Source organism: Capra hircus, chromosome 5 (assembly GCF_001704415.2).
Source record: "Capra hircus breed San Clemente chromosome 5, ASM170441v1, whole genome shotgun sequence".
In the NCBI taxonomy this organism is placed as follows: domain Eukaryota; kingdom Metazoa; phylum Chordata; class Mammalia; order Artiodactyla; family Bovidae; genus Capra; species Capra hircus.
Window position 1 is genome coordinate 102,657,950 of NC_030812.1, and position 67,778 is coordinate 102,725,727.

The 67,778-nt window shown below is 52.1% G+C and overlaps 5 protein-coding genes across 15 annotated transcripts; all 5 read left to right on the plus strand.

Annotated features, from left to right (window-relative positions):
* Positions 3,975 to 10,512, plus strand: PIANP (PILR alpha associated neural protein). The gene is made up of 6 exons (XM_018048562.1): positions 3,975 to 4,199; positions 6,393 to 6,449; positions 6,652 to 7,163; positions 7,920 to 8,001; positions 8,766 to 8,987; positions 9,269 to 10,512. Exons 2-6 carry the CDS (start codon positions 6,433 to 6,435, stop codon positions 9,288 to 9,290), a joined length of 855 nt encoding a protein of 284 aa, XP_017904051.1. The 5' UTR covers positions 3,975 to 4,199; positions 6,393 to 6,432; the 3' UTR covers positions 9,291 to 10,512.
* On the plus strand, positions 15,507 to 35,734 carry ZNF384 (zinc finger protein 384). 10 transcript variants are annotated; one of them, XM_018048563.1, is made up of 13 exons: positions 15,517 to 15,716; positions 15,917 to 15,973; positions 16,866 to 16,925; positions 23,376 to 23,446; positions 23,690 to 23,927; positions 24,164 to 24,211; positions 24,413 to 24,761; positions 25,617 to 25,709; positions 29,667 to 29,891; positions 30,582 to 30,764; positions 32,185 to 32,263; positions 33,228 to 33,386; positions 34,141 to 35,464. In XM_018048563.1, the coding sequence occupies exons 4-13, from the start codon at positions 23,381 to 23,383 to the stop codon at positions 34,528 to 34,530; spliced, it is 1,830 nt and encodes a 609-aa protein (XP_017904052.1). In that variant the 5' UTR covers positions 15,517 to 15,716; positions 15,917 to 15,973; positions 16,866 to 16,925; positions 23,376 to 23,380; the 3' UTR covers positions 34,531 to 35,464. The 10 variants fall into 10 exon arrangements, with proteins under 10 accessions (XP_017904058.1, XP_017904052.1, XP_017904053.1 ...); XM_018048564.1 differs by lacking the exon at positions 15,917 to 15,973; XM_018048566.1 differs by lacking the exons at positions 15,517 to 15,716; positions 15,917 to 15,973 and adding an exon at positions 16,061 to 16,079.
* Positions 37,719 to 45,183, plus strand: ING4 (inhibitor of growth family member 4). 2 transcript variants are annotated; one of them, XM_005680954.2, is made up of 8 exons: positions 37,719 to 37,790; positions 40,969 to 41,040; positions 42,741 to 42,907; positions 43,089 to 43,203; positions 43,370 to 43,475; positions 43,688 to 43,835; positions 44,098 to 44,159; positions 44,256 to 45,183. In XM_005680954.2, the coding sequence occupies exons 1-8, from the start codon at positions 37,754 to 37,756 to the stop codon at positions 44,293 to 44,295; spliced, it is 747 nt and encodes a 248-aa protein (XP_005681011.1). In that variant the 5' UTR covers positions 37,719 to 37,753; the 3' UTR covers positions 44,296 to 45,183. The 2 variants fall into 2 exon arrangements, with proteins under 2 accessions (XP_005681011.1, XP_005681013.1); XM_005680956.2 differs by having other exon boundaries at positions 43,089 to 43,194.
* Positions 46,199 to 54,283, plus strand: ACRBP (acrosin binding protein). The gene is made up of 9 exons (XM_018049062.1): positions 46,199 to 46,691; positions 46,852 to 46,946; positions 47,379 to 47,499; positions 48,502 to 49,003; positions 49,468 to 49,600; positions 51,732 to 51,911; positions 52,048 to 52,215; positions 53,305 to 53,388; positions 53,975 to 54,283. Exons 1-9 carry the CDS (start codon positions 46,199 to 46,201, stop codon positions 54,095 to 54,097), a joined length of 1,899 nt encoding a protein of 632 aa, XP_017904551.1. The 3' UTR covers positions 54,098 to 54,283.
* Positions 55,866 to 66,502, plus strand: LPAR5 (lysophosphatidic acid receptor 5). The gene is made up of 2 exons (XM_018048574.1): positions 55,866 to 56,243; positions 64,708 to 66,502. The coding sequence occupies exon 2, from the start codon at positions 64,931 to 64,933 to the stop codon at positions 66,020 to 66,022; it is 1,092 nt and encodes a 363-aa protein (XP_017904063.1). The 5' UTR covers positions 55,866 to 56,243; positions 64,708 to 64,930; the 3' UTR covers positions 66,023 to 66,502.

Consider the following 67,778-nt stretch of genomic DNA (forward strand, 5'->3'; position numbering starts at 1 on the left):
ACATGCTGCAGGGCAACTAAGCCAGTCTACCACAACTAGAGCCTCAGCAAGAGAGCTGCCGTGGTGACAAGCCCTAGCACTGCCACTAGAGAGGAGCCGCTGCTCACCACCAATAGAGAAAGTCTGCGTGCAGCAACGAAGACCCAGGACAGCTGCAAATAAGTAAGCTATTTATTTACTTATTTTTAAAAAGAGTAAAGGTGTAGACAGTATGGCAAGACTATGGCAAATATATGGGGGAATAAGAACTTGCGTTATTATTTGCTTGTGTGGGAACGAAAGACTCTGGAAGATTATATAGAAATGAGTCACATTGAAGGCAGAAGACGGGAACGGGACAAGCTAGTGGACGGGCTGAGAATGAGAACTTTCACTATACAGCTTTTTGTATACTGGAAAGTTTTTTTGCACATGGGGAAATGTATTGCCAATTCAAAAGAATACATCACAAAAATTGAAGTTTAAGTTGATAAAAGAGAAAGAGAAGGAATGGGAGGAGAGGTGAAAGAGTGGGTGAACAAAGAGCATCTTCTGCGATCTTTGCTGTAACGGGAAGCAGAGAAGGACTGGTGCTGGAGGAGAAAGGTGGAGCTAAGGCAGGTTTGTTTCAAGCTAAAGCTGCACGAAGTTACAGTGTGTTTACATGCTGCTGGGCATAATCAAGCAGAGAGAAGGAGGTGATAGTGCAGGAGAGGGAGAGCCAGTCGCTGCAGTGATAGCTTTGGGTGGTTGAAAAGGGCCTGGGATCCCCCACAGAAGGAGAGGTGCAGCTGGGATGAGGTGGTGGAAGTGGGGAAGTTCTCTTTTCCCTCTTTCTATTTTCTCAAAAAAGCAACAAGCAAGATCATCAGCTGAGAGTGAGAAGAATTCAGAAGAACTGGACATCTGAGGACAGGAAAGCGACAGCAATTTACTCTGACAAATACTGGGAAGCCCCAGTGAGCCCAAAGAAGTTGATAAAGATACCAGCAGAGCCAGACACGAGGAGAGAATTTATAGACTGTGGCGTGTGGGAAGGTCCTCAAATTCATCTAAAGACACATGTATCACTTTGTGTTTCATTGTCTCCCTGGCTCCATTCTAAGTTTCATGAAGACAGTGATGGCTTTGTTCCTGCTCTCCACCATGCCCCAGGGCTGTAACTCAGTACCCAGCCTATAGCAGATGTTCCAGAAATAGTCCCTGCAAGAATGAATCAATCAGGAATACCTGAAATAAGTCATAATGACCCAAGTACTCAGCATAAAAGGCACTTAGACTGATAGTGAATATTCACTTGATAAATTTGACCCACACTCATCATATAATGAGGCCTCTCATTCTCAGGATGCAGCTGGGGCTCACTGGGGCCCAGGACACAGCATGGGTTGCACACCCAGCCTCACATGACTGTGTTTACATAAAATGTGCACCATTTTTCCTGGCCACAGGGAGACACTAGGAGGAGGGCTCACTCACTGCCTTCTGACCTCAGAATGAAGGGCTGTCAGGGACAGATGAGCAGGAGCGCAGTCCCTGCAGATGCTGATCGGAACAGTAGGTTTCCTTTCAGGAAGCGAGTGTGTCAGGTTAATAACAGTAATAAGGCAGGGGATGAGGGGTGAGAATCTAGAGGGGTGGGAGTGTGAGCAGAGACTTGACTTAGAGCATTCACCACAGGGCAGAGATCAGAGAGGGCAGGCAGATAGAAAAGGCAGGTGAAGAGCAGGGGAGAGGATGAGTGAGCAGGAGTCCCAGGTGAAGTTCACTAAGCAACAGATACTGAGCATCTACTATGCGCCAGGCACTGAAGAAGGATACTGATGAACAAGGCAAGTGAGGTCTTTGTTCTGCAGTGTATATGGGGGTGGGGTGGGGGCGGACAATAAACAGGAAACAAACACAAGATCATTTCAGAGAGTGATGAGTCGGAAAGACAGTGGAATCTTCTGATGAGACAGAGTGGGTGGCTGAATGACAAGAGGGACCCAACAAGAGGAGGAGGTGGTGGTGGGGGGGAGGTGGGCAAAGGATTCCACGAAGTTGGAATGAAAAGTACAGGGGTGTCAAGAGGATAATTTCAGATGTTTAGAACTTTTTAGAAGTCCAATCTGGGCACATCGTTTGAATATTGAGGAATACTAATGGGCGGGCCTCTCCTAACAAGGAATTTAGATTTTACTGTAAGTACAATGAAAAGCCCCTCAGATGTTTTAAGCAGGCAGGCGTTAGTCCCTCTGCTGTGTCTGACTCTTTGTGACCCCATGGACTGTAGCCCATCAGGCTCATATGTCCATGGAATTCTCCAGGCAAGAATACTGGAGTGGGCTGCCATTCCCTTCTCCAGGGGATCTTACCCACCTAGGGATCAAACCTGGGTCTCCTGCATTGCAAGCAGATTCTTTACCATCTGAGCCATCAGGGAAGCCCAAGCAAGCAAGAGAATGATATAATTCATACTTTTCAAAACATGACTAGATATTGTGGAGACTAGTTTGTAAAGGGCAAAGGCAGAAGCAAGGAGCCAGCTAGGTAATCACTTCATTATTTCAGAGAGAGCAGATGGCTTGGACCAGGGTGATAGCAACAATGATAGAGTGGATTTCCCTGGTGGTCCAGTGGTTAAGACTCTGTGCTTCCACTGCAGACGGTCCAGGTTCTAAGATTCCACATGACACTCAGCAACTCAAAAACAATGATAGAGAAAAGGAGATGGATTCGTGGTATATTTTGGAAGTAAAGCTCACAGAACTTGCTGGTAAATTAGATACAGGGTGGGAATCAGAGTGAAAAGGAAAAGGTGGGGAGGATGTTTCCTAGGTTTTTAGCCTAAAAAGTGGAAGCCATCGTATTCCAGGATGGGGAACACTACTAAGAGAAAAATGGACTGACCGGGGCGGAGGGTAATTCAAGACATCTATTTTAGCCACATGAGCTTTGCATGGCTATTAGACATCCAAGTGGAGATGTCAAGTAGGCTGCTGGATAAATGAGTCTGGAGCGTTGGATATAAATTTAGGACTCGCTGACATTTACATAGTATTTAAGCCCTGGGACTGGATGACATCACTGGACAGAGAATGTGGAACGAGAAGGGGGCCAAGGACTAAGCCCTAGGAAGCGCTAACATTTAGAGGTCGAGCGGAAGACAGAGAAGGAAAAGCCAGTGAGAATGAAAGGAAACTAGAAGCACATGGTGTCCGCTCACAACCCAAATAAAATAGGGTAACCTGAAAGACACAGGAAGGTAGGACAGGGTGAGACTACCGGCTGGGGAAGCCCATTTAGCTGGAGGGGTTAGGGAAGGCCTCCTAGAGGGGGTGACATAGGAACTAAGGGAAATTTTAATGAAATGAGTGAATCACTGAGAGAAGCCAGGGGAAAACGGTCAAGGCAGTGCGAACAGCAAGTGCCAAGGCCCTGAGGCAAGTTCACCTCCTCTGATTCTAGGAACATAGATCAAGTCCAGTGTGGCTAGGACATGAAGATCGAATGGGGAGCTCCCTGGGGGGCCAGGTTATGCGGGGCCTCCTAAGGCACAGGAAGGAGCTGGGATACTCTGAGTCCTAGAAAAGCTGAGTAATGCAACTCGGTCCACTTATCTGAAAGATCGTTTGGATTGCTCTGGGCAAGATACACTGCAGCTGGGCCAGAATGGAATCAGGGGATCCAGCTGTTGTGATAATCCGAGGATGGTGCGAGAACATCACTCCCACCTTCATCCCACCTCATCCCCCAGCAGAGGCGAAATAGAGTCAGGAACCCAGAGCTTCGGGTGACTCAGAATCTCAGGAACTCACTGGGGCAACCACGGGTGTCCACGGAGTTGGGGTGAGGGTGGAGAAGCCCGCCCCCGGAACCCGGGGAATCGGACGGTCGCTCACCCTCGGCTGCCCTCTCCCATCCTCCATCTGGGACGCGGCCGGGCGCGACTTCCGAGGCGCGGCAGCGGGAGGGTTAACCGAGCGGGGGGAGGAGGAGAGGCGGGGACCGCGCGCTCCGAGCTGCCGCGCCGAGCCCAGCCGAGCCGAGCCGAGCATCTCCCGCCGCCGCCGCCGCCGCCGCCCCGCGCCCCGGGCGCTAGCCCCCCACCCTCTCCTGCACCCCGTTGCCCACAGAACCCCCCGACCATGCCCCGTGCCCCACGCATTCCCGCGACCCCCCAGGCCGGCGCAGCCCCGAGCGCCCGCAGCCGTCGCGCCGCCGCGCCAGGCATGCAGGTGAGCGAGAGGGCCCCCCACACCTCCACCCGAGGGAGCCCGGCCCTGCCCTCCCCTACTGCGCGCCCTTCGCCCCCTACCCTCCCGACGCGGCCCCCCGCCCGGCTCGAGCCTCCAGCCCAGAAGCTCGCCTCGCCCGCCGCGCTCCGCATCCCACCGCGGGTCCCTACTCCGTCCTGCCCTCCTGCGCAGCGGTCCCGGCGGCTGCATCCCGCCTTTGGCTCGGCCCCTCGCATCCTCCTGCCTTGGCTTCCTTTTCTGCTCTCGGCGCTCCCTCCCACGGACCCCCTCGCCTACCTCCTCGCCCTCGTTTCCACACACACACCCCCACCCCCCACCCCACTCATCGATTTCCATTGGGGTCCAGGGAGCGCGGGCCTTCGGGAAGGGTGGGCTCGCGGCCGCCCTGGGGATGGGCCCTGCTCCCCCAGCCCCAGACTCCCGCCCCACCCCCAGCTCGTCTCCTGCGCACAACAGGTCGGTGAGGAGCGAGGGGAGGGTGGGGGTGGCGCGCCAGCCGGGTGACTGCGGGCTTCCTGGAGGGGGTGACTAAGGGGTGAGGGGTCCGGGGACTGGAGCTGACGTTGGTTGGGGCGGGGGGATGCACAGGCAGGAGAGGCGAGTGGGTCCAGGCGTCAGCTGGCCACAGCTGTCCCTGGGAACCCGTCTCCGCTCCACCGGCTTCCACTCCTTCCTCGGTCCCCGCAGCCTCGCTCTCTTCTGGCTTCCTCTCGAGTCTTCCCCCCAGGCCCCCTTCCCTGCCTCTCTCCGTTGCTCTGTCAGTAATGCCTAACGCGGCTCCCGACGCGTTAGGCATTACTGACATAGCTCCGTGTCTCATTACGTTGGAAGAAACAATTTCCAACTCCTCCATCTTTGCTGTTCCCCAGTCCCTTCCTTGTCTCATTCTATCCTCGGTACCTTGTCGTCTCCTCCCCCCTTTCTTCCTCCCCATCCCTGGTCTCCTCCGCCCCTCTTCTCCCCTCTCCTTCCTCGGTCTCCACTTCCCGTCCTGCCTGGACCTTTCTTTGCTCCTTCTCCCAGGCTCCTACGACCCCGGAACCCTCTCAGTTTCCCTCCCTGACCTTTCCTCTTATGCTCAGCATCCTACAGCTGTCCATCTTTTGTGCGCGCCCCCCACCCCAGTCCATTAGTTCAAGAACCAGCCCCGCTCACCGTCTTCCTCTTCACCTTTCTCCTCCTTTCTCATGCCTCACCAGCCTTCCGTCTCTCAGCCCATCACCTCTTCACAGCTCTATCCACAGCCCACTTTCCCAGTCCCTTCCCCAGACTCTCCCACCTTACTCCCTGTTATTCTCTGAGAGCGCTTCATGTCCAGATCTGGACCCAGAAACCAGAGGACACTGAATGTCACATCCTCATTCACTGGGGAGCCTGCTGCCTCCCCCCTGGGTCTGCCACCCTCAACTCTGAGAATGTGTCCTCCTCTTTCAGAACCCTCCATCCCGATGATTCTCCCAGACTCTTTACCCCGGAAAGCGGCATTTGAGGGTCCGGCTTCTCCCCAACTCCACTTCTTCTCAGAGGGCACCAATGCGTTTGGATGACTGAACACTGAGCAAAAATTACATTCTGTAGTTTTCCCCCACCCACCTCTCCCTTTCTTGTCTCTTTCCTTCCATCCCTCCATCTCCGTCTCCTCTGTTCCTGAAAATGCAGATTCCTGGGGCCATTCACTCCTCAGAGAAAAGCCTCGGAAGACAAGTGGGGTGGGCAGTCTGGGATGCTCCCCTCTGTGCAGCCCCACACGTTCACACACTCAATCTGATTGACTTCCTCCTCTTCCCTCCCCCTCTCAGACGCCCTCCCTTGCGGTAGGTGCTCAAGGAATCACAAGGTTCTTGGCTCTAAATTAAGATCCAAGAAAAGCTAGGAGCTGTGGGCAGAGGAAGTGAGAAGGAAGGAAGCCAGAGAAGTGAGAGTAGACCCTGGGGTAGGGAAGTAACAGGGACCTGGGAAGTTGCAGATAGGGACTGGGGGCTAGACAGGGGACTGGTCTGGGAGTCTCCTCTCCCCTCCCCAGGACAGTGCTAGGCAACTAAGAGTCCTTAGTGGTGGCAGCATAGATGGGAGCTGCAGCTGGGAGGGGAGGTGGAGGTGAACAGGGAGGATGGATGAGCTGGGGAGGTCCTCGGGGCAAGCCTGGAATGTGACAACCCCTCTCTCCCCCAGTAAAGGCTGAAAATCTGAGCCACCGCTGAGGATCTTGGACATGGAGTCCAGGGTGCGGTAAGTTTGGAGGGAGTTTAGAGGTCGTGTTCCCTGGGGTTTTGGCCCTTTCCCTCCTAGACCCACCCAGGGCTTTCCATCCTGAGGGCTCAACCCTTGAAAGACGGGAAGTGAGACATGTCTTCCCACAGCCACTTTCTGCACAGAGGAAGGAGGCAGCCCAAGATGGCCTCGGACTCATCCTCGCTCTTCCTTCCCGCAGGCCTGCATTGCTGCTGTCCCATCTCCTCTCTCTCTGGCCACTGCTGTTGCTGCCCCTCCCACCACCTGCTCAAGGTTCCTCCACCTCCCCTCGAGCCCCACCAGCCCCAGCCCGGCCCCCCTGTGCCCGGGGAGGACCCTCGGCCCCACGCCACGTGTGTGTGTGGGAGCGGGCACCTCCACCAAGCCGATCCCCTCGGGTCCTGAGATCACGTCGGCAAGTCCTGCCGGGCACCGCGCCCCCGGCCACCCCATCAGGCTTTGAGGAGGGTCCACCCTCATCCCAGTACCCCTGGGCTATTGTGTGGGGCCCTACGGTGTCTCGAGAGGATGGGGGGGACCCCAACTCTGCCAATCCTGGATTTCTGCCCCTGGACTATGGTTTTGCAGCCCCCCACGGGCTGGCTACTCCACACCCCAACTCAGACTCCATGCGGGCTGATGGAGATGGACTCATCCTTGGAGAAGCACCTGCCACCCTGAGGCCCTTCCTGTTCGGGGGCCGCGGTGAAGGTGAGTGGGAGAGGCTGGGAAGGGATATGGACAGGGCGCTGGTTGAAGACTCTCAGGGCAGCAACAGGGGTCCTGTGTGTCAGCTCCTTCCACAAGTGTGCCGGGCCCTGGGCTGGCACAGCAGGCTGAGAGGAAGATGTGTCTGAGCCCTGGAGGAGCTCAGGTCCACTGGTGAAGACAGATGCATAAACCCTCGGGGATGAGTCGACAGTAATACACGCTCTAATAGAGGTGTGCACAGCATGTTTTTAGGCAAAGAGAAGGGAGAGACTACTACTGCCCGGGGATCAGGAGACCTTCCAAGAATTGACATTTGAGCCAGACCCTGGAAACAGTGGGAATAGTCCAGGCCAGAGGAAGGCCCCTTAGGATGACACCTTAACTCAGGGTGCAGACACAGGGCCAGTGGTTTGGGGGCGGGGCCAGGGCAGAGATGGACATTTTCACCCGCTAGTTTCCGTGCAGAGAGAGAGAGAGGTTCTCTCTGACCTTGGAACTCCTTCTCATCCCATATATACAGATTTGGGGAAGTGGAGAAAAAAGATTTGGGAGGGAAAGAGCTGAAAACTCTGGAGAAAGCTGATAATAAAAATAAAGCAGGGAGGCTCTAAAGAAGCAGAAAAAGAGTTGGATGATGTGGCTTCCAATGGCAACACTGCTCAAGCTTCCTGAACCTACAGCCTAACCCCGCCCCCAACCCTGCTTGGCTTCCCCGGCCCCAGGCCTTCCTAAGACTTTTTCCCTGTCCCCAAACAGGTGTGGACCCTCAGCTCTACGTCACAATTACCATCTCCATCATCATTGTCCTCGTGGCCACCGGCATCATCTTCAAGTTCTGGTAAGCCAGCAGGAAGGGGATGCTGACATCCCCATGAATGTTTGGCTGGAAGGAGCCTGGGTGGCAGTTTTCCTGGGGGTGGAATAGGAAGTGGTGGATTAAGGCAAGACCTTGGGGAAAGATAGGAAGGATCTGGGCAGGGGAAGCTGTGAGAAATGAGCTCAGGTTCCTGCTGGGGAAATACAAGGAGAGTGGGAGAGGTAGAGAGATCATTGTGAGCACAAGCTGGGGGGCTAGGGCGGCCATCCCTTGTCATTCTGCAGGGCCCTTCTTAAGGCCGCCTTAAAGGGAAGAGGGAGAAAATCCCAGCTTTTCGCATGCACTTAATAGCAGGTCACTCAGTTCTTCACACTTTACTGCAAGACTCATTAGACTCAGGTGTCCAGGTCATTAGCTGACTTTGAACTAGAACTAAACCTGCCAGGCACCTGCTGCGGAGAGAAATGGCTCTCTGGGTGTGTGGGGGGGAGGGGCAGTTGTGGGGGGACTCTGTGTGTCCATGAGAGGGGTCGCTCATTCTGTGGCTCTGGACCAGATGGGAGGGTGATTTAGATTCCCAAGCCCCCCTGGGGGCGCGGGGACAGGAAGTGGTTTTGTGGACAGGGTCTCAGGATCGGGGGCATAGGGAACAGTTAGAGGCTGGTCTCTCTGCTGTCAGATGTTTTGGGTGCCTGGGGGAGGTTGGGGGGTGACCAGAGCCCAAGGGGGCCCAAGCTGGGGACTTCTCGAATGGATGAGAACCTCTCTCCTTCCGGGGTTGCCAGCTGGGACCGCAGTCAGAAACGGCGCAGGCCCTCGGGGCAGCAAGGGGCCCTGAGGCAAGAGGAGAGCCAGCAGCCCCTGACTGACCTGTCCCCAGCCGGGGTCACTGTGCTGGGGGCCTTCGGAGACTCGCCCACCCCCACCCCTGACCACGAGGAACCCCGAGGGGGGCCCCGGCCCGGGATGCCCCAGCCCAAGGGGGCACCAGCCTTCCAGCTGAACCGGTGAGGGCAGGGAAGAGGGCAGGGAGGAGGGCAGTGGCAGTGGGTGGGGTGCTCCTCACCGGGTGGGTGGGGAGGAGGCAGACTTGCCCACCCTCAGGAGACTGGATCTCTGCTCTCTGGGCGGCCCCACCTGTCTCCCTGTAGATCTATGTCCTGTTTTCATGCTGCCATTTCACTCCACCTTGCCCCCTTAATCTCCATCCCTTTTATTTCTTGAACTGCCCTCTTGATTCTGGCTTGCCCCTTGGTTCCTGACTGTGCCCTTTCCCTTTTCCCCTTAGGATTCCCCTGGTGAATCTGTGATGTCCCCCAAGGTTGGGGCACCTCCAGGCAGGGGGCCAAGGGCCCGGCATAGCCCCCATCCTGCTGAGGGCACGGCGGCTGTGGGCGCTGCAGCTCTGCCTGGGCTCACACCTTGGGAACACTCGCTGGCCCACAGGCAAGCCCAGCTGCTCACCCTCCTTGAGGTGGGGGCCTCACCTATCTGTGGCTTCTGGCCCCCACCCCCGTCCCCACCCTGGCACACTCACATGAGCCTTGCACACTCACCTCTCCCCTCTCAGGCCATCGCACACTCACGCTCTTGTACAGCCAGTCTCCCCACCCACATCCCCTCTCCGAGGATCCCTCATGTCCTCCCTTTTGTCTCACACTTTTCACTTCCTCGATTTTCATTTCCTCTCCTCCCTCGTCCTGCGCTCGGCCCATCACTCGGCGGTCAGTGGGTGTACCTCTCATGTGCATTTCCCGGCCCCTCGGTGTGATGTTGTAAATGTCGTGCTCACACTCCACTTCGTGAACACCCACAGGTGGAGTTTCTGTGTCCCCTGCATGCTGCCCCGGAGGGGGGTGGGAGATGAGCTGGGGACTCTTTGGGCCCCATCTGTCCCGGTCCCACCCCACTCCACGTCGTGGGTTTTACCATGTCCCCCACCCCACTCTAAGGACTCCCCTGTGGAAATGGGGAGTCATGAGGCCCCCAAAACTCCTCCCCAGCCCCACTGCTAAATTCTGTTGTCTGGGAGGTGGCTTTTGGGGAGCCTCCTGCTGCACTGCAGGAGAAAGGGGCCCCCATTTGCCCTCCCCTGCCTCCCAAGTCCTGTCTCTTCTGTCCTGGCTGTCTGTGCGTGTCACTCTGGAACTCAGAGCCCCCTTTCCTCCCCACCGTCCCCCACCCAATCAAGTCCTCCACTCTCCAGTCCCCCTGAGGGCCTCCCTAATTCCACCTAGGCTGCCAGGGACCGGGGCCAGCTGGTTTAAGGCCATCGGGAGCTCTGCCTCCCAACCTGCCCCTCCCTCCCTCCTTGGTTCCTCCAACTCTCCTGCCTTTTGTCCCCTCCACCCCTCAGGTTTGTCCCAGCTTCTCATGGCTTTCCCACCTTCCTTCCTTCTTTCCTCTCTTACCTGGCTCCTATGCTGTGATATATATTTTTGTATTATCTCTTTCTTCTTGTGGTGATAATCTTGAATTCTTGTGGGATGTAAGTTTCAAAATTTTCAAATAAAGCCTTTGCAAGATACCTGAGTCCCCTGGTTCTGCCTCATGAGCCCCACAGCGAGGAAAGGAGGAAAGGCAATGGGCAGCCAAAAGGGAGGAAAAGGAGGATGGAGGGGTGACCCTCCAGACCCGAGTGACCTGGCCTGCTCTGACCTGGAGTTGGGGTTTGGGGGCTTTGATATGGGATGGAGCTGAAGGAAGAGACAGATGGGAGCAGACCTGACGAGGAGCAGCCGGAGCAAACTGGAAGAGTGGCCTGCTAATTACCAGCGAAGGTCAAGAGAGACCATGAGCAAGGAGGCCAAAGCAAAGGGACACTTCTGTAGCAGCTCAGGCGATGGCGCCAGCCAGAAAAGGAAGAGGAGAGCTGATAAGGCAGATGGAGGGTGAAGGGCAAAAGGAGAAGAAAAAATGGAGCAATGGAAACAAGACGAGAGGGAGCAGCAGGAGAGAGGCTGGCTGCCCTGCTTGCTTTATTTTCAGCCTTGCTCCCTAACCTGCCCCCACCCACAGCTGTCCCCCAGAAGCCCTGTGGTTAACTCTCATTAGCTTTTCCTGTTCTGCCCTCTTGAAGAGGCACTGCTGGGGTGTGGGGGTGGCATCGAGGGGTGTATTTGAAGGAGGGAACACAGGCTGCCCAGCTGGGATCAGTCACCTCTGAGCCCCCAATTCTAGGTTTGGCTCTTGTAACAGCCCTGCAAAAGCCCACACAGCAGCCTCTCAGTTGTTGCTAGGCTTTGTTGCCATGGTAACATCCAGGTCCCATTTCTCCCCCCACCCCCATCTGTGCCCCACTTGCTCCCTGGAAATGGGGGAGCTCCAGGGAAGAGAGGAAACAGTCACAGGTAAGTGGGGGCTGCCCTGGCCTCTGCTGGCCTTTGCGTATTTACTTTTGCAGCTAGAATCAGGAGTGTCTATGTGGCCATAGGTGCATGTTTTAGGGGTTGGCGAGCTTTACTGTGTAACACCAGTGAGGCGTGGCTGAGTCTACGCAGCACACAATGGTGAGCGCGGTGAGCGCGGGGAGGAGGGAGTGTATTTCTCAGGATCAGAGCAGTATGTGGATTCAGGGTATCAGACTCCCTAAGAAAAAGAGGCAGCAGGGCCAGGCCAAGGAGTGATGAACCAACTGAAAGCAGAGGCGCAAAGCAAACACACTGCTGAGGGAGCTCAGAGTCAGTCCAGTGGGACCTGAAGAGACTCCAGCCTGCAGCTGGTGGATGGGATCTCAAGTGCAGGAAGAGGTGCTGCTGGGATGGGTTGGGGCAGCAAGGGAGGGACCCAAGGAATGTGGGGGGGGGGGGAGGAGAAGGAGGATGGGAGAGACCTTTCTCTTCCTTCCCCTAAGGAATCTAGTCCCTGTTAGGTCGAGGTTGGGGGAAGAGGAGGCACCAAAGGGGAACAGCTGCAGTGCCTGGACAGCACTTGTCTCTTACCACTTCCTCTTCAGAGGGACAGTGTGACCCCAAGGCTCATCCATATGCAGAAGGCACAAATAAAGGCCCCTAATGAAGAGTGAATTAATTACTGCCTGATTAGACTGCTGTTTCTCTAAATTTAAATAAATTAAAACACACCAGCAAGACACAGGAAATCCTTAACCTGTTCTTTCTCCCTAAATGCCCTCCTTCCTTAGGGAATGTCAGATGGTGGGGGAAGGACAGAGGAGACAGATGTCTTAAGGAATGTTAGTGGCTCAGTTGTGTCTGACTCTTTGCAACCCCATGGACTATAGCCCGCCAGGCTCCTCTGTCCATGGAATTCTCCAGGCAAGAATACGGAGTGGGTTGCCATTCCCTTCTCCAGGGGATCTTCCCAACCTGCGGATCCTCCTGACCCAGGGATGGAACCTGGCTCTCCTGCACTGTAGGCAGATTCTTTACCATCTGAGCCACCAGGGATTCCTGTCTTAAGGAATGATCCCAAGCTACATCCCATTATCAAGCTAACCAGGAAGAGGCCCTGGAGAAGAATCCTAACTTTCTTGTAGAGTTGAAACTGAAACTATGGGGCCTGGGAAGGTCCTGGAGGGCTGCAAATGGCAGAGAGTCACTGCTCAGTCACAGACCAAGAATACAAAGAGTGGCCATACTACCCCTTTGGTTCTTGGAGTCCACACATCAGTACCTACCGGGACCAGCATCTCTCATCTCTATGCTTCTGAACTGTTCATTAAATGACTAAGCCAGACTTCTCTTAAGCATTTTTCTGGAATGCTTACCATTGTGGCTCAGACCAAACCAGGGAGTGGGGAAGCCCCCAGGAGGAGGGATCTCCCAGGCAGAGCTCAGGGTGTGGAAGTGATTCAAGATGGAAACAGTGTGCCAGCTGGAAAACCCCAGGCTAAAATTAACAGCCCTCCTCCCCCTACGCCCCACATTGCTCTCTCTAAAGCTTTTCTCTAAGGAGTTCAAAGCACTTAAAACTTGCTTCTTATACCAAGGGCAGGAAGAGCAGGGCTAACAGTTGGAGACATAAAGGCCCAAAGGGGTACCAGTTATTGTAAACAGGGAAAGAACAGGAGAACCAGGACTTACAGTGACTATTGCCATTTTGCTCCCGCTTTTCTATCTCAGCCCCCAAAGTCAAAGTTTCTCAAATCATCCATCTCTAACCCATAGAGCAGCTAGGGCAGTTCATATCTGCACCTTTCAGACCCTTATTCCGCCAACTGTTGCTCCTGGGTTAACACAGGCTGATTACAGAGTCCCAAAATGTGATAAAGAGAACACTCTAAAAAAAAATTTTCAATTTTTTTAACACCAACAACATTTTGTATTGGGGTATGGCTGATTAACAATGTTGTGATAGTTTCAGGTGAACAGCGAAAGGGACTCAGCCATACATATACATGGATCCATTCTCCTTCAAACCCCCCTCCCATGCAGGCTGGCACATAACATTGAGCAGAGTTCCATGAGCTATACAGTAAGTTTTTGTTGGTTATCCATTTTAAATATAGCAGTGAGTACATGACCTTCCTAAAGTCCCTAACTATCCCTTACCCTGGCAACCATTGAGTTCCGTTTTCCAAGTCTGTGAGTCTCCCTCTGAGAGAGGAGACACCTTTAAAAAGATACAGTTACAAGCCAAAAATACCTATCTTCTCTTTAAATGTTTAATTGAAATGTTTATTTTTAGGTGTCTTTTGCTACTTCCTTGCTGTGACCTTGGGAAAAATCACAAGTCTTTATAGTCTTAGTTTCATTATCTGTAAAATTTGGTGTTATAGTTATTCCTATATAGGTTATTTTGATCTCTAGGCAAGGAACTATTACTGCTAATAGGAGGCACTTTGATTCTGTTTCACTCAAAATAGAGCTGAGCCCAGAGGGATTCAGCTCAGATCTGGGGCAGCCTGGTGGCAGCATTCATTTACTCAAATAACATGTATTTATTTAGCATCTACTGTGTGCTCAGCAAAGTAGTGGGAGGGTACCATGTATGAGACAGTTTCTCCTGAGCTGCTGACAATTTTGCTGAAAAGTTACATGAAAGAAATAGAAAGTGAAAGTCACTCAGTCCTTTCTGACTCTTTGCGACCCTATGGAATATACAGTCCATGGAATTCTCCAGGCCAGAATACTCAAGTGGGTAGCAGTTCCCTTCTCCAGAGGATCTTCCTGACCCAGGGATAGAACCCAACCCAGGTCACTGGCATTGCAGGCGGATTCTTTACCAGCTAAGCCACCAGGGAAGCCCCATAAATCACAATAAAAGTCAACAAATTTTGTTCATGAATGAATGAAATAGCTAAGCTGAATGACAATAAGAGGATTGCTAATGGGGTTCCCTGCTTGGATTAACCTCTTCACAGCCCACCAGGGAGCCAGGTCAGCTGGTAGGGAATCCACCTGTACTGCTGGTGACTGGGGTTCGATCTCCAGGTCGGGAAGATCCCCTGTATAAGGAAATGGCAACTCACTCCGGTATTCTTGCCTAGAAAATCCCATGGACGGAGGAGCCTGGCAGGCTACAATCAATGGAGTCGCAAAGGGTCAGACACTACTGAGCGATTAACACACACGCATATACATACAAACATATGTGTGTGTACTAAGTCGCTTCAGTCGTGTCCGATTCTTTGTGACCCCATGGACTGTAGCCTCCCAAGCTCTTCTGTCCAAGAGATTCTCCAGGCAAGAATACTGGAATGGGTTGCCAGTGCCCTTCTCCAGGGGATTATATATATATAATAATTTTAAAAAGCAGGGACTAAATGCTGTTCAAATTTGGTGAACGTGGGACCCTTACAGGTTGGAACAACCAAGGAAGGCTTCCTGAGAGAGTTCACATGAATTGTTCACTGATGCAACAAACGTTTACCAACCGCTTATAAAGTGCCAGGCTCCGAGGACACAGCAGTGAACAATTCAGAGTGCTTGCCCTCGTGGGGACGATATTCCGGTGGAAGGACAACAGACAATAAGTATCAGTGAGAGGTGACTGTTGTATTTAAAAGTAAAGCCGCATAAGTAGGAGATAGGAGATGTTCCACAGGAACTTACAGACCAAAGCAAAGGGAGTAAGGGGTGTGGTCAGGCAGGGATAGGATTCTGACGGTCGGGAGAAGTTATTACTCTTTGGCCCTGAGGGATCTCAGAAAACTACTGACACATTCTTTTCCTTTCCTGCATATTCAAAGCATTGAGACATCCTTGAGTGTACACAAGAAAAAAGAATAACTCCCTAAGTCAGCCTATCGCCCCCTGCGGTTAGGGAACCAGGACCGGTCTTTAAAGAATCCATACCGCCCCTCCTACCTTGATGCATAATTCATGAACCTGTCGCGTTCCCACCCTCCCACTTCCCCAGAAGTCCCTTCCGGAAGCCGAGACCGCCGTTCTGAAGGTTCGGCCCCTTTCCTTAGCAGAACTTGCCTTCACTTCCGCGGTGGCGTCACATCCCAGAAAGGTCTACCCCGTCCCGCGGGCAGAAGCTACTTCCGCCCCTACTAGTCGTAACTTCCTCCCGGGGTGTGCTGGAGCCTGGGCCGCGCCGGATGTGCTCTAGCCGCTCCCGGAAGTGACTCGACCTTTGCATTTCCCCCCCTTTCCCCATTGCCGCCCCCCCACATTGCTATTTCCCTCCCTCCCCCCTTTTCGTTTCCGGTGCTCCCGCCTTCTCCGCCGCGGCTCAACTCCGAGTCAGTGGGGGGAGGGAGGGAGGGGAGGGAGGGGGCGTGGAGGAATCGGGGTTCTCGGGAGCACGAGCTGCAGCACCACTTCCGGGTGAGTGTTGGGGGAGGGAGGGAGGGGGCCACCCACTGCCTCGCGCCCCCGCCCTGCGGGTGTCTTGCGCGCGATCCTTGCGTGTGAGTGTGTGGGTCTGTCTCGCGCCTAAAGTGCGTGCCCGTGCGCTCGCCTGACGCCCTCCCCCTCCCCTCGCCCCCTCCGGGTCCTCCCACCGCACTCGGCTCCCTCCTTCCCAGCAAACACCGCCCCTCCCGCGCTCTGGCTCGGCTCTGGCGCCGCCGCAGCCGCCTCTGGTGAGTCTCGCCGTCGCTGCAGCCGGCGCGCGCCGAGCTCTCTGCTCCTTCCCCCTCCCCTTTTCCTTGGGGGGGGGTGGGGAAGGGGGGGGTCCACGATGGGACTGTACGTGTGTCCGTCCCGGAACCGGAAGTGGTTGTGGAGGAGCGGGCGATGGGGAGGAATGGGGGGGTTTAGGGGGCGGGTGTCTGTCTGGTGGGTGGCAGAGTTCAGCTCCCAGGAGGGGAAGGAGGGGCGTCCCAAAGAAGGGTCTTTGAGGAACGGGTGGTGGGCGACCTCAGGAGAAGGCGCCCAGGGGCTGTCTCAGGGCAGAGAAGGTGTTTAGGGCACAGCCGGGGACTCCTGTAGCTAGACCACTGTGCAGGCTGAGGGAGGTACTTCTTGGCGCAGGGCCTTGGGTAGGCAGGGGCGAAGTCCTCGCAGAGTGGGGGGAGGCCAGAGGAAGTGCCTGGGCCTGAGCTGGCACTGTGCCTGACACAAGGCCTTGTGCATCCCCCCAGTCCTCAGCTTTGCCTTCTGAGTCAATCCTTGAGAGGCAGGGACCCTTCTCTTCATCCAACTCTTCTCTTCTCTGACCCTTGGTCACCTGGGGGCCCCCTGGAACTTAGAAGAACCAGTGTCTGAGCCCAGGGGTGGAACCCACACAGTGGTGGTAGAGTTCTTCTCAGTTGCTGGGAATTGGGTTTGTTTTCCTTGTATCCACATAGGGGGTGGCTCTGCCCTCCTGTCACTGTATCCTTGCATCTCTGGATCCGTAGGTTGGGATAGGGTGGGGGATCTGCCTGCCCTCCAGTCTTGAGTGCTGACAGTCAAAGAATTCCTGAGCTTCTGCACATTTCCCTGGTGGCTGCATCCTCACCGGCCCCTGTAACCCCGACAATTTGTTTACAGAAAGTTCAGGAGCCCTGGAAAGGACAAGGAATAAGACGACAGGAGGAAGAGAGAGAGAGGGTAAGACAATTTGGGGTTAATGACTTTTCTGATTTGGGGGAAGAAGGGGGTCACCATCAAATGGGCCTTTTTTGGACAACGTGACAGAATTTTTCAAGTAATAGCAATTGTAATCCTGGGGTTTGCTGTGGGAGAAAAATCAGACTCTTCCTGTTATCTCGAGGATACCCAGGAGATTCTGTGCAGAAAGTTGCCACTGTAACCCCTATCACCTTCCATTCCCACCAGTCCTCATCATGAATGAGTTGGGAAATGCTCAAGTGAAATCACTAAGCAGTTGCACTAAGCTTTGCACTGTTTCTAAAGGAGAGATTTATTCTGCTTTGGGGGCACATGAGCCCTAGTTGCCAGTGTAGCCTTTGTGGCATAGCTTATGGAATTGTCTTCATGTGTTTGGAACAAGCAGAACTGAGTTTGGAGTGGAGTTTGTGTCCTTAACATTGCATCAGTGTTTGGAGTGGATCTGGTGAGTGATTTGAGCCTGTGACAAGGGGTTATTTGAATTTGATATATAGTAGGGTGAAGTTTTGGGGGGAAAAGAACTGATTCGTGGGCAGTTTGAAGTAAAAATGGATAAAACTGTATGGAATGGATTCCAGAAGTAGGTCTGAAAGAATTCAGAATAGGAGGCTTGATAGTGATTGGGTTTCAGGTGGTCTGAAAATGACAATATATCAACCCCAAAGAGCTTATAATCCTAGAGGTGTCTTCTGAGAACCAGTTCCAGGCTGGTTTATAAAATGTATTCCCCTGTAGGTTTCTGAGCCAAATTGATGATTAAATATTAGGTGCTTATTCTCTCATCTCCAGCCTTTTTTTTTTTCTTTCCTGCCTCATGTTGTCCAGGCCTGTCAGTTACTAGTGGAATAGGCGAGGCAAGGAGAACCACTATGGTGTCGTTCCTGTAGGGTGCAGGTGCAGTGATCCAGTGGTGCCTAGGGTAGAAGGTTGCCAGCTTTGAGGTTCTGTTGGTCTTTCCCAGTAGAGTTGGGATAAACCTGTTCTGAATTATTTTGTAGTTGGAAGAGTTCATGGTAGGAGGGCCCCAAATCCTGTTGGGATGGCCCTTCTTGAAGGCCCTTAGGACTAGAGAAAAAGATTTGTTTCATAACTGACGAAAAATGGTCCTGGTGCTTCTTCACTTCAAGTTCTTAACTAATATTGCAACCTCTCTGCAGTTGTGCATCTTGGAACAGTTAGTGGAGTGTCCGAGACCATGTGTCAGGCTCTTTCTGTAGTTGAATTCAAGTTAGTTATTCTTTGCATCTCTCTTGTTAGTGCTTCTAGTTTGTCATTAGTAAGCTGGAGGCCATAGTTCTGAGACTTTGGGATAGTTCCTTTGTAATTATGGAACTTTTATGTAACTTCTACTAATTGTCACTACTAGTCCTCATTACGTGGACGTATTTCTCAGCTCTCTTCTTTTTAGGAATACTTCAAGCATTTTATTCTTTTTTGTGTAGTCTCCATCTCATCGCCATATGTCTTATGAATTTGTTTTAAGGGGGTTATACTCTTCCATCCTCTACCCAAGTAGAAACTTAGTTGAGTAGTAAATTATTCAGTCATCCACTGATGTGTAGGGCCACATGTAGATTCTGGAAGCCTTGATTCCTCGGTCCATTCTCTCGCTACTAAATTTGGTTGGTGTATTTCATGATTTCCTAAAGGTTGGTTGGGCGAGAGAATGTTGTTTTCACTTCCTCGGTCTTCCAAGATTTCTTTTGAGATTGGAAGAGGAATATGTAGTTTCCTGAACCTCTTGAAAAAAACGTGCTCTCCAGCTTCTCACTGGTGAACAGTGGAGGCATGGTGCAGTAGTAAAGTTTAAATTAAAGTTGGCACATTTTCAGTCTGCCAACATCTTCTTCCCACGTGTTGTGTTTTCCTTCTTTCCTGCACTTTGGGGCTGTGATAGAAGTCTTCCCTTTCCTTCCCAGTCTAGGGTCAGCTGTTCTGTTTGCTTTTGTTTTTAATGTATTGGCATAATCATCAAAATTAGTGCTCTATGGGGAGTTGCCTGGTAGTCTAGTGGTTAGGATTCGGCATTGTCAGTTCCATGTCCCAGGTTCTATTCCTGGTCTGGGAACTGAGATCCCACCAGCTTCCTAGCACAGCCAAAATAGAAAACAAAAAATAAGCAAAAGAGACAACAACAAAAAAAACCTGGCACTCTGTATGGAGATGAAGTTTCTCTGTAATATCATTACCGTCTTTGGGTTTTAAGACTGTTGACATGCGCCTGCTTGGATGTCAGGATGGTTTGGTGGCAGTTCTTCTGTGCACCATAGAGAGTTGAAAGGAGAAGGGGTCAAACAACAGTTGGCAGGTATTTGAGTGACCTGGCACCGGCCGGGGCACCCTGTGACACAACCCCAGGGGGCGCCGTTGACATGTCTTCTGGCAGCAGTTTTCCTTCTTGGCCTCTGTCTGATCTCAGGTCAAGGATACAGAGATGTAAGTTGGCCTCATCAGGCCAGTGCTGACCCTTCTCAGGTATCACCCTGCCAGCAAGTATTGCTTCTAGTTGGGTGAGCAGGGCTCCCCGTGTGCCCCCTTTTTGGGCCAATATGTTTATCAGAAGCCCACAGTCAACGTTTTATCATGCTGTCCTGCGAACAGCCATGGTTCTGATCTGCAGCTCTGTTCTTTTAAGGACTAGTGCAGAGTGAGAGAACAGAGTATGAGGTAAGGGGTTGGAGGGGCCTGTATTCCATTTGTCTGGTCTTTTAACTCAGACTCCATCATTCTAAAATCCCTTATCTTGGTGGCCAGGTGAATATCATCTTTCACTGCATTTTGCGTCATTGAAAACTTCATTTTGGGGTTTGTTGTTGGCTGAGTCAGGGCTTCTGGGATTTTAGTTCCCCAACCAGAAATTAAACACAGGCCCATGGCAGTACAGTGCAGCGTCCTAACCACAGGACTGCCAGGGAATTCCCTGAAAACTTCATTTTTCAAAGCATTTATTGGGAACTACCTGCACAATGTATAGTCCATCCCTGGAAATGGTCTAAATTTTGAGTTGTGAATCACCCACAGTATGAGAGAGCATGTACTAGAGCTGGTCTCACCTAGGACCCTTTCCCAGCTTGCTCTTTGGTCCTGGGTTCAGATTCCTGCTCTGCTCTTTACTGTTTACCTCCAGTTTTTCCATTTGAAAGATGGGTAACATCACATTAGAAATAACTATTTCAGTAAAAATTGGTAAGAAAAAAACAGGGATTGCGGTATCCTGCTTCATAAAATTGTTGTGGGATTAAATGGTGTGATGGTTGTAAAGTGCTCTGAACAGTTCCTTGAACACAGTCGGCACTTAATCAACGCTAATGGCGGTGGTGATACCGTCCACCAGATCACTTGGCACCCCTGTGTAAGAACCGACAGGCCACGTTTGACCCAGAAACCACTTCTCCGGAGCCCCCGGCGAACACTATGAATGAATGTAGTTTGGAGGTACAGGGGGCCTCGTGCGCAGGAATCCTGTTGGAGGAAAACCTTGTTTTCAGGCTCTCAGTTCCTCCCTCCTACATTTTCACATCCATATGAGTTGACTTCCTTGATTCTTTAGGGGGAAATTATAATTAGACCCTCCTTTCCTTAATTTAAAAACATTTTTTTAAATTTTATGTATTTATTATTTGTTTGGCTGCAGCATCATAGTCGAGGCACTGGGGATCTTCCTTGCACCATATGGAATCTTCAGTTGCATTGCAGACACTCTGGTTGTGGCGTGTGGGTTCAGTAGCTGTGGTGCGAGCTTAGTTGCTCCAAGACGTGTGGTATCTTAGTTCCCCGACCAGGAATCGAACCCACATCCAGTGCATGCAAGGCAAATTTTTAACCGCTGGACCACCAGGAAAGTCCCAGACCCACCTTTCCTTTACTTGCCAGCCTAATTCTCTACTTCATTTCCAGCATAGTCACCATATTTCACCAGCCTTTCTCTCAGCCAGAAAGACGGATGGGGGCTTAGGTTCAAGTTGGAGCCCTGGGCATGACTTTCAAGATCTGGCTGCTGTCACGGGATTCGCTAAGTACAGAATTGCTTACTAGGAGATGGGCCCTGTGTTGTAGAGTCGGGAAACAAGTTCGAGATGTGGCCCCTGCCTCTCCCCAAAGCTGGGCCAGATTGGATCCCCTGACGCTGTGATCTCATTGTTTCTCAATTTCCAATGCCTGCAGAGGGCCCTCCCGTCATAAACCAGCACGGGTGGGCAAGCGGGTAGCACCTGGGTGGAGAGTGTCCGGTTTTACTGTATTTATACCTCAGGGAGCAGGGTTTGTCTGTGCTTGACCTTCGGGGCATTTCAGGTTGAGCCTCTCATGTGAAGCTGTGGTTGCCGCAGATTTGGTACATTCCTGTCCTCTCCTTTCTGGGGAACGAATAGGCTGAAATTCAGTTCTGTTTACACTCACAGGTTTTAAGAAAATTGAGAGTGTTGTTCAATAGAGCAGTAAGTGTGCTGAGACTTCTCAGAGGCTGAAGAACAGGGTTACGTTTGAGTGAGATCCTTTCGCTCCACCTCCCTTGTTGGAGAACTTTCCTGGTTTGCCTAGTCAAACAGTTCTTGGTGCCCGGTTTCTGTGCCCAGTCTCCCCTCCAGCTATTGGTATCCCTGATGTCCACCTCCAGTGTGTCCTTGGCGGGACCGTGGCTATAAGTCAGCACCTCCTGCGAGTCTTTCGCCCCTCCTGGAGCTTGATTGCTCTTGGCCCAGAGCAGGTGTTCATGTTTGTTCCCACTTTTCCTCACGTCCCTTCGTAGCGCTCTCTTCTTTTCCCTTCACCTGCTTCTGCTGGCCTGGACGTCCCCTTGGTCCAGGCTTTGGGAAGCTACTGTGGACCAGCAGCCTGCAATTAAGCCTTGGCAGGAAGAGTGATCAGAGTGTGAAAGCAAGTGGTGGGTCAGCTGCACCGCAATTAAAACAATACATTAAAAAATAAAAACTAACAAGAAAGTGAGTGGTGGGGTCCCTTGCCTGGGTTTCAGACCCATCGGTGACCTGCAGTGTGATCCTAAGGGATTCCTTTTCTTTTTCTTATTCCTCACTCCCAGGGTTTTAGGCTCACGTGTCATCTGCACACAGAGAACTTGAGCTCATAGAGGCACAGGTGTTTTGAGAACTCCAGAGGGGTCTGGTAACGTGTGTGTGTTCTGGCCTACCAAAGTCCCTGTTCTCAGTCCCTTTACGTGGTGATCCGGGGTCCTGCTGCTACTGCGAGAGCTAGCACCCCTTTTAAAACTGCATACTCCAGGGACTTGCCTGGTGGCTCAGTGGCTAAGACTCCACACTCCTGTGGTTGATCCCCGGTCAGGGAACTAGATCCCGCACGCTGCCACTAAAGATTCCTCATGCTGCAACAAAGGTCCCTCGAGCCACAACAAAGACACAGTGTAGACAAATAAATATATATCTAAAGAACAAACTGGTTACTGCATGTTCTCGCTGCTCAGTCCAGGGTGTGTGGTACCCAGTGCAGCACTGAGTTTGTTCTTATACCTTGAGGAGAGCTGTGGGGGCGTGGCTCCCAGATATCAATATGGAGCCCCAAAATACGGTGATAATGATTCTCATCAGTTTCATTCTTTAATTTTCTTGGGCATTTTGTGTTCTGACCAAGAACCTTTTCAAGCTATATGACCTATAGACAGGTGGATTGGAACCCTTGGAATTTTTTTTATTTCAAGGAAGATGGATTTGAGGGATGAAGGGAGAGGAACAAGGGTAGATGCCCCAGCTCTTTCCAGCCCGATCAGTGATCTGCTTTGTGTGTGCGTGGGCCCCTGCCTTCCTCTCTCGTGGAAAGACTGGAGTTTCTCTTCTTCGTTTCTAGTATACGGCTTTATTTTTGCCTGCGCCGGGTCTTTGTTGCTACAGGGGCTTTTCTCTAGTTGCGATGAGCGGAGACTACTCTCTGGCTGTGGTGCTTGGGCTTCTCATTGCGGTGGCTTCTCCTGCTGTGGAGCACAGGCTCTGGGGCGCATGGGCTCAGCAGTCGCGGTTCCCAGGCCCTAGAGCACAGGCTCAGTAGTTGTGGTGCTCAGGCTTAGTTGCCCCGTGGCATGTGGGTTCTTCCTCAGACTGGGAATCAAACCCGTGTTGCCTGCCTTATCAGGCAGGTTCTTTACCACTGAGCCACCAGGGAAGCCCATGACTTCAGTTTCTCTTCTTGTCAGCAAAAGAAAGCAATACCAGTTCTGTTTCTTTGGGCTACAGGAAGCACCGTATGGGTAAAAGAGCTCTCTCCCCAGCATCTGATCCTGGGAGCCTCGGTTGGATGCGGGTGTAGTGCCGAGGGCCCTGACCGCAGGGACCCGTGTGCCAGGTCTGAGGGCTCATTCCCAGCCCTGTGGGAAGAGACCAGGAGCTCCTCTGCTCCTCTCCCCACTGCTGATCTGGTTCAAGTTGTTCCTGCCTGTGATGTGGTGTTTCTTTCCATCTTCAGGTAGAATGGAAGAATCTCACTTCAATTCTAACCCATACTTCTGGCCTTCAATCCCCACGGTCTCAGGACAGGTAGGTGGTGGTTGGCTCCCTTGTGTACTTCTGTCAGCTCTGAGTAGCGAGTTCTGCGACTGGATGCTGAAGCAAGATAAATCCTATGCTGTCTCCCCAGGATTATATAGCGTTTCCACTCAGCTAATCTCTGGAAGCACAGCTATTAACCACTGTCCTTTGGTCTCCATGGAGCAGGGTGCCAAGGGAGCATGCGGGCTGGACCCTCCCTCAAAGGCCGCCCTCCCCTTCCTTTCCTTTCAGATTGAGAACACGATGTTTATCAACAAGATGAAGGATCAGCTGCTGCCAGAAAAGGGCTGTGGGCTGGCTCCGCCCCACTACCCCACCTTGCTGACAGTGCCTGCCTCAGTGTCCCTGCCCTCGGGCATCAGCATGGACACAGAGTCTAAGTCAGACCAGCTGACCCCACACAGCCAGGCGTCGGTCACCCAGAACATCACGGTGGTCCCCGTGCCGTCAACAGGACTGATGACCGCCGGTGAGCACCTCCACTCTTCTCCAATCTGAGGTGTTGATCTTCCGCGATCAGTACCCCAGGCTGGAGGGTGCCGGGGACATGGGGAGTGGGATACGTGTTTTGATTCCTCAATCAAATCTTTATTAAGTGCCTACTGTGTGCCTAGCAATGCGCTAGGCATTGTGGGGGAAACAAAGAAGTAGAAGATGCGGTCCCTGCCTTTGAGGAGGTGACATTCTTTCCTTCTCTGAATCAAGGAGTCTCCTGTTCTCAGAGGTGGAGAAGAGAAGGGAGTCAATCAAGGGGTAAATCTCACTGTTACTGGGGCGGGGAGGGGACAGGGGTTAGGAGACCATTGTTTTTCTACAGGGCTTGGGGTTTCCTGTATACTCCGGGCGGGGGGACGGTGGTGAGGGGCTACATAGACAATGATCTGGGGAAAATGAAGTAGGACCAGGATGAGGACCAGGCAATATGACACCATCTCCTTTTTCTCGCAATCCTAGGTCCTGGCCTGGTTATCACGTCCCCCTCAGGCTCCCTCGTGACCACAGCCACGTCAGCTCAGACCTTCCCCATCTCGGCTCCCATGATTGTCTCAGCTCTTCCCCCTGGCTCACAAGCCCTGCAGGTGGTCCCTGACCTCTCTAAGAAGGTAGCATCGACCCTCACCGAGGAAGGCGGCGGTGGCGGCGGCGGCGGCGGTGGTGGCGGCGGCACTGTGGTGGCCACTAAGCCCCCCCGGGGCCGAAAGAAGAAGCGGATGCTGGAGTCGGGGCTGCCCGAGATGAATGACCCTTATGTCCTCTCCCCTGAGGACGACGATGACCATCAGAAAGACGGCAAGACCTACAGGTAAGGGTGGAGCCGGAGGCTGGAGTGGGTGCCGCACTCTCAGCTTCCCCGCCCTGTTGGGCTCAGCACTCTGGCAGCTTCCACCTCAGATCTGTGTGCATGTCAGGCGTTCAGTTGAGGGGGAGGAAGACAAGGCTGCTGGCCCTTCTCTGGGGCCTCTTCCCCAGGAGGCAGACCCATTTCGCCCCTTCATTTTTGGGGGTCGTCAGCACTGACTCATTCGGGGGTGACATAATAGAATTTTTGTCTTGTTACGAGGCTTTAGACTAGGTTCAAGACTCTTGTCTCCATCTCCTTTTTGCTTTCTACATTTTCCTTTTTTTTTTTTTCCCCAAGAAACTTTTCTGGTTAAGCAGCTAACCTTAACCTGTGTTCCATCCACCAGTTTGTGGGCCCTGTTTGAGCATTGAGCCTGCCTGACCCTGCATGGTTGGGATGGCGGGATGATGGGAGGGGTCTTTATTAAAAGGTGGAGCAAATAGGAGCCCTCCCCTCCCCCCCTGTGGAATATTTGCTTGTTAAATGGCTGTTTGCTCACCTTCTCATTCATGGAAGTTCTTTTCATCTCCTACTTCCTTTAAGTTGCCCATTGCCAAAAAGCATTCTAAGGATATTTGCATGTGATACTATAAGAAAATGGTTACATTATCTGAACTCCCTACCCTTTGAAAATTGGAAATCTTTTATTTCCCTTGAGAACCATCAAGGGCCTTAGAGGGTTCGGGGAGTTTAGCCCCAGTGTACAGAGTGGAATAACCATTGTCGAAGCTTTGATGCAGATGGGCAGACATGCATGGCTGGGAGACTGGGTCTGTCCTTAGCGTACCGAGATGGGCAATGTTGTTCCCATTTTAGGAGCGAAGGGAACTGCGGCACAGGAAATGGACAGAGCCTTGGGCTCATGGATTCAGTTCCCGGCTCCACCACGAACTTGCTGTGTGACCCTGGGCAAGTCCTTTTCCCCTCTCTGGGCCTCAGTTTCCTCATCTGTAAAATGGGGAGAATTCTGTTTATGCCTCCCAGTTGGGAGTATATATCAGATAAGATTTGAAACGTTGGGAACTTCAAAACAGATAAGAAATGGTCATCACGTAGCATTTATTTATTTTTTATGTGTCGTACATTTCTATCATGGAGAGTTCAGAGCATTTAAAAGTCATCTTTGTGAATCAGAATGAGGGGAGTGTTGCTGTGCTCTGCAGAAAGTATTGAGCACTGCAGAATTCCAGCTCATAACCTGAAAGTTCACTGCAGCTTTATTATTGCAGGTGTACCCTACTTTATACAGTAAAAGTGTTCCTGAAAAATGTTTACATCATGTCATATCATAAAGGTACTTGACAAGCTTGATTCATTTAAAGGCATCGTTTTATATATTTCATAAAATGAAAATCCCTTTTAAATTTATTTTGTACGAATCTGGGTTTTTATGTATTTGCATAAAGTGAGGTCATCGTGACATGGAGCCACAGTTCAATGAATTCATTCCTTGTAGAAGCAATGGGAGGGCTCCCTGACACTGGGGGACCCTTCACAGGGATCGGGGTCCCCTGATTCTGCTGTGGTTTCTCATGTGCTTTCTGGACCCACATGATAGCCATTTCTGGACTCCTCACACTGCATGTGCAAAGAAACGCAAGCTTACAATTGGAGGGCAGCCGTGACAGGACTTCCCACACCCTCAGTGTTTTTGGAATTCTTGACCAGCCCCACCTCCAGGTGGCTAAAGGGAGCTCTGAATTTAAGGGGGACTAAAGCCTTAGGTTGGGACTATCTCCTGGAGAAGGGAATGGCAACTCACTCCAGTATTCTTGCCTGGGAAATTCCACGGACAGAGTAGGCTGGTGGACTCTAGTCCATGGAGTCACAAAGAGTCAGACACAACTGAGAAACTAAACCGACACCACAGCTATGTTATAGGTAAATGGAATTACTTCAGAAACTCAGAACTCTGAGGTGCCAGAGGAATCTTTTTAATCATGAAGAATCGCGTTTGCAAATCCATGTGTGGGTCAACCACAACCATTCCTGTGGTCCATAGCATTTAACTGGGCGTTGAGGGAATTGGGTTCTTTTTCTCTGGGCAAGTCAACTTATTTCTCACTCTCTGTCCCCATCTGTAAAATGGGAAGATTCATCCTGGCCCCCATCTCTTGTAGAAATGTTCTGAGGAAAATCTGAGTATCCAGATGTTTTTTATCATCTTAGGAGAAAAAAGTCGTTAATTCAAAGCTGTTCTTGTAACCAAGGCCATGGCCTTGCATGCCTCCACAGGGGCACCCTTGTGGCGTCAGTTGTGCACAGTGGCCTCCGGAGCTGTGTACCCGGTGACATGGACACTGGCCTTCCTATCCTGCCCACTGCCACAGCTCTCCTAGTTGGGTTTCTCCCTCCCCCCCGCCAACCCCTCACACACACACCTGGCATTAGATTTGTACTTACTTGACTTCAGAGGATTTTGGAGATGGAAGTACATTAATGGTCACCTAAGCCTCCCTGTAGTTTTAGTGTTTAAATGTTTCTGGCAGATGCTGCAGTGGTCTAGCTCTCCCTCGATCCCTTCTAGAGTGAGGAGTCTTAGGTCAGGTGAGAATGAATCATGAGTTGTCCTCTGGCAAGTGGCTTCACCTTTCTGAGCATTTGTGTTCCTGTCTGTAAAATAGGACAGTGCTTGCCAGATTGTTGTGAGGAGTGGAAACCGTGTGTTTAAAGGGCCTAATTCAAGGACCTTCCCTGGTGGTCCAGTGGTTAAGACTCTGTTCCCAATGCAGGGGCCCAGGTTTGATCCCTGTTTAGAGAACTAGATCCCACATGCCTCAATTAAGACCCAGTGGAGCCAAATAAATCAATGAATAATATATATATATGTATATATATATTTTTTAAAGGCCTAATTCAGACACAACAGCGAATGGCATCTATTAACTCTTGTTTAGTATTGAGTTATTATCACAATCATCTGTATGATACTTACCCCTCTGGAGACGGCACATTTTGTTGCCAGTCCATTTTCAATGAATTTAAGTTTGGCAGATCTTCCGTAGTTGAAAACTCTGATGAAGAGACTTGTTTCTCTTTTTTATAATTAATTCCAGATGAAGGGTACAGTTATGTGTTCAGCATTCACATGCAAACTAACGAGGTTTTATTGGAGTTAACATGAGTGGGTATGTCTTTCCACCTGTCTGAGAAATCTTAGTGGTGGAAGGAAATTAATCTTGCAACTTTAGTGCAGTTTCTCCTCCAAGTGACAAGTGTCTAGTTTTTAACCTCGGTCTTAGTGAAATATAGAGTAGTGTGAGCTCGTCCAGCGCTGGTGCTGCCAACGTTAATGCAATTCTATTACTGGAGAACACTTGGCTTACTGTTGACCATTCTGGGTCTTTGAGGGGCAGATATTTCTCTCTCCATTTTACAGACCAGAAAATCGAGGTCTAGATTGACAAGCAGGACTGTAACTGAACCCTGCATAGAGCCCAGGTGTCCAGACTTCCGTTGGACCCTACTGACTATAAACAGCAACCCCCCCCAACACACACACACACACGCACGCACGCACGCACACACGGTGGATATCCCAGTTAATAGCAAGGGGTTGGTCAGCTGGTAATTGGATTTCCTTCAGAGTTTTCAGGCAACTCGAGAATATTTAGCCTTACTGATAGGCATTTTAGTGGAAGCATTAATACAGGAACTGTATCCCCAACTTATTAGAGTCTCATCTTCTCTGAGGAGCTCAAGAGTTCTTTTCAGTTCTTACGTTAATTATTTTCTGAAAAATTTCCTGGGATCAGAAAAAAAGCAGAATTCCCCCTTCACCATCCCTGAGCTCCTTTTCGAGAAGGAGGACCCAGAGCAGAGGGTCCAGATTGCCCTGGCTCCCAGGCTGCGGCCCTGGCTCCCAGGCTGAGGCCCTTGCTGGCAGCCCACATCATATGCTGCTGAGGTGTTCAGGAGTGATAGGGTTCCAGCTCACATAGAGACTACATAGCTTTTCCCCAGTAAAGTCTAGATAGCTGTGGCTTATCTTGCCCGCAGGCCTCCTTATTTGATACTGGTGGGCAATGTCAGTAGGAGAAGGATTGCCAGCTCAGGTGGCGAGTGCAGGTTCACTCAGATGCTGCTGCTGTCAACCTGAGGTGCTGGCGTTGGTGCCAAGCAAAGGTTCAGCAGGAAGCTCGGTGTTTTGCGAGTCTTCTCCTGAACGTTTGAGGGGTACAACCCACTCCAGCAATTTCCTTGGCTTATTGCAGAAGTAGTTCTCAAGTGACTGGCGAGGGGCTGGGGGTGGGGTAGTGAGTGAAACATTGGATACAGGGTGGAGGCCAGACACAGGGTTGGGGAAGGCCTCCTCCAAGTAATCCTGCTGTTTTTCCACCCCGTGAAGGAATCTAGATTCACTGTCAAACAGGAAGTAGGAGAAAATCTGAGGAGACAGGAGAAAAGTCCTTCTGGGGAACCTAGTCAGTTTGTCCTCACTGTCTTCTAAGGAGCTGGAGGGGTTCCCCGAGGGATGTCCTTTCACCATGGGACCCTGGAGGAAGGGGCGCTTAAAAATCTGAAATCAAGTTACAGGCAGAAGGAAGATGGGCACGAGGTGAATCCACGTCAGCCCAGGGCCAGTCATAAGGTTTTCCTGTCTCACATGGGTGAATTCTTGTATATGTACACACTGGGGAGTCCAGGCATTAAGCAAACACTTGAATTAAATACTCACATTGTGCCGGGCTGTGTTGGAAGCGTAGGCTGTCGGAATAGATAAAATAGAGCCCCTCCTCTGGAGGGCCCATGGTGCGGCTGGCACAGGAGAGATCAGAGGGGTTGGCATCCCTGGCAGCGGAGGGGCGGGCTCAGCCACTCCCGCTCGCTGAATGGAGTCCTAACCGCTGCCCTCCCTTGGCCCAGGTGCCGGATGTGCTCCCTGACCTTCTACTCGAAGTCGGAGATGCAGATCCACTCCAAGTCCCACACCGAGACCAAGCCCCACAAGTGCCCACACTGCTCCAAGACCTTCGCCAACAGCTCCTACCTGGCCCAGCACATCCGTATCCACTCAGGGGCCAAGCCCTACAGTTGTAACTTCTGTGAGAAATCCTTCCGCCAGCTCTCTCATCTCCAGCAGCACACCCGGTAAGGCTGCTCTCGGTACTCCCTCACACCCCAACCCGCCCTGCCAAGCGTGGACCCTGAGGCCGCGTGGCCAGCACCTCCTCCTCCTCCTCTCCACGTTTTTTCCTGTGTCCCTTTCCACCTTGCCCCTGGGAGCCTCGACTCCCCATTGCTGTTTGTGAAAACTAATGACATGTCCCTGCAGCTCGGGCGGGGTGGGGCCCGGAGACTTGTGCTCTCTGGCCCCAGAGACTGGACCCATCTGTGCGGTTTCTCTCTGTGTCTGTGTTTGGAAATCTTCTGCAGAGCAGGCCCTGCTCTTACTATATACTTCAGGTCAGAGCGAAGGTGCGCGTTCAGCCTCAGGTCCATGGGCAGCAGGCGGTGGTGGTCTTTGTTCAGATTACTGTGTGGAAGCAGGGTTTCCGTGGTGAGTGTGTGACCTTGGCCCAAAGCGGAGGGCTGACGAGCCGGAATTCTTTAAGGTTACTGGAGCCAGGGGTGCCGCTCTTCATCATCTCACTGCCATTCTAGCCACCGATTTAAGATCAGCAGCAGCGTAGACGCGGGTGTCCTCTTCACCAGCCTCTCCAGGGGGGAGGGAGGCGGGGTGCTCTCGTCCATCAAGCAGCATCCTTGCACCCAGCGGAGAGCTGAGCCCGTGGTGTCGAGCCGCTCCCTCCTCCCCCTCCCTCCTCTCCTCTCCGGCAGGATCCACTCCAAGGTGCACACGGAGATCATCAAGCCCCACAAGTGCCCGCACTGCTCCAAGACCTTCGCCAACACCTCCTACCTGGCCCAGCACCTCCGTATCCACTCGGGGGCCAAGCCCTACAACTGTTCCTACTGCCAGAAGGCCTTCCGCCAGCTCTCCCACCTCCAGCAGCACACACGGTAAGGGAGAGTGGCGGGCTACTGCCCCCGCCCCGCTGGCATGCCCTCCCCACCCCCGCCCCGGACACACACAACAACCCGCATGCGGGGGGCGGGGGAGAGACCCGGCTGGAGGAGAGAGCTGGCACCGGGGAAGAAGACCACGCAAGACTGGAGACACCAGTGGACATTCAGAGATCTGCCTTTGTGGGTCAGAAGCAGTGCCGAGGAGACGCAATGATTATGGGCCATTCCCTGATTTGGAGGAGGAAACCCGCTGGGAGCAGAGCTGACAAGTCCTTCCCTCATCCTCCTGCCTAGAGACAACCTGGCAAGTGTGCATGTCTGGCAAGATTTTCTCCTCGAGGACATTTGGTGGGAGAAGACTGTCCCTCTAGCCCTTGGGCACCAACTATGAACGGGAGGTAGAATGCGACTTCAGCCAGCTACCAGCCTGGCGACACCGACAGCACCACGCAAGGCTCCCAGGGAGGCCAGGAGTACAGAACAGAACACATCCCAAATGTGCACAACGAAACAAAAAGGCTCCTACTCCATGAGGATGTGCAGTTTGTCCTGAGTAGCCCGGAGGAGGTGAGCCTGCGTTTAGAAGACCTGATGACCTTCGATGGGATCTCAAGTTGAGCTGGAGTCCAGGGTCTTGCTGGCCATAGGCGGCCTCTCCCGCCTATGTTTTTGGAGGTGGCAATTCTCCTTAACGTGGTCCCACAGCTGGCTTCTCGAAGAGGAGGAATCAGGCTTTCCTCACAAGGAGACTCATCCTGCGAGGTTTTCAGGATTTTTACACCCGTGGTCTCAAAAAGCACCCGGTCACAGAGATGCTTCTGAAGTTCCTGCCAAGGAGCAGGGGTCTGGAGACCCTCAAGTCCTTAGCTCGCCTCAGCATAGGGCCCTGTAGTGTTTGAAAAGGTCAGATTTGTACTAACTTGGGCATTTCCTGCTGTGAGGGCAGAACTAGGCAGAACCCTAGGAGTTTCCAGTGTCACGTTGCCCTTCACGGTTTGCATAACTCTGTGCTCTTCTTTGACACCAGAATTTTCTCTGGGAGTGGTGCTAAGGTGGAAGTGATGGTTTCTGGCTGTGTGTTGGGGACCATGGGAGAAGTGTCCTGTGTTTCTTCTCACTGTTTTGTTTATCTTTCACCTCTGAACGTTCGTGAGGGATGATTACTGTGGGAGCTGCCTCGGTTGCCAGGTTGTGGCCTGACTGTCCCTTGGCTGCCAGGCCCCCAGCCCTCCCCTCCCCGCAAAGGAGCCCAGCTTGAGCCGAGTGGCATGGGCAGCAAGCGGAAGTTGGGCCCGTGGCCTGAGCTGGCGCCTCCTGGAGACCCGCGCCGTGTTCCCCAAGGAGGCCTGTTGAGGCGCTGGTCCCTGAGCAGCCTTGCTGACGTCTTCTCCCTTTCTCCTCTCATCCCATGCAGAATCCACACCGGGGACAGGCCGTACAAATGTGCACACCCAGGCTGCGAGAAAGCCTTCACACAGCTCTCCAACCTGCAGGTAACTGCTCCACCCTGCATACGGGGCCTGAAGCCTGAGGCCTGGGGGTTGAGGCGCCGTGTCACCAGCCAGGGGTCCTCAAACTCTTTCAGGACCCTTTACACTCTTAACAGTCATCGAGGAACCCAAAGAGCTTTTGTTGACATGGGTGACCACACCTAATTACAGAGCTTATCAAACTGAAAAACTGTTCAGTAATTTGCTTATAAAAGTAACAAACAAAAAATAAATAAATAAAAGTAACAAACAGGGATTTCCCTGGCAGTCCAGGGGTTAAGACTGCACTGCCAATACGGGGGGTGTGGGTTTGATCCCTGGTCAGGGAACTGAGATCGCATGTGCTGTGTGGCTCAGCTAAAAGATTTTTTTTTTAATAAACAAATTTTTAAAATTAATAAAAATAACAAACCCTGTTGCACATCAGCATAAATATCTCTTAAATCCTCCCCCCACTGCCCGCCAAAAATACTGAGAAGAATGGCATAGTTTTATGCTTCCTTCTGTAGCACCTGGCTCACTGGAAGATGGAGGGACTCTCTTTGTGCTGCATGTATTCTGTTCCTTCTTAGACATCACGTTATCTCTGTGCAGCCAGGAAAGAACGATCATGAAAAGGCACACGGTGTCTTATTACCACTATTTTGACAATACTTTTGACCTGGCAGCCCCCTGAGAGGTCTTGGTATTCTCCAGCAATCCCCAGACCTCTCTTTGAGAACCACTGAATGAATGGCCCCGGCATAGCCGCCAGTCTGACATTTGGGATCCTGGTGCTTGCTGCCCTACGGGTGCTGCTTCCCTTAGCTGGTGCCTCCTGAGGTTTCATCTGAAGCAGTTTCTACTGTCTGTGGACGGAAACAGAGGCCAAGAGTCCTGGCGCCAAACTCAGGGCCTTCCATTAAGGTTGAGGAGGCAGGAGGGCAGAGTCTGGCACACCCATCCTGATTCCTCCCAATTTTCTCAGTCCCACAGGCGGCAGCACAACAAAGATAAACCTTTCAAGTGCCACAATTGTCACCGGGCGTACACAGACGCGACCTCGCTGGAGGTGCACCTGTCCACGCACACAGTGAAGCATGCCAAGGTGTACACCTGCACCATCTGTAGCCGGGCGTACACGTCGGTGAGCGCTCCCCCCAGCCCCCTCAAGGTGCTGCACCTCACCTTTCTGATAGAGAGCTGTGACCACACCCCCTCCCTTGCTCCACCTTGCAAGGATCAGGAAAGAGAACCGAAGTGAAAAGACGCAGAGCTGAGGAATGTAGAGGATGCCTGGTCCTTTAAGCCTAGATTGACTGCTCAGCAGTGATTCTCCATTTTCCTTAGACATAAGACAAAAGAAAGCACCTTGAAACTGTGAGAAATGAGATTTCAGTTAGACCTCTTCATTAGACTCCAGGGCTTCCCAGGTGGTGCTAGTGGTAAAGAACCTGCCTGCCAGCGCAGGAAATGTAGGACATGTGGGTTCTATCCCTGGGTTGGGAAGCTCCCCTTGAGGAGGAAATGACAACCCACTCCAGTATTCTTGTCTGGAGAATCCCATGGACAGAGGAGTCTAGTGGGCTACAGTCCATGGGGTTGCAGAGTCAAGACACTGAAGCGACTTAACACACACACACATTAGATTCCAGAAAAATGTGTTCAAGTTGTTCCATTAAGAGATTTTGGAGAAAATGACAGCATTCCCTGCGCCAGTTGAATGCCCGTAGTGAATCTATAAAGGTCCCCCTCTCTTGTCCACCCAGTAGTGAGCCCTGAAAGTGGCTTTAGGGGAGAACCTGCGAGGTTTCAGAACACCTCTGTATCCATGTTGTTTCATTTAAAGCAAAGTAACAGCCCTTCTTTCCTCCCCTCAACTCCTTTTCCATCTCCCCCAGGAAACGTACCTGATGAAACACATGCGCAAACACAACCCTCCTGATCTCCAGCAGCAGGTGCAGGCAGCGGCGGCAGCAGCAGCGGTGGCCCAGGCCCAGGCCCAGGCCCAAGCTCAAGCTCAAGCTCAAGCTCAAGCCCAAGCCCAGGCCCAGGCCCAAGCCCAGGCCTCTCAGGCTTCGCAGCAGCCACAGCAACAGCAGCCACAGCCACCACACTTCCAGTCCCCTGGGGCAGCCCCCCAGGGTGGGGGTGGTGGGGACAGCAACCCGAACCCTCCACCCCAGTGTTCCTTTGACCTGACCCCCTATAAGACGGCGGAGCATCACAAGGACATCTGCCTCACCGTCACCACCAGCACCATCCAGGTGGAGCACCTGGCCAGCTCGTAGAGACCTGTGCTGCCAGCCACTGGGAAGAGGGGGAGGAAGAGCCAGTCCCTCCTTTCTCCAGCTCCTCCCGGTGGGAAAAGTCCTCTTCTTCTTTGACAGGCCACAGCTCCACCTCCTTGGGCCTCAGGCGCGGCCTTCCTTCCCAGGATACCATCCTTATTCTCAGCTCCTCTTCAGAAGGAACGTCAGCCCTCCCGATGGGCAGAGGAGTACTGAGCTGGTAGCGTAATCCGGCAGCCTCCCTGCCTAAGCATAGCTTTTAAAATTGGGGGTTGGTGCTCAGGGGAGGGGTTTGCTATGACCTCATAGAGACTATTCCAGCGGGGCACTTACTCTCCTCACCCTCGTGATCCTCCAAGCTCGGGCTGATAAGAGGACTAGAGGTTGGCCCTCCCGGATGTCAGAGAGGAGGGAGCCCTAAATGCGACCAGCCTCCTGTTCTACTCTTGCCTGCAAAAGAACAGAGGTTCCTCCTGTGCCCCTGTCCCTGGGAGCCATTTTCTTTCCCTCATGACCTCACTTCACTTCTACCTAATACCAGAAGGAGGTCTGGGGGTGGGGGATCAAGGGCTGAGATGTGGTCCCCAAGGGGCCAGAGATCCCCAAAATGGTCAAGGTGGCTTAGAAATGTGGGTTATGGTTTTCCTTGGAGTCTCTCCTCTCCTCTGCCAGCCGAGGCCCTGTGCTCTGTCTCCCAATCCCCAGCCTAAGGAGCTGTGGGTTCCTTATGAAACCCCACAAGGGAGTGCTGCAGAGAAGGGAGAGTTCAGGGCAAACGCAAAGACTGGACTTAGCTCCCGAGGTGCCACGGTCAGTTGCCGGACACGGATTTATATATAAATATATATATATAAATATATATATATCCACTCATCACGGCCATCTTTGTTGTAACCATTTCTGTGTTTATAAATGCATTATCTCAGAATTTTCATATTTGATGTTTTGTTTATTTTTGTCCCCTTTTTGTTTTTCTCCACCCTGTCTCCTGGCCAGCAGCATTTTTATTTTTCTTTGTCTTTTTTTTTTTTTTAAAATCATGGCAGATTTCCGAGAAAAGAGAAAATGGAAAAAAAAAAAAAAATCAGGAAACAAGTTGTTATAAAGCAATTTAAAATGAAGACAAAAAAAAAAAGAAAAACTTATGTACAAAACCAAGGGGTGTTTTTAGAACCTTGTATAGAAATAAATTCGTGTAAAAGGATCAGAGGCAGTGGAGCTACTGATGTGAGTATAAACATGGGGGAAATAGCTATCTGGAGAGGCATTCAAGACGGAGGATTGACAGTAGTGTGTGTGTGGTAAGAATGAATGCTGTGCAATGGGGCTCTGTGTGTGTGTGTGTGTGTGTGTGTGTGTGTCCCTAGCCACAGAAGGCCACACAGCCTTGAAATTTCTGAAGTGGAACTTTGGTTTACGAGGGTTCTTACGGACAAATCCTGTGGTGAGGACTAAGTGCCCAAGTATGTGAGAGCAGGGTGTCAGTCATGCATTCAACAGAACACCATGAAGCTCCATATCCAAAAAGTGGAAGCACAGTCTCCTGGAAAGACCTGTGGATCCAAGGGCTCAATGCTAACTTCAGCTGTGTCACCTAACACCAGAGGTCTCCAGTGGTGGACACCATCACCAGGACTGAAGAACAACAGGATGGTTGTGCTGAGGAGTAGTGCATGGTTGGGGAACCTTGACTTTAGCCCCGGCTCTCTCCTATCAGCCAGTATTGGTGGTGATGCTGCTATAGGTGTTAAATGAAGGGATTGGGCCAAATCACCTTTTAAGATTTCTTTTTGAAAATTAAAGGTCTTTAAGCACTGAAAAAGCTGTGACAAAGCTCCCACATCCAACAATGTGGCCATCGTCTCTGGGACTGTTGGGCACCCATGCTATTTCCCTGGTGGGTGTGGATAATCAATGAAGTAAGGCCTCTTGGTTTAGGGCGCAGGATCTTGGGTGGGCATCAGAGAGAGTCTCAGTCAGTCTGTAGTGTGACAGGAATGAAGGTACCACATGTGACCAGGTTGGTGGTGTCTTAGTTTCCTGAATATTTACTGCTTTTTCCCCTTGGTCTCACTAACGACACTATCAGCCCTACCTTCATCACAGGTATTACAATCAGAATTTACGCTCTTGAAGGATATACTCACACTCATAGTAACAACCCCGTATGGTCATTTTGTAGAGAAGGACCTGGGGGTGGAGATTAAATGATCCAAGGGCCTGCTGCTTGTGAGGTAGGACATCATCCAGATTCTGTGGCCAGATGGTACCACCGGCTCAGTAGTATATCTGGGGTTTCACCGTGCCCTTTTTTAAACATTTTATGTGGCTGAAAATGTCATATAAACCTGCCATGTGACTGATAATTATCAAGAATGTGTGGTTTAGGGGTGACAATGATCTCCAACATTCTTCCATTCTGGTCCCTGACATCTGCGTCCCTAGTGTGGTGGCCTGCCTGCATTTGGTGGCTTTCTATCCTGCTGAGACGTGTATTTGTCATTGTGCCTGTCGCGGGTCAGGGTGATAGCTGGCATCCATCTGGCCCAGTTGTGACAGCTCTGTGCCAGTTAACATCATACATAAACGAGTAAAGATGGAGACGAACACGGGAGGACAAGGCCAGCAGTACTCTTGTCACTTTGCAAGCGGGAACGTCCTGGAGTGGCAGAAACCCTTACAAAACGTGAGGAGAATCACAGCTTTATTGTGAGGAGTACTTTGTACCTATAAACAGTTTATAAATAATGATCTGTTTCCACATCAAAACATATTCCTGGAGAGCTGGCGTTCGCGTGAGTGAACAGAAACGGGGAGGATTTACACCTCGCACCGTAACTGGAGAAGGCACCTGCCCTGGTCGCGAGCTTCACATTTTCCGGCTGCTGAAAACAGTTCTTTGTGGACTAAAAGCCCCAAAAGACAGGTCTCTTCGCCCGCACGTCCCCCTCCTGGAGGGAACGGAAGTTTGAGGACGCAAAATGGCGCCCTCAGCCAACGCCGCCGCCGGCTCCGCGCTCGACCGCCCCGCCAGGGACGAGTGTCTTCGCCGGCAAGAGGCGATTCGACGGGTGCTGTACTCAGACCGGAAATTGACCTCGTGAGGGCGGAAGTTACCCTTGAGGGCGGAAGGGCTCCAGGAGCGGGGTGGAGGACCGCTTCGGCGCCCGTTGCGTTCAGTCACTTCCGGGGCGGAGCGGAAGTTGCTTTGTTTTGCTTCAAGATGGCTGCGGGGATGTATTTGGAACATTATCTGGACAGTAAGAGCAGGCTGGAGGAGCGGGTCAGGGGTCACAGAAGGGTGGGGGTGGGGGTTCGGGCTGAGGAGCTCTATGGCCCTGAAGACCCGATGGTCAGAAAGTCACAATCGTGAAGGGTTGCGTGAGAGAAAATACTGGAGTGTGTGAAGAAATAGGGGGCGGGGCAGCGGGGTCGAGGCCTCGCTCTGAGGTGAGGAAGAGGGAGGAGTTGCGCGGCTGGGCTGGGGGACGGCTCTTGAAGTGCTGGTAGGCATAGCCGAGAAGATATTTGCTGCCCCTGTCTTCAGGGTCTCCGGCCTCAGGATAATCTTTTTCTTAAAGTCGTTCTGAATCGGTTATTTTAGTATGTCATCCACTGCCATTGGAGCAGCGACAAAGATCTGCTCGCGATTCTCCGCCCAGTTCTTTCGAAGATGCATTTTCTCATGGGGATAGGGGGTTACGAGTGACCACTGTCAGATGATGGACTGGAAGGCTTCTCCTCTTGGAGTAAAGACCCAATTCCCATCAGATGGAAATTTGGTGTTCTGTTTATGCCATTTGTGTGACCCCCTTCACAGAGCCTGTCACCCTATTCTCTTACCTTTGCCTTAGCGTTGGGAGTCATTCATTCGTTTATTGAGGTCCTGCTGTGGGTCAGACATAATGGCAGGTACTGGGGGTATACAAGAATGAATACCACACGGACCTTCTCCTCAAGGTGCTCATAGACTAGTAGGACACAGATTCTAATAAATAATTATAAAAATGTGGCAAATAACAGAAATACATTAAACAGACAGTTGGTAACACTGGAGAAAGAGAGACTAGTTTACCTGGAGGTGTAGGTAAAGCTTTACAGAGGATGTACCGAATCTTGAAGGTTGAGTGTTTATTTGCCGGTGTAGAGAGGCAGAGGGGATTGAAGGTTGGGGGAAGCATCAGCAAAGGTGTTCTGATGGGTTTGTGGCAAGATCAGGGAAAGATGAGGCCAGAGTGTTTGATGTATAGGACTCTGAGGTGAAAGAGTGGAAAATGACACTGGAGAATGTAGCTGAGGCTGGGTTGTGCATGGTCTTTAAAGCCAGACTAAGAAGCTTGCACTCTAAATAGTGAGGAACCAACGGATTTTCTAAATGGAGTGATTTTTTTTTAAATAAAGGAAAGTAATTGATGTCTGGTAAATTGGAGCATGATGACCCTGGTAATACAAGATTAATTAGTAATAACAGTTCTAGTCAGAGATGAGGACCTGACCTCAACAGAGTATTTAGGAGGTAAATATAACCGAATTGACTGACTGAGTGGTTGAGAGAGGAGGAGGAATCTAAGGTGACTTCTTGATTTCCTGTTTGGGAAGTGAGGTAGACATATATCATCAAGAAGATAGGAAATTCAGAAGTCTGTAAGAGTAAATGAGATGGAGATCATTCAGAGAAAGTATGAGAAAATAATAGGATTAACTTAAGTGTAAGCTCAAGAAAATAGTGACATTTAAGGGACAGGCTAAGGGAATGTCAGTGATGAAATTACTTGAAAGTGTGTGAGGAGATTTGGAATCATAATAGAAAGTTACACATAGGCAAGAAGATGGTGAGAATACTGCAAACATTTTTTTTAGGATGGAACTAGTAATTAGATTATTTGATTTGGTAACTCAGTGGTGACTTAATCTTAGTAAACTGATGGTGGACCCGAGTCTATAGGTTAAAGCATTGGATGCATTTTAAAAGTTTCAAAGTGGAGTCATGGAAAGAGAATTTTTTTTTATGAGAGAAATGTATTCATGCCTTTATATTCAATTATTTATTGAGGATCCTCTGTATGCATGTCATAGTTCTGAACACTAGGGAAATAGGAGAGAAGAAGACAGACATATCTAACCCTTCTGGAGAGCTGGGGAGACATACCGTATAACTAATTATATAATTACTTATTTAATTACATTGGATAAGTGCCCCCAGAGTATCTGCCCTGCCAAAGGGCAGCCATAGAATAGCATGACAGCATAACCCAGGGCACTTGGAGTCCGGGGCAGTCAGGGTTGAGCTGAACTTTGAAGAATGAACAGAAGTTCAGTAGGCCAAGAGGGATGGTAGAAGTGGGGTGAAAGAGACGGGGCAGGGCGTCCTGGGCAGAGAGAGCAGTGTGCGGAAAGCCAAGTGTCTGGAAGAGCACCGGAAACTTCAAGGCACTCAAAGAAGGCCAGTGTGACAGAGCAGAGCGTGCACAGACGGGGACTGACCTGAGTTAGGTCTGGTGTGCAGCACGGGCCAGAAAGTGCAGAGTAGGACTTGGGAATATTGCAGTGGAAGTGACTGGAGGTTTATAAACGGGAGAGTGACTTGATCAGATTTGCATTTTAAAAAAGAATATTCTGGCTACTGTTTGGAGAGCAGATTGGAAGTGTGTGTGTGATCAGTGGAGGGTACCAAGAGGGTATTTGTAAGTTGAGGGCAAAAAGACCTTTTTGTAAAAAAAAAAAAAAAAGTATTTATTTGGCTGTGCCAGGTCTTAGTTGCAGCATGTGGGATCTTTGATTGCAGCATGTGGTATCTAGTTCCCTGAGCAGGGATTGAACCCGAGCCCCCTGCATTAGGAGCATGAAGTCTTAGCCACTGTACCAGCAGGGAACTCCCAAGGGCATGGAGAGGGAAGGGCTGATTTGTAAAGTTACTGAAGAGGGGAGGGTGGGAAAGCTGTGCAGAGATGGGGAGCTCGCTGTGGAGACCGGTGGACATGGCTCCTCCTGAGAAAGGAATGATGAGTGCTGTCACAGATAGTCTAATGGTTTGAAGGAGGGATAACCAAGTGCTCTTTGGACCTATTTTTTAAAAGCAGCTCGTGTGTGTGTGTGTGTGTGTGTGTGTGTGTGTGTTAGTTGCCTGACTCTCTGCAGGGTTTATGCGTGTGTGTGTGTTAGTCACTCAGTCGTGTCTGACTCTTTACAACCCCATGGACTGTAGCCTGCCAGGCTCCTCTGTCCATGAAGTTCTCCAGGCAAGAATCCTGCCATTCTCTTCTACAGGGGATCTTCCCGACCCGGGAATTGAACCCGGGCATCCCACATTCCAGAGGATGTGGGATACCAGGGGTTGTGTCTCAGATTCTTTACCATCTGAGCCACCAGGGAAGCCCCCCAAAGCAGCCATAGGGCTTAGGAAGTGCAGGGAGTCTTAGTTTCTCCTCTTCTCCCCAGGTATTGAAAACCTGCCCTTTGAACTGCAGAGAAACTTCCAGCTCATGAGGGACCTGGACCAAAGAACAGAGGGTATGTGCAGAGTAAGGAGCCCGGTGCCGAGTGAGTGTGTGTGATCGTCTCCCCTCCTGTTTGGTGTTACCATATCACCTGGTCTGATCTAGATTGCTTTGTCTTCTCTTTCACTCTCTTGCAATTCTTAAAAGGAGAGTAATGATGACCTGTGTTTCTGTGTCAGCTTTTTCATAACTCGTGGAGTATTGTAACAATGCCACAAGAATTTAGAGATGCTGTGCTCTTTATATCTCCCTCAGGAAAAGTGAGAAAACCAGTCAATCCTGGAATCATTTCTGTTCTCCATGTTCGATATGTTTGTAGGAAGACTAACTAGAATGCTTCTACTCCACTGGGCTGTTAACATTATTGTCACAAAATTCAGTGTGGCTTTAGACTACAGTTCACATTGTACACAGCAGCTTTGCTGCATGAGGAGATGTTAGAAAGAAAGGGGAAAAAAAAAAAGGAAAAGCAGCAATTAACATCAGAATCTCTACACTATATTCTTCAACCTTACAGAAGCATTAGGTGCCATCTGTGGCCGTCCTTGGACATTGATTAAGTTTGGCTGCATTGAGACATTTACTTGGAGCCTGAGGCTACACTGCGGTGGGCAAGTTTGTCTCTCATAGTCGAAAATCTCTGTTGGTGCTATCGACCATGCTTGCTGAAGGATATGTAGGTGTATCCTTATGTATCCCTGCCCAGGGGTGTTAGAATGCCTAAAGCTGTGATTTGAGTTACTCTGGGTCAGTTTGCTCATGGACAAATGAATATTATCTAAGATCCTGGACACAGGCCCCTGAGAACTCCCTGCTGAATGCCAGCCACCAGCTCCTTGCTTTGTAATATAGTTCTGGCTCTTGAGTTCATGCACAGAAAGACCCACTGGGAGATGACTGAACCACATACACGTTTTTCCAACTTCCTTCAAGGGCCTGGAATAAAGCAGAGCATAAACCTAGTATGCTCACACGTCCTCACTGTGGTTACTTGTTGCTAAACCGTGTTGGGAGTTATGCTTTTGTCTCCATCCACATTTTCTCTGAGTGCTGTAATATTAGGCAGTAGGCATCTATGGTCTCGGTGTTTGGGGGCATCACCAGCCTTCTCCTAGTAAAATGTTTGGAGCAATAGCTAAAATGAACACACAGGAGAAAAAAGTGATGGAGAATATTTGCAAGTTGCAAATGATGAACCAAACAGGGTGGACAGTAAGCAGAAGAACTGTTCCATTAGTGAACTCGGGCCTAATTTTCAATACTGAGATGTAGATGTACAGACCCTGGAAGTCAAGAGCAGCAGCAGATGACTCAGCCTGGTCTGCAGCTCTCAGAGCTATCGCAGAATGTTTCTGAGATGAGAAATCAGATGGCTTTTGAGACAGAAGCAGCAAGCCGTGCAAAGAAGCATCTTCAGACATTGACAGAAATGTTCTTCATATTAGTGCAGCATGCAGAGAATCCTTCCTTGTGTTTCCATAAGTCCAGTTTCAACTATGCTAGCAACATCTCCAGCAACCAAAGGTGCCTTCACAACACATGTTGTGGCCATGTTGCATCGCTTGAGTATGTGGCACAGTACCTAGGAATGTTGAGTGTGTTTTAATTCAAAGGTTGTGATGGTCAGTGCAAAAGGTCCAAGGAGCAAGAGGAAGAAGTATGTTTAATCTTGCCACTCGGGGGCCATTGTGACCAGCCCTGTCTCTGTTGTAGACCTGAAGGCTGAAATTGACAAGTTGGCCAGTGAATATATGAGTAGCGCCCGCAGCCGGAGCTCTGAGGAAAAATTGGCCCTTCTGAGACAGATCCAGGAAGCCTATGGCAAGTGCAAGGAGTTTGGTGATGACAAGGTGCAGCTTGCCATGCAGACCTATGAGATGGTATGGCCCTACCCATGGCTCCCCACTACCTCCCGTCTATTCCTCGGGGTCCTCCACCCCTCCTTTAGCGTGCTGGGATCTGTTTGGGGTCTGGGAGATACATGGATTCTGCCTTAGCCTGTTTGCTTTTACTGGAACCAGCCTGGCAGCTCTTCCTTCTCCTTCCTTCCTTCCCACCCAGGTGGACAAACACATTCGGCGACTGGACACAGACCTGGCCCGCTTTGAGGCTGATCTGAAGGAGAAGCAGATTGAGTCAAGTGACTATGACAGCTCTTCCAGCAAAGGCAAAAAGAGTGAGGAGGGGGGTGGGCCATGAGAGTTGGAGCGAAGATTCCAAGAGGGCAGCCAGCCCATCCCTCAGCTCCAAGGGAGGACCCCCACGTTGGAGGAGAGGAGGGGTCCTTAACCCATCTTTCTGTCCCTCTGCCTTCTGGCTGCCCCTCCCCTCTTCCCTGGAAGGTCGGACTCAAAAGGAGAAGAAAGCTGCCCGTGCTCGTTCCAAAGGGAAAAACTCCGACGAAGAAGCCCCCAAGGCCGCCCAGAAGAAGTTAAAACTTGTGCGCACGTGAGTGAGTCAGGGAGCACCCTGCCAAGTGACAGGCTCCTCTTTGCCCCCGCCCCGCCCCTCGCCCCCTTCTCTATCACTCTGGTATCTGCTGGATACAGAGGGGAAGCCACAGACCACTAGCCTCACAGGGATCTCCTCGTGCCACTCTGAGCGTCAAGCTGTAGCGTCCCTTCCTGCAGGTGATACTCTCTCTCCCTCTTGGCACGCAGAAGCCCTGAGTATGGGATGCCCTCAGTGACCTTTGGCAGTGTCCACCCCTCTGATGTGTTGGATATGCCTGTGGATCCCAACGAACCCACCTATTGCCTTTGTCACCAGGTCTCCTACGGGGAGATGATTGGCTGTGACAACCCTGACGTAAGAACCGGTTTGCCTCAGGGCGGGGGGCTCTGGGGGACAGGAAGGGAGTTGGGTACCAGAAGAGGGTAAGGGCTGAAGAGTGGGACCTCAGGACAGGAGGAAGGGAGTTGGAGGTGGTTGGCCTTGGACCCTTCAAGAATCCTCCCACAGGATGGAATAAGGGAATGCTCCTGAGGACTCTCAGGTGGGGGGGTTCTTTTCTTTCCTTGGCCCCACCCTGCTCCCTGCCCTCTGCTCCTCCACCGTCTTCCTTTTCCAGTGCTCCATTGAGTGGTTCCACTTTGCCTGTGTGGGGCTGACCACCAAGCCTCGGGGGAAATGGTGAGTGAGCGCTGTGGTCGGAGCTGGACTACCCTGAGCTGAGTGACAGAGGGCATCCTCCCCTTCGCTCACCACCTCCCCCACCTTCCTTTGTAGGTTTTGCCCACGCTGCTCCCAAGAACGAAAAAAGAAATAGACAAGGGCCTTGGATTCCAACACAGTTTCTTCCACATCCCCTGACCTGGCTAGTGGGGAGTGGGATGCCTGGCTGGGCCGGGGGTCAGGGAGAGGTGGGTGGCACACGTTGTCATCTCCTCTCCTCCCCTCCCCACTTCCGGTGCTGAGGCTGCACCCAGACCCTGGTCCAGGGGTTCTGCGGCCGCTAACGGTATGTGCTCTCATTCAGCCCGCCCCCTTCAGAGGGAAGTGGTCTTGCCCACTGTCCTTTTGCCTCCACGCCGAGGTTGGTGCTGTGTTTTTGAGGGATGGTCCTCTTTTCTCCCGTTGCTTTGTATTTAAGGACTGGGGCAGTAGCATGGGGCCCTCCTCCAGCTTCCTGATTCCCTCCCCTCGTTTTGGGGGGGGGCCATGCGTGATAAATTTCCTTCATTCTCTCCATGCTTTTTCCAGTGGGGGGCTCCTCCAGGTCCTCTGGGCCACGGCCCTGGCTGAAGGGTCACCCCTTCCTCTGTGCCGAGAGGATTTGTCCAGCCTTGTGAGTGGGAGGGGCAGGGCAGAGTGTCAGTATCTCACTTGTAAAGGAATCGAGTTGGTGAATAAAAGCTGTACGTGTTGGCCTGCTGTGTTTATTGTAGAGACACTATTTTAGCACATGTGCTCAGCATAGTTTGCATCCTCTGAGTTGGCTAAATGGCAGGAGGATGTCATGCTGAAAGTAGGACCAGACATGGAACCTGAAGTAGTACCGCTGCCCCAGGACCCACCACCTCTCAGCATGGGAAGGACAGAGCTGGCTGGAACTGGGCCTCAGACAGGGGGTTTCCAAAACCTTCAAGATGTGCATCTTTTCCCTATATCTTTCATTTAATTTCCAATAAATGTGTACTTGTGTTTTATACATGAACTGTTATACTAAGTATTAGCCTGACTTATTTGAAACACAAAGAAAAAACTTATCACCAATGAATTGTCTATGCCCACCTGGAACCACTTCCATAGATTAAGCCCTCCTTATGCAGGGTCTCCTCACCAGAACCCCCATCTTACTCCCTGCTCTGGCTCACTTACCTGGAGCTATCCTCTGTAGTTCCTACCCTCCAGGCCCCAACTTTGTGTTGCATGTTCCATCTCTGCCCCAGTCCTCACATGGGATTTGTTCAGTCAGTCACTCATGTCCGATTCTTTGCCACCCCATGGACTGCAGCACACCAGGCTTCCGTGTCCTTCACCATCTCCCAGAGCTTCCTCAAACTCGTGCCCATTGAGTTGATGATGCCATCCAACCATCTCATCCTCTGTCGCCCCCTTCTCCTCCTGCCCTCAATCCTTCCCAGCATCAGGATCTTTTCCGGTGAGCTGGCTCTTTGAATCAGTTGGCCAAAGTATTGGAGCTTCAGCATCAGTCCTTCCAATGAATATTCAGGACTGATTTCCTTTAGGACTGACTGGTTTGATCTTGCAGTCCAAGAGACTCTTAAGAGTTTTCCAACACCACAGTTTGAGAGCATCAATTCCTCAGTGCTCAGTCTTCTTTATGGTCCAACTCTCACATTCCCATGTGACTACTGGAAGGCCAGATTGTAAAGTAGGGAGAAAAAGTGTCCAGTGTGCGGGGCCAGCATGGACATGGGATACGTAATAAGGTAAAGAACAGACGGGAGCTACGCCATCCAGCTCCGGCCAGAGTCCGAGATCACTCCTGCCGTCCTTGTCCTCGAGCTGGGATGTGACACACGGGGACCCGCCCCCACCTTTCGGCCGAGTGCAGCCTCGCATCAGTTTCCCCGCCCCCACTTTGTGACGTCGGCTGGTCTCGCCCCCCCTACCCCCCGCGGCCCCGCCCTCTCGCCTATCTGCTCGCCCTGGCTTGGCCGGTTAGAGGCGCTCGGTCCTGGGAACGCGGGCGACCGTCTGGGGCCATGAGGCATCTCGCCGCAGGGTCCTTTCTCTCACTCCTGAGGGGTGAGCGCGCCTCCGCCCCCGGAGCTCTCCACAGTCTCCGAGCCGCCTTCCCCTGGGGATGCCTGCAGCCTCTCCCCATAGCCCCTCCCCGCCGCGCCAGCACCCCTGCACACTCACCCCAGCTTGGCGGCCAGGCGCTCAGTCCCCGAGTGCACGCCCCGCTCTCGGGGTGGGTGTTCCCGGCCGGCGGGTGCGGAGAGGGGTCCATCGTGGTCTGTCCCCGACCCGCAGTGCTGCTCCTGCCTCTGGCACCGGCCCCAGCCCAGGACTCCGCCTCGACCTCCACGCCGGGCAGCCCCCTGTCCCCCACGGAGTATGAGCGCTTCTTCGCACTGCTGACCCCTACCTGGAAGGCGGAGACCACCTGCAGGCTCCGTGCCACCCACGGCTGCCGGAACCCCACCCTCGTCCAGCTAGACCAGTATGAAAACCACGGCCTGGTGCCGGACGGTGAGGGCCAGCCCTGTGCTCCTTCGACCCAGGGCAAGGGGACAGGTGGTCCTGGGCCCTGAGCCCGGGTGCCCCGCTCTCCGGACCCCAGGAGCCCATCGCACCCTCCCTCCAGGAGGGATTACACCCCTGTGTTCACCTGTGCCCCACCCTTCCCTAGGCGCAGTCTGCTCCGACCTCCCTTACGCCTCCTGGTTTGAGTCCTTCTGCCAGTTCACCCAGTACCGTTGTTCCAACCATGTCTACTACGCCAAGGTGAGGTCAAGACAGAGCTTGAACCTGGTGTCACCAAGGAAGGGCTCCAGGCCATCCTTAGGTCCTCCCTCTCAGTCACTGGCTGGCCGACACTCGCCCAGTGTCTCACCTTGGGCATTCAGACTCTGAACAATCCCCTTATTGCCAGAAAAGTAAGGGAGAGAGATGGGAGGAGGCAGAGAGAAGCCCTTGTTCCTCCCAACAGAGATGTCATTCCAGTCAAATGTAAAAGCCTGCAGGCAGGAATGTGGGCCAGCAGGGCGTCTGATTTTGCAGGGGACCCTGTCTCAGATCTAGAGGATTCGACTCAGGGCCATGTCCCCTGATTTCCTCCCAGGAACTGTGAGAGAGGAGACCTGGGGACAGAGGATAAGGTGGAGTGGAAATGTGCCCTTTGTGAAAGGCTTTCCCACTCTGCTTCTCGCCTTGCAGAGGGTCCGGTGCTCCCAGCCAGTCTCCATCCTCTCACCCAACACACTCAAGGAGGTGGATAGTTCACCCGAAGTGCTGCCACCCACCACGGCTACCTCCCCCATGTCCTCCCGCATCACAGGTGAGACCCTGCCAGCCTCTCATCCCAGAGTCCCCAAACCCAGGGCTTAAGGCATCAACAGGAGGGAACTAAGGAGGTGAGCTGCTGGAAGTAGCCTTGGGCAAATGTTTGCATAAGGGGAAAGCCTACTTTTTTGAATACAAGTTAGGGATTTCCTGTATCAGGGTGTTTTCTGACATTACATCTATTTCTACCCTGAACTGATTTTTCCTTGCTCCCCAAAACGCTATTGCATTGAGAAGTCCTCTGGCACATTTCTCAGCTCACATCTTCACTCCAAAAAGGATTGGTTGCTAGGTATTCAAAATACTTGGTGCTTGCTAAGTGAGAGGGACAAAAGGTGGTATTTGAAGTGGGTTAGGAAAGAGGATCTTTTGTGAGGGAGGTGGGAAGGGGACCTGTAACACTGCCACCACCGTCACCATAGTACTATTGTTTTGATATTTGTATTCTTGCCTGTGTTTTTTATGATTGGTTGTGTGAATAACTTTCCTCTGCCTTTGTGTTTATGTGTGTGTGTGTTTATGTGTGTGTGTGCTTATGTGTGTTTGTGCTTATGTGTGTGTGTGCTTATGTGTGTGTGCTTATGTGTTTGTGAGTGTGTTTGTGTGTGCTTATATGTTTATGTGTGTGCTTATGTGTTTATGTGTGCTTGTGTGTTTGTGTATGCGTGTGTGTGTGTGCGTTTTGTATGTGCTTATGTGTTTGTGTGTATTTATGTGTGTCTGTGTGCTTTTGTGTTCATGTGTGTGCTTATGTGTTTATGTGTATGTGTGCTTATGTGTTTATGTGTGTGTGTTTATGTGTGTCTGTGTGCTTATGTGTTTGTGTGTCGGTTTGTGCGTGCTTATGTGTTTGTGTGTTTTGAGTGTGCTTATGTGTTTCTGTGTGTGTTTGTGTGCGTTTATGTGTTTGTGTGTGTCCCTCTGCAAAGACGGAATGCCAGAAGCCTGACTATTCCTTTCCCTTCTCTCTCTTGGTCCCTCGCAAACCCTGTTGCAGCCACCGAACGACAGGTCTTCCAGCCCTGGCCTGAGCGGCTGAACAGCAATGTGGAGGAGCTGCTCCAGTCCTCCTTGTCCTTGGGCGGCCAGGAGCAAGGGCAGGAGCACAAACAGCAGCAGGGGCAGGAGCACAAGCAGGAGCAGGGGCAGGAGCACAAGCAGGAGGAAGGGCAGGAGCAAGAGGAGCAGGAGGAGGAGCAGGAGGAGGAGAAGCAGGAGGAGAAGCAGGAGGAGAAGCAGGAGGAGAAGCAGGAGGAAGGCCAGGGCACAGAGGAGGCTCTGGATTCAGCGTCTAGGCTACAGGCAGACCCAGAGCCCAAGTTTCGGTCTGAACTTGTGTCCTCCAACCCTTTCTCCTTCACTCCCCGGGTGCGGGAAGTGGAGTCTACTCCCATGTTGATGGAGAACCTCCAGGAGCTTATCCGGTCGGCGCAGGAGATGGATGAAATGAATGACATGTATGACGGGGAGACCATCTGGAGATCCCAGAGCCCTGGCAGGTACTGGACGTTCTGTCTCCTCCACCTGCCCCACCCTTCCTTCTGCCTTTGGGGATGAGAGGCCCACTTGGCCAGCCTTGGCCTCAGACCCACCCAGATCTGCTTGGGCTTTGGGTACACCCAGTGGCTGCCCGCCTCACCTCCTCCGTGGCTTAAGCAGTGTCCTAGATGCCCATCTCTACCTGGCATGGGGTGAGCCCTGAAGCTAGAGCTACCAGACTTGGATTCTGGGTTTCTCTCTGCCTCTGATGAGCACTGCAAATTTCATTTCCCCTTTCTGGGTCTCAGTTCCTCATCTGTAAAAGGAGGCAGTTGATCTGGAGGCCTGTAAGGCCACCTCCAGCATGCTGAATGCATGTGACTAAGACTGGATGGTAAGGGCAGGGGGGAGCGAGTGGGCATGGCTGTCTGCCCTGGCCCTCTGGCCCATCCCCTGCAGTGGTGCCATTTTGGTCTTTTTGCAGCCTGCTACAGCTGCCCCATGTGGAGGCCTTGCTGACCCTGTGCTACTCGATTGTGGAGAACACCTGCGTCATAACCCCGACAGCCAAGGCCTGGCAGTACTTGGAAAATGAGATCCTTGGTTTTGGGATATCGGTATGCCCACCGAGCTGTTCACTGGCTCCAAGTTCATGGGCCTAGGGAGTACAGGATGGGCGGGGCCACAGAAAGCCTGAGAAACTCTCCAAGTGAGAACCCCTTCTTGGAAAGACATTTCCAGCTCCCTTAAAAGGAGGGAGGCTCAAGACAGAGTCTGGAATCCATTCCTGGCCAGAATTCCTTCTGTGGCTCAGTTGCTAAGCTTGAGTCATGTCCAGAGCCAGTTCACCAACCGCAGGATGTGGCTGTACCTTAGATGCAGCTCGTCTTCCGGGAGGGGTCCTAGAACCCGTTCCAGGGCTCTGTAGAGAGATCCCAATCTCGATATGTCCTCAGAACCCAGCAAATTATATTTCCAAGAAGTGTAGGACTTTCTAAAAGCACAAGTTAGCAAATGTGTGCTAAGAGCTGGCATGCCATGCATGCATCTGTCTATTCAACAGATATTGCTAGGTATTTGAGACACTAGCAGTTCTGTCCTAGGTAATTTAGTGACGAGTGCAACAAGATCCAATCCTCTGTCCTCCTGGAGTCCACTGGGAGAGAGAGACAAAACGGAGACCAGCGTGACAGGGATTGACGCATGACGGATAAGTCCAAAGTTCAGAGAGCAGATGGCGAGCACAGAAGTCATGCTGGGGCAGGACTGGACAATGCCTCTTAGAGGAACTGATGTTTAAACTGACACCTGGAGATAAAAGAAGTTAACCAGGCAGAAGAAGGGTTTGGTAGAAGGTTCCTGCTACAGAGACTAGTTCGTGCAAAGGCTCAGAGGCAAGAGAGAAGAAATTCCACGAGGGACCAAGAATGAGCACACTGTTACTCTTCCTCCTGCTTGCAGGGAGCTGAGATTGAGTAGCATTATACAAAAGTAGTGTGGGTTGGTAGGTGATGGAAAGAGAGTTATTTTTTGGTGGAGATGGACTGCGCTTAGGAAGTTCAGGACTAATGGAGAGCTCACTGGATTTTAGGGCTTGGCTGAAAGAACAGTAAGGAGCCCATTTTACCTGGAAACAGAATCAAAGAAGCCATGATGTGAATAATCCCGAATGGCAGTCCGAAGCAGCTGTATTTCATTTGGTAGGAAAGGGGAATTCAGTTATGATTCAGGGTTAGGGACCTGATGATGCCTCCCCCGTGAGCTGTTATGAGGAGTGAGCAAGAGATTCTGTGACTGTGATGCGCTGACGGGATGGCCTGAAGATGCTGCCGAGCGAGATCGTCCTGAGGAGACTCACTCAGGGTGGAGAGCCCCGCAGGAAGATGGGCGGCTCCACATCTAAGAAGGTCCTCCAAGAAGTTGGAGGCTCTGAACCCAGGTGCTCCAGCAGAGGACCTGGGTTTTTGAGTTGGAAGCAGCCGGACCGGTGTCCCAGGTCCATCGTGCATTCGATGTCTGTTTGAGCAAGTGACTCAGGCTTGGGGAGCCTCAGTTTCCTGGCAGGCAAATGGAGCCATGCTTAGTAGCTATTCTATTCCTAGGAAGACCAAATAAGATGAAGGCATTTATCAGCCATGGCGCGCAGCACTGTGCCAGCTCTTTGTAAATATTAGCATTATCATTAGCAGAGAGGAAGGGAGGACTGTGAGCCTTTTTCAGTTAGGCAAAGTTAGACATCTGTCAGGCACTTGGCCATGGGGATTCAAAGCTCAGGAAAGAGATCAGAACGGATGATAGAGGCTTGGGTGTCACCTGCAGGAAGATGAAGATTGTTTGTGAGGAAATAAACCATCCTCAGAGAAGGCAATGGCAACCCACTCCAGTACTCTTGCCGGGAAGGTCCCATGGATGGAGGAGCCTGGTAGGCTGCAGTCCATGGGATCGCTAGGAGTCGGACACGACTTCACTTTCACTTTCATGCATTGGAAAAGGAAATGGCAACCCACTCCAGTATTCTTGCCTGGAGAATCCCGGGGACGGGAGAGCCAGGTGGGCTGCTGTCAATGGGTCGCACAGAGTTGGATACGACTGAAGCGACTTAGCAGTAGCAGAGGAGGGGGAAGAAATAGGACCTTGGGGAGGGGGTTTGGGAAAAGCCAGAGGAGCTTCTGGAAAAGGCTTAATGAGGGGACATTCTGTGGGGGCGTGGGACTTCAGCCTCAGGCCCTCAGCCACACCCCTCTGCAGGTCTGTGACAGCCTGGGGCGGCGACACGTAGCCGCGTGTACCCTCTGTGACTTCTGCTCGCTGAAGCTGGAGCAGTGCCACTCGGAGGCCAACCTGCAGCGACAGCAGTGCGACAGCTCCCACAAAACACCCTTTGTCAGCCCCCTGCTTGCCTCCCAGAGCATGACCATCGGCACCCAGGTACTGACCCAGCCAGGTGGGTTGCAGTGGTGGTGGTGGGGGTGGGGGTGGGGTAGGGCTTCAGGCAGGGCCGGACAACCGGGAGCTGGAGGGGGTGAGCAGGGTGCCCACTTCTCTCCTGTGCCCCGTGCTACAGATAGGGAGCCGGAAATCGGGCCGCTTTTACGGGCTGGACTTGTACGGCGGGCTGCGCATGGACTTCTGGTGTGCCCGGCTGGCCACTAAGGGCTGCGAAGACAACCGAGTGGCTAGCTGGCTCCAGACTGAGTTCCTGAGCTTCCAGGATGGAGACTTCCCCACCAGGGTCAGTCCCACCCCCCTCACCACGCTTCTTCCTGGTCCCTCGCTCTGGGGAACCCTAGGATGTAGGGCGGGGGGAGTCTTGGGGCCCTGGCTTCTGAGAGCCGCTCCTCACTGAGCCTCCTGCCTCTTTCCAGCAGACTCCCCTCTCCACTCCTCAACACCCTCCCCGCTACCTCTGCCACCTCCGCCTCCCTTGGGCCCCCAGGAGACCAGGATTGTGTTTAGCAAAGGACTAGCAATCCGGGAGGCCAGAGGGTACAGGACTTGGGGGCACAAAACAGGTCTGGTCCCAGCTCTGCCAGTTATCCTCGGTGGTTGGGGGTGGGAGGCCTCATTTCTAAGACAAACTTCTGGGTGATGCCTGAAGTGCCGCTGACGGTGATCCAGTGCTTCCCTGCCTTAGTCTGTAGGCTCCTTCCCGAATCTTCCAGTGCTTTCCCTCTCAATGGGATCAGCTTTACCCCTTCCCGCAAAGTCACCTCCCCTGTGGGTCAACCTGTTGTAGCTAAGAGCTAGCACTGCCCCCCTCACCCCCGGCCCCCGCCCGCCTTCTGTGTGGTTTAACAGAAAAAAATCAAGACCAGGACAAGTGGAGGCTACTTAAGAAAGGGCTTTTAGCTGAGTAGAAGGGCCTCCTCCTAGCTCTCCTCCCTGAGCCCCTAGATCTGGACGGGCCCTTAGACCATTTCAGCTGTTCCCCTGGGGTTATGGGTGGGGTGGTGAGGGCCACAGAGGAAAGTGGCTCCACCCAGGGTCACACATTAGAAATACTTCCGCCTCTTCCGTCCTAAGCCGTCCCCAGGAGGTTCCCTGAGATGAGACTGCCACTTAGGACCCTGCCACTATCTGGAGCCTTGGTACTCACTTCCCCGGTCCTCTCCTCAGCTGCTTTCGCAGCTTGCTGACCAGCAAAGCAGCCCCTTCCTAGTTTCAGCTCCCAGCTTCTTCCCAGACACTGAGGGTGACACTGAAGGGGATACCCTGGTGCAGAGGGTCTGGTTCTCTGCCCTGGTTTCTGCCGTGGGGGGCGCTCTGAAGGGCTCTGAGGCTTCTGAAGTCTTCCACCTCCCATCCCCCACTCCTGCCTTAGATCTGTGACACGGAATATGTGCAGTACCCCAACTACTGCGCCTTCAAAAGCCAGCAGTGTATGATGAGAAACAGGGACCGGAAGGTGAGCCCCTCCCGCTGCTCCCCCCCCCCCATCAACCCTTCCATGGGTCACTGCACGCTGACCTGTTCTGGCCACCTTTCCACCTCCCCCGCGCACCTGAGCCGTGGCATCCATCTGAGCATGGGGGTGGGGGTGTGAAGAGCAGGTGTGTCTCCCGGAGCTCTGTCCCTACTCCTCCAGCCTTGAGGTGAGCAGCTCTCCCAGGGCCCCAGGCCAAGAGTTCCAGGATGGGGGTGGAAAGGGGAGGCTGCCATCAGAAGCCCTGGGGACACACTGGGAGGGAAGAACCCCCAGCCAGGTTGGTCAGAGAGGTCTAGGTGTCAGTCCTACCTCCTGCTCTTACTCACTGAGTCGTCTGAGCCAAGTCACTTCCTCTCCAGCCCCGGGCTCCTCATTTCTAAAAGGAGGGGTTTGGGCTGTGTGGTGTGTCTGGCTGCTTTTTTAAAAAGCCACATCTGAGCTTCCGGCTTCTCTGACTTTTCCTGCACTCCCTGCAACCACGCCCGCCCCCGCCCCCGCCCCCGCCCCTGGGGTCTGGACTTCTGACACCTCTGGCTTCTGGCTCTCCTACTTGGACCTTGCACAGGTGTCCCGCATGAGATGTCTGCAGAATGAGACGTACACTGTCCTGACTCCGGACAAGAGCGAGGACCTCGTGCTTCGATGGAGCCAGGAGTTTAGCACCTTGACTCTTGGCCAAGCTGGATGAGCTGGACTCTGTCCTCTCCCCACCCGCTACACCTTCCCACACTGTCTATTGCTTTCAGACCCTAGGTTGTCTCTTACTTGGCCCGAATCATGTGTCCTTTGGGTTGGGGCACCGGTCCCAGAGAGGTCAGTGATGGGAACTCTGCCCACCTTAAAGGATGTCTGTACATAAAATGTTTCTTTTTAACTTGTGTGGCCTGGTTTGGTTGTGATCCCCTCCTGGGCCTGCCCACCCCCTGCCCCCAGGGAGTCAGTCCTCCAACCCCTGGCACTTATGGAGCCATCTGTCAGCAAGGGAGCCCTGGGGGTGGTTCTCAGGGAAGCAATCCTGTGCCAGGAGAAGACTGAGAAGTCAGAAGAAGTCATGGCCCGTGTCTTGGGGACCGTGTGGGCCACGAGGGCATGTGTGTCTCCATTTCTGAAGCTCTGATCCCATGATCTCAGATGTGAGCGTAGGACTGTCCCTCTGGAGGGTCATCTGAATGAGACTATGTCCAGGGGGGGCCAGCCCCAGGCAGTACGGCAGAATTTGCCATTTATAGGAGGGAGGAGGCAACTGGGCTGGAAGCCCTTGCTCTGACATCCAGTCATGGGCCCAATGGTCCAAATGTGGGGGAGCCACGTCATGACAGCTTGCATGGAGATGTGACTCCAGCATCAGCCTTTAATAACATGGGATCAGGACTTAGCAGGTGGTCGAGTAGTTAAGACTCCATGCTTCCAATGTAGGGGGGCGCAGGTTTGATCCCTGGTCGGAGAAACGAGATCCCACATGCCATGTGGCCAAAAAAAAGGAAAAAGAAAATTTCTTGAACTGAATAAAAATGAAAACACAACATATCAACTTTTTAAAAAAGTTTTAAAAACTAACATGGGGGACTTCCCTCGCTGTTCAGTGATTAAGACTTTGCCTTCCAGTGGCATGGGGTATGGATTTGAGCCCTGTTCAGGAAGCTAAGATCTCAACATGCCAGAAAAAACAAAAACATAAAAAACAGAAACAATATTGTAAAAAATTCAATAAAACTTTATAAAAATGATCCATGTTACAAAATCTTTCAAAAAAAAATTATAACAGATCTCCCAAAACATATTCTGGAGACACACACGTGTGGGTAACTATATAGCATTTAACAGAAAATGTTATGGAAAAGCTCAAGCATGCACAAATATAGAATAATGCAACCCTGGTGACTCAGACGATGAAGAATCTGCCTGCAGTGCAGGAGACCCAGTTTTGACCCCTGGGCTGGGAAGACCCTCTGGAGAAGGGAATGGTTACCCACTCCAGTATTCTTGCCTGGAGAGTCCCATGGAAGGAGGAGCCTGGTGGGCTACAGTCCATGGGATTGCAAAGAGTCAGACAAGACTGAGCAACTAACACTCTCGCAATGTACCCTCAATGCCCCCGTCACCCAGCTTTTATTATCAACATGTGGTCAAGCTTTTAGGAGAAACCCTGTAATAGAGAAACCTGTTTGACTTAGTGTTTCCCATACTCATTCAATCACAATGTCCTTTTCCACCTAGGGCTCAAAGCTTTTTTTTTTTTTTTTTTCACTGAGTGCAGACAACATGCCTGGCTCTACTGATCTGGAAGACAGGGGGCTCAGCCCAGGCTACGAAGACTAGCGGTTGTCATCTGAGTCCTGCTCCCCCTCCCCCACAAACACACAGAGGGAGGTATAAGCCACCTGCGACAAGAGCAAAACCATCTGCTGGAACCCAGAAGAGACAGACAGCCAGGGGGAACCGGCAGGACAGCAAGAGGCTGGGGGTTAGTAATTTGGAATCTGCAGTACTGGGTGTGACAGCTAGGCTTCCCGGAAACTACAAAGGGTGTGAGAGGGATGGGTGGTGAGAGGGCATTAGTGGGTGAGGGTTGGGGCTGCATTAAGTGACATTATCTGCTGGGGTTTCTTCTCTGGCCAAACTGTGAAGGCACTGAGGTCACGGCTTCCTCCTCTGTCTCTCTCCCTGCCCGCTGTCTTGGGGTTGGGTGCGGGTGTGTGCAGAGTGCCGGGATCTGCTGAGATCTGCTGAGGTGGGTGTGTCCCACCGCCGGGAGCAGGCCCTACCAGCCCGGCCTGGCCCAGAGCAGGCAGAAGCCAGCTCAGGAGAGCGGGGAGCCACACCAACGAGCACAGGTAAGGGGACCTCACAGATGGGACTGAACCTCACAGGGGCACAAGGAAAGCACCCCTCCTTCAGAATTGAGGGAGGTGGGTGGGAGTGGAGGTGAGAGGGGGCCCTGGGCCTGGAGAAATCTTTTTGAATAACGAGCTCAAAGGGACGACCTCAGGCAGGCAGACCGCAAACAGAGGACGTGCCCTAGAGCATGAAGCCAGCCCCTAGGCCTGTCTGTCTGGAGGCTGGGTCTTCCCTTTCACCTACTCTCATGCTGAACTCTGGGTCCCAGGGCCACTGAGGAAAGAGGGCCCTCTGAGGATGGTTTCCAACCCTCTCCCATTCTCAGATAAGACAATGTCCAACGCCCACTCAAGAGCCAGGCCTCTGCTGGTGACAGTGACCTGACCTGATTAAACTCCAGAGTGGGTTCAAGGCACAGACCTGCCTTCATAGGGACCTTCCCAGCCAAATCCAATGTCTTAGAGGTGCCTGAGAGACACTGCCTTCACCCAGGGCGTTTACTTTATAAGACGTTTGGGCCAGACGTCTCCAGTGTCCTGCCAGGTCTGGTAGAATGTGGTCCAGGAGTGTCATGCAGTGGATAAAATTTCAGATACTGGGCACAGGGTCAGGGTGGGGGTGATATTTGAGGGTGTGCAGGGCCTTCTTTTGTTTTTGTTTTAATATGTATTTATTTATATATTTTTGTTTGTGCTGAGCTTTCTTTGCTACACACGGGCTTTTCTCTAGTTCCAGAGAGTGGGGGCTACTTTCTAGTTGTGGCGCATGGGCTTCTCATTGTGGTGGCTTTTCTTGTTTCAGAGCACGGGCTCTAGGTGTGTGGAGCTTCAGTAGTTGCGGCTTAGGGGCTTAGTTGCCATGAGGCACATGGGATCTTCCCAGATCAGGAATCAAAGCGGAATCCCTGACACCTGTGTGTCACATCACTGAGGGCGGCTGTTCCCTGTTTGTGGGGGCCTCCCTGATGGGAAGGGGCCCTCCCATCAGGTTGCATCTCTGGTCCCTTCAGGGTGATCTGAGGTTGTCGCCGAAGGGAACCTGAGGCAAGTGTTGTGTTGAGACAGAAGCAGAAACTTTCAACCCTTGAGCTTCACCTCCTGGCCACCCAGAGACCATAGAGCCCGGCTGTGTCCCTGTCTGGTGCCCTCAGCATGCACCCCAGCAGCTCAGAAGCCTCCCAAGCCCAGGCCCCAGGGGAGGGACCACAGAGGCTTGACAGCTCCACACCGCACACACTCAGTGCTGCCCAAGGGCAGGGCCAGGTCCATGAATCCAAAGGCTTCCTGAGGTTTCTATGAGTCTGTGGGACCCAGCCAAGTCCCAAAGCAAGGACCACCAAGAGCACAGGGCTGCCGAGAGTTGATCCCCTTTGAGTCGATCCCCTTTGAGTCCTGAGTGATCGGGACTTTGTTTCCTGTTTTTCCGGCTCTTGACAGCAGGGTGGAGAAATGTATGCAGGTGGGGAGGTGACAGCCACTCACCTGGCAACTAATCTTTGAACTTTTGGCCTTTTCCTAGAAAGGAGAGATGGGGTGAGAATAGAGAAAGGGAAAAGATGCAGGATGATGTTGGAAGAGCTGAAAGAGAGGCCAAGAGGGGAAGGGTGGGGAGAGGCTGGAGCAGGATCAGGGCTACAGAAAACAGAGCAGGCCTGGACCAGAGAGGAAGGAGGATGGAGGTTAGACAGGACACGTGGAGGGGAAGACCATGACCCCTGGGTCAGGAGGAGGCCATCCACTCAACCAGGTGACCTGGTACTATCTCCACCTTACAGACTGTCCCAATCAGCCTGCAATGCGGGAGACCCAGGTTCGATCCCTGAATCAGGAAGATCCCCTGGAGAAGGGAACAGCTACCCACTCCAGTATTCTTGCCTGTAGACTTCCATGGACTGAGGAGCCTGGCCGGCTACAGTCCCTGGGGTCGCAAAGAGTCAGACAAGACTGAGCGACTATTAGTCACTTTCACAGACTCCCCAGACCCAGGACAAGCTGATGGGCAGGATTCATCTGTGTTCCAGAGCATCCCTGGGACAGAGACTTTCCTAAAGCCTTTAGACTTCATCATCCTTCTGCTGGACGCTCAGTATAGTTTCCATCCTTCTGGGGAATCTGAACATATAGGCCTTCAGAGTCTGCATAATCACACGTGTCTGTGGGTAGAGATTGCATCTTCTCATGGCTACCAGGGTGCAGCAGGAGAGGAAGTGGGTTCAGTTAGCTACCCAGGTCTGGCGGCACAGTGTGTGTGGTGGGGGTGGGGAGACACGCTGATGGGCTTTTGACCGCCCAAATCTAAAAGTAGGCCAGAGCTATTTAGAGCTGGTCCTCTGGGGAAAGAAGGATGAAGAGACTGGAGATTCCACTTTCCAAATTTCTGAAGGGTGTAGATTCCAAAGAAGAGGTGATGAGAGCAAGGCCTTTGGTGGATGTTTGGAGAGGTAGGGAGAGCAGGGGGGAAGGGGGACAGGAAGCCATGGGGAGGGTAGCAGACAGGAGGAAGCTGGAGGACTCTGTCTTCCGTCCCTGCCCCCATCAGTGTCCCAAATCACCCACCTCCCTTCTGTTCAGCTCCCCTCTGCATCCCTGGTCAGGCGCCAGAAGGGTGGACGCCACGGGCCAGTTGTGTGGAGGAGAGGAAGGGAAAGATCATGATCTAGCCTTCTGTCCACTTTTATCCTCCATTCTCACTTCCTGCCAGAGCAGAAAATAGCCCTGCCCTGCTGACTTATCTCAGCAAAGCCTGGTGCCCAGCCCAGCTCAGAGGGCAGTGGGGCCGGTCCCAGAGGCCCCAGGGACACAGGGGTCTGGGTCCTGGGTGTGCTCATGGCAAGCTGAGACGGAGAAGGTGAGGAGGAGAATGACTGCACATATTCTGGTCTGTGCATGGGGTGGAGGGGGCCAGGATGCCGGAGGGGCAGTCCTCAGGCCTCTCTTTGCCTCTCAGTGTCTTGGGGGCAGGGATCTGCTTGTGGCCATCTGCACGCGTGTGTGTGCACCCCTGAAGCTGCCCGTCTGTCTGTCCATCTAAGGATGCTGTCCCAAAGTCTGCCCTCCTCCCCTGGCTTGGCTGTCTGAGGCTCTGTGCACACACACACGTGTTACACACTGATCTGTATGTTACTAGTAATCTTGTGTGCCCATCCCTTGGTGCACCCTTACCTGCCTGTGGCCTTGCATGTGAGTGCAGCTGTGTGCTCACGTGACCTCTGGGCATGCTGAGGTTGCTGAGTCTGTGTGGGCCTCCAGGTTCCCCTTCTCCCTGGTGAAATGAAGTCCCAGTGTTTCTGCTCTTCTGGGGCTGCTGCTGTTTCTTTGCCCCCCACCCCCCACCTGACCTCTTGCTGATGGCAGGACAGAGAAGAGGGCCTTGCTGTCCCTTCCCCATACCTAGAGCCCTCCTTCCATTTCCTGTTTGCCTCCTTTTTGGCAGTTTTTCCCATCTCTGCCATCTGGCCTGGCACCGTACCCATTCAATTCCTCTGACAGGGAGCCCCAGGGAAGCAAGCAGATGGGGTGGGGGACCAGGGCAGGGGCCTGGCAGCTCTCAATGCTCAGCTTAGGCCATTCTGTGTGAGTCTGTTGGAGAGGGGTGGGTTTTTGAGACATCAACCCAAGGGCTTCTCGGCTTTGGAATGGAGGAAGGAGAGAGCATCTCTGAAGAATTCCTAACTCCACCTGTTAGTGCTGCTGCTGCGGCTAAGTCACTTCAGTCATGTCCAACTCTGTGCCACCCCATACACGGCAGCCCACCATCTCCCCCGTCCCTGGGATTCTCCAAGCAAGAACACTGAAGTGGGTTGCCATTTCCTTCTCCAGTGCATGAAAGTGAAAGTGAAGTTGCTCAGTCGTGTCCGAATCTTAGCGACCTCATGGACTGCAGCCTACCAGGCTCCTCCGTCCATGGGATTCTCCAGGCAAGAGTATTGGAGTGGGGTGCCATCGCCTTCTCCGACCTTTTAGTGCAGCTAAACATTCTGGTCTCACTAACATGGCAGTGTTGTTGATGAAAGCCTTGTGTGCAGTGTGCTTAGTCATTCAATCCTGCTCAACTCTCTGCCACCCCATGGACTGTAGCCCAGCAGGCTCCTCTGTCCATGAGATTCTCCAGGCAAGAATACTGGAGCTGCCATTTACTTCTCCAGGGGATCTTCCTGACCTAGGGATCGAACCCAGGTCTCCAGTGTCTCCTGTGTTTTGCAGGCTGACTCCTTACCAGTGAGCCATGAGGGAAGTGCTAAGAGATTTGGGATTCTTGGAAAAGAATTATCCATTCACTCATTCATTCATCCTAGTTGTAAGGAGCTATTGATTCTCCAAAGAATGGTTAAGAATGATAAAATGTTATTATAATTGTAGCTATGGGCTTCCCAGGTGGCTCAGCGGTAAAGAATCTGCCTGCAATACAGGAGATACTGGAGCTCTGGGTTTGATCCCTGTGTCGGGAAGATCCCCTCCCTAGATGAGGAAATGGCAGCCCACTCCAGCATTCTTGCCTGGGAAATCCCATGGACAGAGGAGCCTGGCGGGCTACAGTCCTTGGGATTGCAAAGAGCCAGACACGACTTAGGGACTAAACAGCAACAAAAATTGCAGCCGTAAACTGTTACAGAAGTTTTATTACAAGCAGTTTCCAAGCAAAGCTCTCCAAAGGGAGATGCTTTTCACTGAGTTGTACATGCGGAAGAGATAGTCAGGAATGTGATAAGAAGAGGCTGGAATGATACATGAAATATTATAACAGGATTACAGGCTGGATGGACATGGGGGTAGAGGGAAGATTTCCTGCCAGGCAGCCAGTGACTATCACAAGGGCCTGCTAAGTGGAAAGACTGAAGTGTGAGTGAGCTTGGGAAGAAAGCTGTAAAAGGTTTAATCCCCACCCTAGGACCACGATTCTTGCCTGGAGAATCCCATGGACAGAGAAGCCTGGTGGGCTACAGTCCATGGGGTCGCAAAGAGTCAGACACGACTGAGCGACTGAGTGTGAGTGACTAGGACCTTATCATCTGGTTGGGGAAATGGGACGAATACACAGGACATGACCTGAGGAGCTCAAAGCAGAATACCGTTTAGGTAGGTAAGGGGAGATCATCAGGAGGCATATCTGTGAGTGAGATGAGTCTGTGCTGCCAGTGTTTGAAGCGGGAGAAAGAAGGAAGTGGGTTATTAAACAGTACATATTTCTATTGGACAAAGGAGGAAGTAAAAGCATTCACCTATGGGCACAGATTTCATCTAGGCAGCAATAAAAGTTAGGTGCAGCATCCAGCTCATACCCACCCACCCATTCTTATTGGAGGCAGCTTGGACTTTGGAGGTGAGACGTCCTGGGTTTGGGTCCTGATTTCACTGCTCACTGACTACTTTTGAGTAAAAATCAAGAGAAACATTGACCTCCAAGGGCTGCTGGGAGGATTAGAGCTTGCACTTAGAAGGCAGCCAGGGAGATGGTGAGCGATCAGTGAGGCAGCTATTATTTTTGACTCAACATTTATAGAGGGAGGGGCTGGGGCTACAAAGATGAGTAAGTCACAGTCCACTGGCCCTCCCTCAAGGAGTTCACGGGTGAGTAGGAGGAGCAGACCAAGAGCAGCTCATGACAGCCTGAGTAGGAAGAGCTGAGCTGCATCCAAAGTGCTGGGGAGACACCAAAGAGGAGACTATGCCTGTTTGGTGGGAGGGCGGGAGTCAGGAAAGGCATCATGGGGCCCTGAGAAGTGACTGAGTTTACCAGTCAGAGAAGGGGAGAAAGGGCAATCCAGGTTGAAGAGACAGCACGCGAGATGTCAAGTATTTGCAGAGTTATCACTAGTTTGGCATGACTGGAGCAAAGGATCATGGGAGGTGGGCACACTTTAGGAAGAGAACTGGTGTTACTTGCTTTTCCACACGTTTAAGACCCATCCAGCATTATTTTCGTTGATGAAATTGGTATTTCGTAGGGGAAATGTTTCTTTATTCTTGTGCTGTGTTTCTTACAAGTCTTAAACTGCTGGAGTCTACAACCGCTGGTTGGAGGGAGAACAAACAAGCGAAAAACACACTAGAAAACATATGACAATTAGGTTTACAACTTTGTTCCATGTAAGGATTTAAGTGGTTCTTACTGAAAGGAGTAGGTTCAGTATTTTGGGATAATGGCTCAGGGTCTTCAGATAACTTCTTTCCTTTAGATCCCTAAGTCGGCACGTGGCCACACATGTTCATTACATTACCCACAATATCCAAAAGATGGGAAAACCCAAGTCACCATCAACAAATGAATGGATGAACAAAGTGTGGTGTTTATATGGGAAAATATTTGTTTTTGTTGTTTAGTTGTTTAATTGTGTCCAACTCTTTGAGACCCCATGGACTATAGCCCACCAGGCTCCCTGGTCCATGGGATTTTCCAGGCAAGAATACTGGAGTGGGTTGCCATTTCCTCATCCAGGGAGGGGATCTTCCCGACTCAGGAGTCAAACCTGCATCTCCTGCATTGGCAGGCAGGTTCTGTACCACTGACCCACCTGGGAAGCTCAGGAAAATATTATTCAGCCATAAAAGACTTAACTCTGATACAGTCTATAACATGGAGGGACCTTGAAAACTTTAAGCTAAGTGAAATAACCCAGACACAAAAGGACGGAAATTCTACGTTTCCACTCAGAGGAGGGGTCTGGAATAGGCAAATTTACACGGACAGAAAGTAGAATAGAGGTTGCCAGGAGAGGGAGGGAAAGGGGATGAGTAGTTTATTGCTTAAGTTGTTGTTTGGGATGATAAAAAAGTTTCAGAAATAGTGGCAATGGTTACATAGTGCTGCGATTGTACTTAATGTCACTGAATTGTACTCTTAAAGATGGTTACAATGGTAAATTTTTAAAGTTCTGTATATTTTACAATAGACACAAAATAGACAGCATGTGGGGATCACAATGGAGGGGTCGCTTCTGTGGCCTTCTGGCATTAAGGAAGGACTTGAGACCAAGTCTTGTCTTCTGACTCCGCTACCTCTGGCCATACCCTTCATCTGCCAGCTTTTGCCTGAGGATGGCAGCAGCTGTAGTCTGCCCTTTCTGGCAGTCTTATCAGAGCCCACAGTACTTCCTGGCCTCACTGCCACCTTCTCTGGGCTAAGCGCCCCCTTCAAGCCCTTAGGAACAAACCACCATCTCCCCCCATCATAGAACGCTTACTAGGAAACATCCGAGTCAGACTCTGCAGGGAAGCACCCAGAGAAGTTCAACCCACAAGGCCTTCCCCCACCTGGCAGCACTGTGCTGAGGTGTGCCATCAGCCTATGGGACCCCCATTCTGTTACTGTCCCCATTTTACAAATGAAGAAACTGAGAGCAAGGCCGAACCATCCAGCTGGACCGGGTCACTCTGACCACAAAGCCAGCCCACACAGGAGCAACAGCAGAGATGAGGCTGGGATTTCATCCTGTACTTGGGAGTTTGAACTTTATTCTTTAGATAGTGGGGAGCAAGCAGAACAGGCTGGTGCCGGGGAGGGGCTCCACAGTTCTTCTCACCACTTGCCATAAGAGCTATTGGTGTGCGGTGTGTGTGTGCTAAGTCATTTAGTCATGTCCAACTTTGCGATGCTGTGGACTGTAGCCTGCCAGGCTCCTCTGTCCATGGGATTTCCCAGGCAAGAATACTGGAGTGGGTTGCCATTACCTTCTCCAGGGGATCTTCTGGACCCAGTAATTGAACCATATCTGCTGTGGTTCCTGCATTGCAGGTAGATTCTTTACCCTTGAGCCATCCACCCAAGGAGGCCAATATCTATTTACCAATACTTTATCATCTGTCTCCTTTCAGTGGATTGGAAAATAGGTGGGGGCAAGGCCTTTGTTTTGTTCACTGCTGTGAACATGCCTAAAACCTTCTAAAGTCCCAGGAAGCATTTGTAGAAGAAAGGAAGGGAGAGATATTAGCAGATAACAGTAACCAAAGCATTTCATATATATCGACTCGTTGAGTCTAATGACCTTGTGAAGTAGGAACCCTTCTCCTTTCTTTCTTGTTTTCCAGGTAAGGAAAATGAGGGGTAGAGATATTAAGTCAGTTTTCTTTCCTTTAAAAAAAATATTTATTTATTTGGCTGCGCAGGGTCTTAGTTGCGGCATGCACTCTTGGTTGCAGCATGTAGGCTCTAGTTCCCTCACCAGGGATTGAACCCTGCGTTGGGAGCTCTGAGTCTTAGCCACTGGACCACCAGGGAAATGGCTAAGGCACACAAGGACAAAGGCACAGATTTATTCGTAGGCAAGTCTGACTCCAGAGCCTGTGCATTTAACACTGTGCCATGGAGCCGGGTGCAGAAAGCTGTTCTGGACACAGAAGGAAGGTAGGGGAAAGATCTGAGGCTGAAAAAGGTCTCAAGAGGCTAGGGAGTTCAGCTCCATAACATTTGTGTCTTCAGCCCTTCCTTGCAGTATCTTGACTTCTGGCTTCCCTCCTGTTTCAGGTCTCCACTGCCGATGAGGCTGTGACCAAAGGCATTCCACTGCTCCCCACCTTCCCCCAAGCCGGCTGCCTTGCAACCACAACCCACACGCCCATGCTGAACCTCCGTTTGCTCTGGGGCTCTCTGTGCAGCCCCCAGGCCCCGGCCCCGGAGACTGGAGATGCTAGGACGTGGGTGCGCCCCCTGATGCCCCCAGCTTAGCTCCTCGGCGCACGGTAGTACGATGCAAGCCAACTCCTCCGCCAACGAGTGCCCGGACTACCAGCCCACCCATCATTTGCATCTGGTGGTCTACAGCGTGGTGCTGGCGGCCGGGCTCCCCCTCAACGCGCTGGCCCTCTGGGTATTCCTGCGCGCGCTGCGCGTGCACTCGGTGGTGAGCGTATACATGTGCAACCTGGCGGCCAGCGACCTGCTCTTCACCCTCTCGCTGCCCTTGCGCCTGTCCTACTACGCGCGGCACTACTGGCCCTTCCCGGACTTTCTGTGCCAGCTGGCGGGCGCCGTCTTCCAGATGAACATGTACGGCAGCTGCATCTTCCTGACGCTCATCAACGTGGACCGCTACGCCGCCATCGTGCACCCGCTGCGGCTGCGCCACCTGCGGCGGCCCCGCGTGGCGCGGCTGCTCTGCTTGGGCGTGTGGGCACTCATCCTGGTGTTCGCCGTGCCCACCATCCTGGCGCACCAGCCCTCGTCCTGCTCCAGAGACGGCCGCGACGTGTTCCTGTGCTTCGAGAGCTTCAGCGACAAGCTGTGGAAGGGCAGCCTACTGCCGCTCTTGCTGCTGGCCGAGGCGTTGGGCTTCCTGCTGCCCCTGGCGGCCGTGGTCTACTCGTCGGGCCGCGTCTTCTGGACCCTGGCGCGGCCCGACGCCACGCGGAGCCAGCGGCGGCGGAAGACGGTGCGCCTCCTGCTGGCGAGCCTGGTCATCTTCCTGCTGTGCTTCGTGCCCTACAACGCCACGCTGGCCGTGTACGGGCTGCTACGCGGTGAGGTGGTGCCCGCCAGCCCCGAAGCGCGCAAGAAGGTGCGCCGGGTGCTGATGGTCATGGTGCTGCTGGCCGGTGCCAACTGCGTGCTCGACCCGCTCGTGTACTACTTCAGCGCCGAGGGCTTCCGCAACACCCTGCGCGGCCTCAGCGCCCCGCTCCGGGGCAAGACCTTGGCCGCCAAAGGGGCTCAGGAGGCGCTCGCCGAACCGCTTACCGAGACTGCCCACGCCTCTGCTCTGACCACAGCCAGCCAGGGGCAGCTCCAGTCCTCCGATCCCCGGTCATCCTTCACCCCGTCCCACGAGGATTCGTCCTTCTGAACCCACAGTAGTTCGTGCCAGAGCACGGTCCGCGCTCTCCCCCCCCCGCCCCCATCCCGCGCCTCTAGCACTCTCAGACACGCTGGGGTGTGCACCGGGGGCCGGAAGGGTGGGCGCTGGGATTTAGGAGTGGCAGCTCCCGCTCGCGGATGCAGAAGAAAACTAAGTGTGGCGCCCAGGGGAGCGCAGAAGGAAGAGCGCCGCTGAAAATGTCTTTAACTGGGGGTGATGGTGAGCCGGGGAGGACCCCTTCTCCAGCCCCTAGAAAGTGTTGCTGTGAACCTGCCCATGTAGAGGCAAGAGACTGGATGAAATGCCCTTGGCGGGCAGGAAACGCGGCCCACAGCTGGTAGATGGAGCAGAAGATCGGTGTCCTGCCTTTAGACCGACCACAGCAGACTTAGGGAATCAGGAGGCTGCGCCTGCCCAGCACTGAGGCATAATATTAATAACACAAAAGCCTATTGGATGCTCACTGAATTGGTTTCCTTCTTGTCTAGTGACTTGAAACAATTTAGACCTGACACCCAGCATGGATAGTTGGGGGCAGGGCAAAATTGAGTTAGAGGAGTTTTCCCTCCAGGTTCTTGGTCCCTATTCCCCTTTCTAGGTCCTGCTTTCCCCCTTCAAGATCTCTTCCATTCTAGGTCCTCAGTTCTTCCCACTCCACTTGGCTCCCCGTCTGCTGCTTCACCTATAATACAATAAGGAGAACATTCTTGTTCTAAAGTAACAGTTCTCAGACTTGTTGGTCTCAGACCATTTTACATTCTTAAACATGGAGCATTCCAAAGAACTTTTGCTTATACTGTGTTTTTTTGATACTTAACCATACTAGAAATAAAAATGAATAACTTTAAAAGCAGAAATTTGCAAGCACACATTCCAATAGCCAGCCGTGAGAGCAACAGTGTTACGAAGCCTCTGGGAAATTTCATCTCCTTGTGAGAGAATGAGTGAAAAGGACAAATAACAGCTTAGTAGTAGTATTATGAAAATAGTTTAGTTCAGTTCAGTTCAGTCGCTCAGTCGTGTCTGACTCTGCAACTCCATGAACTGCAGCACGCCAGGCCTCCTTGTCCATCACCATCTCCCGGAGTTCACTCAGACTCAAGTCCATCGAATCCGTGATGCCATCCAGCCATCTCATCCTCAGTGGTCCCCTTCTCCTGCCCCCAATCCCTCCCAGCATCAGAGTCTTTTCCAATGAGTCAACTCTTCGCATGAGGTGGCCAAAGTACTGGAGCTTCAGCTTTAGCATCATTCCTTCCAAAGAAATCCCAGGGTTGATCTCCTTCAGAATGGACTGGTTGGATCTCCTTGCAGTCCAAGGGACCCTCAAGAGTCTTCTCCAGCACCACAGACTTTCTCAAAGAATCCATCCCCAGATCATGCTTTAGAACCATACCTGTACTGAAGTATTAGAGTTTGTGTAATTTCTTCCCAGGCTATTATATACATTGTTTTTATTAATGCCAGGGAAAGAGCAGTGTTCAAGTCAATTGCCAGTTGTAGTCTGTAAGGCTTGCAGCTCCTGGGGGTGAGGTTGGGGGCAAGGCGAGTAGGTGCTCTACCCCAGTGGAGCACTATCTGGGGATCCTGGAGCTGCAGCGGGAGGTGGGGGTGGAAGTAGCTGCACAAATACTGAGGAGGAGGCGGGGGTGGGATTTTCTCTGGGCAGGGAAAAGGGAACAGAACAAGAGCCAGGCAAGAAGTTTACAGGGAAGTAAATCCGATGAATGATGTACAGGAGGGC

What these genes read in the sequence shown, in the direction of transcription:
- ZNF384 (XM_018048563.1), top strand. Translation starts at nt 23,381, where the DNA reads ATGGAAGAATCTCACTTCAATTCTAACCCATACTTCTGGCCTTCAATC. An exon ending in AGAAGGGAGTCAATCAAGGG is followed by an intron (nt 24,212 to 24,412) that starts GTAAATCTCACT and finishes TCGCAATCCTAG; the next exon opens with GTCCTGGCCTGGTTATCACG. An exon ending in AACTTGCTGTGTGACCCTGG is followed by an intron (nt 25,710 to 29,666) that starts GCAAGTCCTTTT and finishes CCCTTGGCCCAG; the next exon opens with GTGCCGGATGTGCTCCCTGA.
- ACRBP (XM_018049062.1), top strand. Translation starts at nt 46,199, where the DNA reads ATGAGGCATCTCGCCGCAGGGTCCTTTCTCTCACTCCTGAGGGGTGAG. An exon ending in AGATCCCAGAGCCCTGGCAG is followed by an intron (nt 49,004 to 49,467) that starts GTACTGGACGTT and finishes GTCTTTTTGCAG; the next exon opens with CCTGCTACAGCTGCCCCATG. An exon ending in GCATGACCATCGGCACCCAG is followed by an intron (nt 51,912 to 52,047) that starts GTACTGACCCAG and finishes CCCGTGCTACAG; the next exon opens with ATAGGGAGCCGGAAATCGGG.
- PIANP (XM_018048562.1), top strand. An exon ending in GTTCGGGGGCCGCGGTGAAG is followed by an intron (nt 7,164 to 7,919) that starts GTGAGTGGGAGA and finishes GTCCCCAAACAG; the next exon opens with GTGTGGACCCTCAGCTCTAC. An exon ending in CCAGCCTTCCAGCTGAACCG is followed by an intron (nt 8,988 to 9,268) that starts GTGAGGGCAGGG and finishes TTTTCCCCTTAG; the next exon opens with GATTCCCCTGGTGAATCTGT.
- ING4 (XM_005680954.2), top strand. Translation starts at nt 37,754, where the DNA reads ATGGCTGCGGGGATGTATTTGGAACATTATCTGGACA. An exon ending in TTTGGAACATTATCTGGACA is followed by an intron (nt 37,791 to 40,968) that starts GTAAGAGCAGGC and finishes TCTTCTCCCCAG; the next exon opens with GTATTGAAAACCTGCCCTTT. An exon ending in ACCAAGCCTCGGGGGAAATG is followed by an intron (nt 44,160 to 44,255) that starts GTGAGTGAGCGC and finishes CTTCCTTTGTAG; the next exon opens with GTTTTGCCCACGCTGCTCCC.
- LPAR5 (XM_018048574.1), top strand. Translation starts at nt 64,931, where the DNA reads ATGCAAGCCAACTCCTCCGCCAACGAGTGCCCGGACTACCAGCCCACC.